At 45.1% G+C, this 72089-nt stretch overlaps 1 long non-coding RNA gene across 1 annotated transcript; it reads right to left on the minus strand.

Moving 5' to 3' along the window:
• Positions 1–12519: 12519 nt before the first annotated feature.
• Positions 12520–58317, minus strand: LOC139259515 (uncharacterized). Its single transcript, XR_011592585.1, has 2 exons — positions 58166–58317; positions 12520–12825 (listed from the first exon to the last, which is right to left on the minus strand). It is a non-coding gene; the product is annotated as an uncharacterized lncRNA (long non-coding RNA).
• Between the last annotated feature and the right edge of the window lie 13772 nt (positions 58318–72089).

The following is a 72089-nucleotide window of genomic DNA, read 5'->3' on the forward strand; positions in this document are numbered from 1 at the left end:
TCTATCTACCGTCAACCCTTTAAGTATCATTCGCCATTCTAACCTAGCCAATTCACGTCTCATACCATCAAAGTTACCTTTCTTTAAGTTCAGGACCCTAGTCTCTGAATTAACTGTGTCACTCTCCATCTTAATGATGAAGAATTCTACCATATTATGGTCACTCTTCCCCAAGGGGCCTCACACGACAAGATTGCTAATTAATCCTCTCTCATTACACCAGACTCAGTCTAGGATGGCCTGCTCTCTAGTTGGTCCCTCGACATATTGGTCTAGAAAACCATTCCTTATGCACTCCAGGAAATCCTCCTCCACAGTATTGCTACCAGTTTGGTTAGCCCAGTCTATATGTAGATTAAAGTCACCCATGATAACTGCTGTACCTATAGAGAGCTGGCCTCCATAGTGCAATAGCTTATCAATGCTCATGCAGAAGGAGAGGTAGAAATTGGGACGTGTGCATTTTGAAAAAAATGGACCATACTATTTTTTGTCCCATAAGAATTATCAACCGCTTGAATGAGGTATTGGAGGCGATCCGGTGTTTGTTGAGCCATACCCGAGGGAGGAGTGAACCACCCTCAACAAAGGAGGCGGAGGGGATCCAGTATCTCTGAGGTAAAAGAATAAAATCAACGAGGATTTCCTCTCCCGCTCTCTAACCAATGAACCCTGCTGAGACTGCAGATGTCTGGATGTTAGAAAAGAACAAAATCAGGCTCAGATTCAATGCCCCCAACAGTCACGGGGCATCTCAGCATTCACTGTCAAAACTCAAATAAGAATAGCAGCTAATTGAGAGATACAAGAGTGTGAGCAGTGACCATTTAACAGTACACCAGCAAGGGGGAAAATCCTCAGGAGAGCAAATGAGTTGATATTATAGCAAGAGAAAAAAATGCCCATTTTAATGTTATTCATTTACTCATTTCTGCATTGTTACTAGATGAATTAAGACAGTTAGTAGAGGAGAATAGAAGCCAGAGTTTATCTTAAGATTCCAGAATGCCATTTCCTTGTTCCCCATTATAAATTCACTTGATTCTGACAGCAAGGGACCTACATTAGTCTTCACTAATCTTTTTCTCTTCACATATCTATAGAAGCTTTTGCAATCAGTTTTAATGTTCCCTGCAAGCTTACTCTCATACTCTATTTTCCGCTTCCTAATTAAACCCTTAGACCTCCTCTGTTGAATTCTAAATTTCTCCCAGTCTTCAGGTTTGCTGCTTTTTCTGGCCAATTTATATCACTCTTCCTTGGATTTAACACTATCTCTAATTTCCCTTGTTAGCCACGGTTGAGCCACCTTTCCCGTTTTATTTTTACGCCAGACAGGGATGTACAAGAGAGCAGGACCCAAAAATGTTTTATGTGGTCCAACCAGATCTGGCGGTGAATGGCTAAACCAGTTGTCTGCTATATCCATTCAAGTCTGCATCCCTTGGACTTTAGGGAGCGAAGATTAGGGCTGTACCATGGGGAATGGCCAGGGTGAGAGAGAGTAACTGTTTTAATAGGAACTAAGGCATCAAAGATGGTGGTGGGGGTGTGGTTGAACAGATTGGTAACTGCAGAAATATCATGGTGAATGGAGGGCCAAAGGCTGGATAGTTGGGAGTTCTTAAATGCAGTTGTAAGAGAATTGGGAGAGAGTTTTTTCCAGTGGCGGATGCAGAAGGGGGTAGGTTTGGGGGTGGGGAGGAGGTTTGTTAGAAAGGAGATGTGGATGGAGAATGATACGAGGAAGTGGACAGAGATGGCCTTATCTGCAATTGACACGATGGGCTGGCGAGGCCATGAGAGATGGCAAGGTTGAGGGGGTGGCTGTGAATATAGGTTGGGGAGTTTACATGGAGGGAGAGATTAAGGGAGGATAGGAGGCTAGTGAACCCAGAAGGGAGAGAGCAGGATCAATTGAGATGGAGATTAAAACCGTCGAGGATGAGAAGTTGTTTGGTGCAGAGGCTGAAGGAGGAAAGTAGTGAAGAAATATTGGTAATAAAATTTTTATGGTACTGAGTGGGCAGTAGGTAATGAGAATTTTAAGTGAGAGGAATGGAATAAGGAGAGATGCTCAAAGGAGGAGAAAGTGCCCGAGGAGTAGGAGGACAGAGCAAGGTGTGATTTACTAATGAGAGTCACACCGCTACCATGGCAGTCTGAGTGGGGCAAGTGGTGGAAGGTACAGCCAGACGGGGAGGCTTCATTGAAGGGTAAGGTGTCATCATCCCTCGACCAAGTTTCCGTCAGGGCCATGATGTCGATGCAATCATCTATAAGCTCATGGATGGCAAGGGTCTTGTTCGCAAGCGAATGGCCATTCTGGAGGGAAATGCAGAGAGCGTCAGTGATGGCTGCCCTACCCGCATCCACTGGGTCAGTGCTGGGAGGCTGCAGGGGCGGGGGGCTGCGGTGGGGGGAAGGAGTTGGATGGGGAGGATAGTAGCAAGATTAGCCACCATTGGGCGGGAAGGTCGACAAGAGAGAACGATGGGACAGTTGGGGTTGCTGCTCGTAAGGAGGCAGCGAAGAGTGCCTCGATGGGCCCTTTGGAGGATATCAAGAGAGGCAGAGAGGGAAGCTGTAGGCTTATCTAAGAGGGGGTCAAGCCTGGGACGGGGCAGGAGAATAGCAAGGTCAAAGAGTAATGAAGGATTGGGTTAGGGATTAATCGGATACAATAGTAGGGGGACCAGGGCCAAGAGAGGCACAGAGGGAAGCTGTAGGCTTATCTAAGAGGGGGTCAAGCCTGGGACGGGGCAGGAGAATAGCAAGGTCAAAGAGTAATGAAGGATTGGGTTAGGGATCCTTCTCATTGGAGGTCCCATTGAAGGACAAAGCCGACATATGCAGGATGGGGCCGGCATGGAGCATCGATGGACTGCTATCCAAAGCAGGCGAGTGAAGTCCATAAGCTATTTGAAGTGTAGAGAAGTTTGAGAATGGAGGTTGTTGCCATAGGTGCAGAATGATAATGGCAAAATTGAGAGGTCACCGTAGATCAAAGCAACGGAGAAGAAGTAAAATCACAAGCCAGTGACCGGCAAAATTGAAAACTGGTGGAATGAGTCATCGGACAGCAAGTGAAGCAGCGGCTGTTAGCTAGAAGCCAGCAGACCTGAAAAACCAGTAGAACTAGTTCAACAGTTCAGCAGAGACACAGCCGCAGATAAAAGGAAAAAAAGTAATCTGTTAGCAGCAGAGATGGAGAAAAAGCAGATAGGTCTTACAGTATAATCCACTGCAGAAACGTAGTGATGTAATCCAGTATAGTTCAAAACAGAAACGTAGTCTAGCGATGTCCACCGAAGTCCAGGAAATCGGAAAACAATTTGACAAAGAATTCAGCAGCAAAATATAAAAACAGATAGTAAGAGTTTCTACAGGTACATAAAAAGGAAAAGAGTGGCTAAAGCAAATGTTGGTCCCCTGGAGAATGAGTCTGAGGAATTAATAATGGAGAACAGGGAAATGGCAGAGACATTGAACAAATATTTTGTATCAGTCTTCATGTTAGAAGACACTAAAAACATCCCAATAGTGGATAATCAAGGGGCTATAGGGAGGGAGGAACTTAATACTATCACTATCACTAATGAAGTAGTGCTCGGTAAAATAATGGGACTAAAGGCGGACAAGTCCCCTGGACCTGATGGCTTACATCTTATGGTCTTAAAAGAAGTGACAGCAGAGATAGTGGATGCATTGGTTGTAATCTACCAAAATTCCCTGGATTCTGGGGCGGTCCCAGCAGATTGGAAAACCACAAATGTAATGCCCCTATTTAAAAAAGGAGGCAGACAAAAAGCAGGAAACTATAGATCAGTTAGCCTGATATCAGTCAATGGGAAAATGCTGAACTCCATTATTAGGGAAGCAGTAGCGGGGCATTTGGAAATGCATGATTCAATCAAGCAGAGTCAACATGATTTTATGAAAGGGACATCATGTTTGACAAATTTGCTGGAATTCTTTGAGAATGTAACGAGCAGGATGGATAAGGGGGAACCAGTAGACGTGGTATATTTGGATTTCCAGAAGGCATTCGATAAGGTGCCACATTAGAGGTTCCAGCATGAGATAAAAGCTCATAGGGTTGGGGGTAATATATTAGCATGGATATAGGATTGGCTAACTAACAGAAAACAGAGAGTCGGGATAAATGGGTCATTTGGGCAAACAGTGACTAGTGGGGTGCCGCAGGGATCGGTGCTGTGGCCTCAACTATTTACAATCTATATTAATGACTTGGATGAAGGGACCGAGTGTAATGTAGCCAAGTTTGCTGATAGTACAAAGATGGGTGGGAAAGCAAATTGTGAGGAGGACACAAAAAATCTGCAAAGGGATATAGACAGGCTCAGTGAGTGGGCAAAAATTTGGCAGATGGAGTATAATGTGGGAAAATGTGAGATTATCCACTTTGGCAGAACAAATAGAAAAGCAAATTATTATTTAAATGGACAAAAATTGCAAAGTGCTGCAATACAGAGAGACCTGGGGTGTCCTTGTGCATGAAACACAAAAAGTTAGTATGCAGGTACAGCAAGTAATCAGGAAGGCAAATGGAATGTTGGCCTTTAATGCAAGGGGAATAGAGTATAAAAGCAGAGAAGTCCTGCTATAACTGTACAAGTTATTGTTGAGGCCACACCTGGAGTATCGTGTACAGTTTTGGTCTCCGTATTTAAGGAAGGATATACTTGCATTGGAGGTTGTTCAGAGAAGATTTTCTAGGTTGATTCCAGAGATAAGGGTGTTGACTTATGAGGATAGGTTGAGCCTATACACATTGGAGTTCAGAAGAATGAGAGGTTATCTTATTGAAACTTATAAGATAATGAGGGGGCTCGACAAGGTGAATGCAGAGAGGATATTTCCACTCATAGGGGAAACTAAAACTAGGGGACATAGTCTTAGAATAAGGGGCCGTCCATTTAAAACTCAGATGAGGAGAAATTTCTTCTCTCAGAGGGTTGTAAATCTGTGGAATTCTCTGCCCCAGAGAGCTGTGGAGATTGGGTCATTGAATATATTTAAGGTGGAGATAGACAGATTTTTGAGTGATAAGGGAATAAAGGGTTAAGGGAAGTGGGCAGAGAAGTGGAGCTGAGTCCATGATCAGATCAGCCATGATCTTATTAAATGGCGGAGCAGGCTCGAAGGGCCAGGTGGCCTACTCCTGCTCCTATTTCTTATGTACCCACACTATTCTTGGGAAAAGCAGTGCAATGGTTTTATTTGTTATTGTAACATAATTAAATATGAGCTCAGCATCAAAATGACTCATAAACATCCCTCAGGTTCTGGTGCAATCATTGATCTCTCTCTGTGAGACCAAAACAAAATCATTTTCAGTTAAAAAAATTAGCGTGGATATTGACGGGGAACGAGAATGTCCGGTTTGTGAGGTTGCCACCAATGTCCATAGGTGGAACGCTGATTTTCTGCAGATTCGCACGATGCAGGACCCTCCTCGCGGTCTTTCACCAAAGGCACAGTCCGAGAGCCCAGCACCAAACGCAGCCGCTGCAGGGATGGGGAGTAAGCACAGCGGAGTCCGGATGGGGCAGAGTACGGTGTGGGGAGATTCAGAGACTTGGGGTGGGGGAGATGCAGTGTTGCGGGGGAGGTGGTGGAGGGATCTGGAGCCCGTTGGAATGGAACAAGTGCCCGGAGGCAGCAGAGCATGAGATTGGAACGAGCAATGTGTCTCCATTGACTCCACTGTTCAATGGGAACTAAAGCCCAATTTTTACTTTACATACTGAGTAAATCATATGCTAAGCAGGTTGATTTGTAAGACTCAAGGACATAGTAGTCTTCAATTAATCCCTCAGTTAGTACATAAATGTTAGCTTCTAGACTGATGCCATGAAAAAGCATAGTATATTCAGAAATGAAGTTTGCCGAGTGTGCAGTAATGCTTTGCCTTTTATCGCACTAGTACCCTCACTTGCTTAACTTTTAGTATGCAATTATTTGTTATGTTTCGTCATAATAAATTAGCTTTATGACTTTATTGCATAGTATCGCATTAAGTTTAGTTATTTAAAAGTTAGAAATATATATCAAATACTTAGGTAGATGTCTTGAAAATATAATTCTTTAAATATCTTGCAGATATAAGAAATGACTTTGAAGACAATTTATTGAATCCACTTTGCCATTTGTCCTGTCTTTGATGGTTCTGGTCAGAGTCACTTCAATATTGGTTGTCACAGTACTAAAACCGTACAGGATCAGCACAGAGGATATTCTAATCAACAGCTGTGAGGCATCATTCCCAGCAAACCAATCACCAAGTGTCTTTAATGAAAAAAGAATATGTGGAATTCCGCTCTTTTAAAATTCATGCCCCTTTACTTTGATGAAGTGATCCTCGCAATCAACAATCACAACGATTAGCAAACTTAACACGATTACCAATCATGTTACAAACTTATGACATGGATAAAACTTGATAGCTGGTCAAAATTATGTAATGGTCATAATTAAAACTTGAGTTGTTTAAAACAGTTTCATAATGATTCTGAAATCCTGATACCCTGGGAGCACCCATGATGCGTTCATCCTACTCGAGAATGTTATATCTGCCATGTTTCAGCAGCAGCCAGAAGGGCAGAGCTAGCTACTGGGAGACAAAGGGTACAGTCTCGCCACCTGGCTCATGATGCCCCTACGCATAACCCAGATAAGTTAAACAAATGAGAATAATTTACAGATGTTGCAGTGTGTCGATGATGCTGCCTTAATGGTCCATTGTTGGCTTTTACTGAGAATCAAAACACCAACTGCAAAAAAATACTTGTTACTGAAATAAGATTGTTACCTTTTACAACTAGTAAAACAATAAATGATATGTTGCATGACCCATTACTATTATCTACTTTATTTTACATAAAACTTAGGCTGGGTGAACCATTTGTTTTGACATTGATGGCGGTTGCTGTGCCTTCAGCCATGCTCACACTCCACTCCAGAACTACCTCCCTAAACCCCGATTTCTCACCATCTCCTCCTTAAAAAGCCATCTCTTTGACCCAAATTTTTGGCCAACCCTTCTAATGTGGCTCAGCTTCTATGGCCTAGAAATTTCTGTGCCCTGATATTGGGCCTCGGGCCTCATTTCAATTAAACTCTGGAGCTGTGGAGAGAAACAGGCAGCTCGTCGGCAAAGTGTGATAGTAGTTTGGGCGCTGAGACACTAGAAATTTGAGGTTGTAGCACTGGCTATTAAGGCTGGTTTTATTTTTAAAATGGCGACTGCTTCACTTCTGCCCGCTTCCGGCGCAGGATGTGGCAGCCGCCATTCCTGAGAGGTCGGCAGCGCTGCCATTGCCTGCGCTTGCCTTTCCACAGTATGGTTGAATTTGTAATACAGATTGAGGGTGAGGAAGTAGTGTCTCAAATGAGCGTACTATGCTGAAACAAAGGGGACTACAGTGGGATGAGGGCAGAGTTGGCTGAAGTAGACTGGGAACACAGCCTAAACGGTGGCACAATTGAGGAACAGTGGAGGACTTTTAAGGAGCTCTTTCATAGTGCTCAACAAAAATATATTCCAGTGAAAAAGAAGGGTGGTAAGAGAAGGGATAACCAGCCGTGGATAACCAAGGAAATAAAGGAGAGTATCAAATTAAAAACCAATGCGTATAAGGTGGCCAAGGTTAGTGGGAAACTAGAAGATTGGGAAAATTTTAAACGACAACAAAGAATGACTAAGAAAGCAATAAAGAAAGGAAAGATAGATTACGAAAGTAAACTTGCACGAAACATAAAAACAGATAGTAAAAGCTTTTACCGATATATAAAATGGAAAAGAGTGACTAAAGTAAATGTTGGTCCCTTAGAAGATGAGAAGGGGGATTTAATAATGGGAAATGTGGAAATGGCTGAGACCTTAAACAATTATTTTGCTTCGGTCTTCACAGTGGAAGACACAAAAACCATGCCAAAAATTGCTAGTCACGGGAATGTGGGAAGGGAGGACCTTGAGATAATCACTATCACTAGGGGGGTAGTGCTGGACAGGCTAATGGGACTCAAGGTAGACAAGTCCCCTGGTCCTGATGAAATGCACCCAGGGTATTAAAAGAGATGGCGGAAGTTATAGCAGATGCATTCGTTATAATCTACCAAAATTCTCTGGACTCTGGGGAGGTACCATCGGATTGGAAAGCAGCTAATGTAATGCCTCTGTTTAAAAAAGGGGGCAGACAAAAGGCAGGTAACTATGGGCCGGTTAGTTTAACATCTGTAGTGGGGAAAATGCTTGAAGCTATCATTAAGGAAGAAATAGCGGTACATCTAGATTGGAATAGTGCAATCAAGCAGACGCAACATGGATTCATGAAAGGGAAATCATGTTTAACTAATTTACTGGAATTCTTTGAGGATATAACGAGCATGGTGGATAGAGGTGTACCGATGGATGTGGTGTATTTAGATTTACAAAAGGCATTCGATAAGGTGCCACACAAAAGGTTACTGCAGAAGATAAGGGTACGCGGAGTCAGAGGAAATATATTAGCATGGATCGAGAATTGGCTGGCTAACAGAAAGCAGAGAGTCGGGATAAATGGGTCCTTTTCGGGTTGGAAATCGGTGGTTAGTGGTGTGCCACAGGGATCGGTGCTGGGACCACAACTGTTTACAATATACATAGATGACCTGGAAGAGGGGACGGAGTGTACTGTAACAAAATTTGCACAAAGATTAGTGGGAAAGCGGGTTGTGTAGAGGACACAGAGAAGCTGCAAAGAGATTTCGATAAGTTAAGCGAATGGGCTAAGGTTTGGCAGATGGAATACAATGTCATATAATGTGAGGTCATCCACCTTGGGGAAAAAAAACAGTAAAAGGGAATATTATTTGAATGGGGAGAAATTACAACATGCTGAGGTGCAGAGGGACCTGGGGGTCCTTGTGCATGAATCCCAAAAAGTTAGTTTGCAGGTGCAGCAGGTAATCAGGAAGGCGAATGGAATGTTGGCCTTCATTGCGAGAGGGATGGAGTACAAAAGCTGGGAGGTCCTGCTGCAACTGTACAGGGTATTGGTGAGGCCGCACCTGGAGTACTGCGTGCAGTTTTGGTCACCTTACTTAAGGAAGGATATACTAGCTTTGGAGGGGGTACAGAGACGAATCACTAGGCTGATACCGGAGATGAGGGGGTTACCTTATGATGATAGATTGAGTAGACTGGGTCTTTACTTCTTGGAGTTCAGAAGGATGAGGGGTGATCTTCTCGAAACATTTAAAATAATGAAAGGGATAGACAAGATAGAGGCAGAGAGGTTATTTCCACTGGTCGGGGAGACTAGAACTAGGGGGCACAGCCTCAGAACACGAGAGAGCCAATTTAAAACCGAGTTGAGAAGGAATTTCTTCTCCCAGAGGGTTGTGAATCTGTGGAATTCTCTGCCCAAGGAAGCAGTTGAGGCTAGCTCATTGAATGTATTCAAATCACAGATAGATAGATTTTTAACCAATAAGGGAATTAAGGGTTATGGGTGGGTAAGTGGAGCTGAGTCCACGGCCAGATCAGCCATGATCTTGTTGAGTGGCAGAGCAGGCTCGAGGGGCTAGATGGCCTACTCCTGTTCCTAATTCTTATGTTCTTATGTAAATATGCAGATCGTGACGTCAATTGGCGTGCAACGCCTGAATTGTTGCATGACTATGACTTTGGACATCACCACTCTCCATACTACCCTCTCCTAACCATGCATGGAAAAACATGTGAGCAATAGTTGTACAGAGACACTGTCAGCGCCCTCAGGATTGTGGGCAAGTGGTATTCTCAAAGTCCTTCCTTTAACATACAAAGCCTTGCAAGCATCCAGCAGCACTTCCTGCTCACTAATGTTTTAAATGTATTGCACCAAGCCACTACTCCAATAAAATGTAAAAATAACTTCCAAAAGTTGAAATCGAAACTTACCTGGGATACACACATCTTTCAGGTAAGTTTCGATTTCAGCTTTTGGAGGTTATTTTTACATTTTATTGGAGTAGTGGCTTGGTGCAATACATTAAAAACATTAGTAAGCAGGGAGTGCTGCTGGATGCTTGCAAGGCTTTGGATGTTAAAGGAAGGCCTCTGAGAACACCACTTTCTCACAATCCTGGGGGCTCTAGTTGCAATCTCCCATGGAGATGAAGCAGAGAGAGGAAAGGACAAGCTTCTCACAGAGGGAAGAGGAGCAAGAAGTGGCTAACATTTAAGGAACAAATGCATGAATTGCAATTATTATACATTCCTTTCTGGCATAAAAACACAAAAGGAAAAATGGTCCAACCATGGCTAACAAAAGAAATTAAGGATAGTATTAGATCCAAAAAGGAGTTATACAAAGTTGCCAGAAAAAGTAGCAAGCCTGAGGATTGGGAGCAGTTTAGAATCCAGCAAAAAAGGACCAAGAGATTGATTAAGAGGGGAAAAATAGAGTGAGAGAGTAAATTTGCAAGGAACATAAAAACCAACTGCAAACGTTTCCACAAGTACGTAAAAAGAAAAAGATTAGTGAAAACAAATGTAGGTCCTTTACAGAGCGAAATGGGAGAATTTATAATGGGGAACAAGGAAATGGCAGAACAATTCAATAAATACTTCGGTTCTGTCTTCACGGAAGAGGATACAAATAACCTCCCAGAAATGTTAGGGAACCAAGGGTCTAATGAACAAGAAGAATTAAAGGAAATGATTATTAGTAAGAAAATAGTGCTGGCAAAACTAATGGGACTGAAGGCTGATAAATCCCCAGGGCCTGATGATCTGCATCCCAGAGTACTAAAAGACGCAGCCATGGACATAGTGGTTGTCATCTTCCAAAATCCTATAGATTGTGGAACAGTTCCTGCAGATTGGAGGGTGGCAAATGTAACCCCACTATTTAAAAAAGGAGGGAGAGAGAAAACAGGGAACTACAGACCGATTAGCCTAACATCAGTAGTAGGGAAAATGCTAGTCTATTATAAAGGATGTGATAACGGCACACTTAGATAATAATCAACGGGATTAGACAAAGTCAACATGGATTTATGAAAGGAAAATCATGTTTGACAAACCTACTGGAGTTTTTTGAGGATGTAACTGATAGAATAGATAAGGGAGAACCAGTGGATGTAGTGTATTTGGATTTTCAGAAGGCCTTTGATAAAGTCCCACATAAGAGGTTAAAATTAAAGCACATAGGATTGGGGGTAATGTACTGGCATAGAATGAAAATTGGTTAACTGACAGAAAACAGAGAGTTGGAACAAACGGGTCTTTTTCGGGATGGCCGGCAGTGACTAGTTGGGTACCACAGGGATCTGTGCTCGGGCCCCAGCTATTCACAATATATATATATATATAAATGATTTGGATGAGGGAACCAAATGTAATATTTCCAAGTTTGCTGATGACACAAAACTAGGTGGGATTGTGAGTTGTGAGAAGGATGCAAAGACGCTGCAAGGTGATTTAGATATGTTGAGTGTGTGGGCAAACACATGGCAGATGAAGTTATCCACTTTGCTGGAAAAACATAAAGACAAATTCTTATTTAAATGGTGATAGCCTGGGAAATGTCAATGTACAACGGAACCTGGGTGTCCTTGTACATCAGTCATTAAAAGCAAACATGCAGGTACAGCAAGCAGTTAGGAAGGCAAATGGTATGTTGGCCTTCATTGCAGGGGGATTTGAGTACAGGAGCATGGATGTCTTATTACAGTTATACAGGGCCTTGGTGAGACCACACCTGGTATATTGTGTGCAGTTTTGATCTCTTTACCTAAGAAAGGATATACTTGCCATAGAGGGAGTGCAACGAAGGTTCACCAGACTGATTCCTGGGATGGCAGGACTGTTGTATGAGGAGAGATTGGGTCGACTAGTCCTGTACTCACTAGAGTTTCGAAGAATGAGAGGGGATCTCATTGAAACGTATAAAATTCTGACGCCCTTGGACAGACTGGATGCGGGAAGGATGTTTATCCTGGCTGGGAAGTCTAGAACAAGGGATCACAGTCTCAGGATATGGGGTAGGAAATTTAGGGCCAAGATAAAGAGAAATGTTTTCATTCAGAGGGTCGTGAACCTGTGGACTTCTCTAACACAGAATGCTGTGGAGGCCAAGTCACTGAATATATTTAAGAAGGAGATAGATTGATTTTTAGACTGAAAAGGCATCAAGGGATATGGGAAAAAAGCAGGAATATGGTGTTGAGATAGAGGATCAGCCATGATCATATTGGATGGCAGTGTAGGTTCGAGGGGCCGAATGGCCGACTACTGCTCCTATTTTCTATGTAAGAAGCAGAAAAGGATGCAGCGGAAGGAAGAATGCAATCCAGATAACCTCTTTCTGGTCGGGATATTGAGGATCAAATCATCTGCCTGCAGTACCAGTGACCACAACCCCAATTCCCCTTTCAGCATTTGACCCACACCTTACCTTCTCTCTGTTACTGATCATCACAGTGTCCTCTTGGCCACAATGCTGAAATAAAAGTCACCACAAAGCAAACTTTCCAATCTAACTTTATTACATCAAAAAATCAACTAATCACGGGTGTGCATTCCCTTAGTGAGTATATTGCGTGTGCCTTTGCCTATCCGAGTGATGTCAGGCAGTGCTACCCCAGTGGCTGCAGCATGGCTGGTGGAAAGGCTGCTGACTTTCAGTGGGGAAGTCTGCAGATGGCCTTGCAGGACAACCTCGAGGAGCTGGTAGCTGGGAGTGTCAGATCAAGTGACGGTGTTTCTTCTTCACTCTCCTCTCCCTCTTCTTGGGTCAATCGCTGGTTGGGTAGAGTGGATTTCTTGAGTATCTGAAATGAGGAAGGATGGGATTGTGGTGAGGGGAGGGCAAAAAAGCAAGAGGTACATGTTTACATCGTGTGCAGCTTGTACATCAGAAGAGATTGTGGGATGAGGGAGAAGTGGGATGTGAGGAGGAGTATAACGTATGATGATACCAGCATCTTGTATTCTTTTTGCTCCACTGGTGGCCAAGGTCTCAGCCATGCCCCTGACAAAAATGACCAACACTGTCTCCTCCAAAGGGGTGAGGTGAAGCTAGGAATATGAGGTGTGCCTCGTGTTTGGCAGAGATTGTTGGTAGGTGAGTGATGGGGAGGGAGGGTCGTGGATTTAGGCTAGTGGTGCAGTTAGTAGGAGACAGCTTTTCAAAATGCATTCACTGACCTTGACCACATGTCTGCAGCAATGAAGCTTGTTCATTGGATATATTCAAGAGGGAGTTAGATATGGCCCTTACAGCTAAAGGGATCAAGGGGTATGGAGAGAAAGCAGGAAAGGGATACTGAGGTGAATGATCAGCCATGATCCTATTGAATGGTGGTGCAGGCTCGAAGGGCCGAATGGCCGACTCCTGCACCTATTTTCAATGTTTCTATGTTTCTATGTTTGGGCACTGGACCCGAGTCCTGGGAGCAACACTGCTGGCAGTGACCGCCTCAGCGATCTGTTCCTACATCCTATTTACTGGAGGGCCTCCTGGTGCTCTGTGGGTAGAGTATATCCCTTCTGATGTTAAGCACCTGCACAAAGCTGGAGTGCTGCGTGCGGGATGCTGGGTACCCTTTCCCTGGACTGTTGAGCCATTGTGTTAGTGCTGTAGCAGTTTTAGCATTTTTATGTGCAGAAGGCCATTCAGCTTTAAGAGCTGAAGACTACCCAGTTTGGAATGACAATTAATTTTTTTTGCAGAAGGCAGTTCACCTTTAAGGGCTCGAGATTGCTTTCAAAACTGACAGTTCTTCTTTAAGAAAATGCAGCGTCGCTACATGTGCGCTAAATTCATTCAAATTAGCAGGCAGCACCAACTTAATGTGCTGTCTGTGCTTTCTAAACGGCATGAGCCAATTTCGCCCCACAGTGCCCGTGTCTGTTTTTGGGCCTTATCGAATTTCACACCTTAGCAGTTTTTCTCCTGAGTTTTAAGATTGTGCTTTAGCAGAATTAGGTGTGCCCACCCTGAATTTCCTTATTGCTATCATGTGCAGAATCTCTCGAGCCCATTCCTTGCACATCAAGGTTCACATATTAACTGTACCTTTTCAGTCTGCATGTATCATTATGTGTGGCCATTTCCTAAATGCTGATAGAAAATGGACAAATGTTGGAAAGAAGAACCTGTGGGAGAATGTGTGCCATCAAGCAGACACCTTATGTGAATCTGTGAACATACAGCACGCAAACATTTGGGGTTGAATTTCTGTGGAAGTTCTCCTGATCATCCATAGTAACTTTGGTGAATGACCCTAAGGACCCCAGAGAAACAGCATAAATACCATTTTCACAATGTCTCCTGGGTTTCCATGGATCTTCGGCAAAGTTGCAGGGGACAATCAGGAGAACATCTATGGAAATTCAACCCCTTTGTATTGGCTGCTTGCTTGATGACTGTTGAAATATGCTCCTGGGCAAATGCATTGTCATGGCAGCATACATTGTGCCCTGGTAAAACAAGGGAAAACCTGTACTTTTGGAAAATACTGAACCATTGATAACAGTTGTATTTTCCCAATATCATAAAATTAAGCTACACATGACCAGAACCTAACTTGCAACCTTCCTGAGACTAGAACATTTCTTCTTCACCTATTCCTAGGTTCAAGGTATGAACAACATTGATATTTCGTGCCAGCTACATCCAGGCTGCTGTGCTGTTACTCTTCAATGACGGATGGCCCTCAGCTCCACTTTTCTGAGCAGCATCTCCTCCAGCATCATCTCTGAAACTGCTGTATTCATTAAATGGAACCATTCACTTGCTGCAGCTATTTCTCTCCCTCTTCAGGGGCTGCTGGGACCACTTGAACTTGGGGTGATCGGAGATGGTGTCAGTGCACCAGAATTGGATTATCAGCCTCACAGTATGAAGCCAGCAAACATGTGCTGATACTGGGGTCAGTAATGTGTAAGTTGTGCAAGAAAGTAACATGCTTACCTGTGAATTGGGATGTATAGTGCAGCAAATAAAATTATTTAATTCGTCAAGTCACTTTGGTTGACTGAAACAAGTGTGGTTGCATTTATCATCCTAATGGAGTTCAATATGTAGTGTCTGAGTCATTTGCAGAATTGCAGATACCCTGCACTCTGATTGAGTCTCAGTAAACTTTTTTTTTATATATGGTATTGTATCTAACAATCCATCCAAACTTGGAAACAAAGGGAAAAGATGTGCACTACACTGGAATCAGTCAAAGCGGTAATCTACCCTCCTCCTATTAGCTACATTAAGTTTTTCAGTGTGACACCAGATTATTTATTAGATTTCAAATTATCTACATTATGCACACAGTTCCACATTATCAGTGGTGAGATATTTGGTCCCTTACTTGTTGATTCATAACACAACTTATTAATATCATCAAAATATTGGCTAATTTGTTGTTTTGGATATGCCCAGCTGTGATATTCAAACAGCTACTTTTCCAATATTTTTGAATATCAGAATTTGCTTGGATCTATTTTTTATAAACGGCATCTAAAACTTTGTGAAATAAATTTGAAATTAAACATTCAGTAAGATAACAAAATACACTCTTGAATTAATTCCATGATGCTTCTGGCTCCTTGGGAGCCTTGAAATCAATTGGAGAAAGTTAGAGATACATGCACTCGTTTCCAGGTCCATAAAAGACATCCCCAGCACAATGTTTGTTACTGCAAGGTATGTTAACTCTCTCTGCAGATGTGTGTGGGGTGACAGGGTGGGGATAAGGGTGTACCATCCTCTCGGGCAACAACCGAACAGGCAGCGCTCCATGGTTACTCATCTTTCTCTCAGCTCAGAGGATCCTGCTTGGAAAACCCTCTGGTGCCAATGAAGGGAGCCAGTGCTAATAAACAAATAATCAGAACTGTCACAACTATCCATAAAAGGCTTAATGCCAGGAATTAAAAGTAAAATGAAAAGAAAATTATAAGATGTATCTTTAAAAGGCTTAAAACCAATGTTCCCTGTAATTTAGTTTTGTTCCTCGGGCCCTTTAACTGGCTATGTGGGCCATTAAATTCTTTGCAGTACAGTTATTTCAATTGCAAAGCTGTTGAGCGGCCTGCGCAGAACCACCAGACCAACGGGAACATTGCTTGAAATATGTACCTGGTAAAATTGTGGGCCTTTTAAAGACTTTTTTACCTGCAGTATTTCTCAAAAACTATGATTTCCAGCATCTGGAAGGACAAAGGCAGTGGTGCAAGGGAACACCAGAACCTTCAAGTTTCAGTCCCAGTCACACACTATCTTGGACATATATCACCATTCCTTCATTGTCACTGGCAAAAATCCTGGAACTCCCTACCTAACAGCATTGTGGGAACATCTTCACCACACGGACAGCAGTGGTTCATGAAGAATGCTCAGAACAATTAGGGATGGGCAATAAAGGCTTACCTTGCCAGTGAAGCTCATATCCTGAGAGTGGAAAAAAACAGGTCCATTAGAGGCTTCCTTCCTACAAGCTTACCAATTGGGGCTAGACTTTCGGCACATCATCGCCCATTTAGCGCCCATTTGGTGCCCATATAAGAGCTGAGATGCAGGCAATCGTCCATATTTGCTGAAAAGTGGAAACTAGCGCCCGATTATAGCCCATTTATTGCCGGCCCAACTTTCGGCAATTCTGAAGAGCTGCATCGCCCGGCCTACTTTTTAAAAAAAATGACGTCATCCTTGTGCAAGGCCGAGAATATTGCTCATAATGGCCCAGATTATCGCTGAGCGCTACTTTCGGCATTTCGCCCACAATTCGCCCAAATTATCGCTGGCCCAAAATTAGGCTGAAGAAAAGCTGCAATAACTTGGCATTACTTGGCACTACGGGGAGGATCTGTAGTAAAAAGCTGTCAGGAGAATCAATTTGTGAGTGATTTTAAGGGCCTTTTTGACTTTTTCCAATCATCTCATCACTTTGTATTTGTTGAGGACAAATTAAGGGCATTTATAGTAATTTATAGTGATGGGGGCGGGGGGCGATGGCTGTAATTTCTCAACCAGTATTGATCACTAATCACATGCTGCAGAAGAGAGATGGGAGAATAAAATGTGAAAAGTTACATACAAGTATATTGCTGTAATGTCAGGGTTAATATTAATCATGGAGTTTTCCCCCTTCTGGTCCACAGTACAAGTAGAAGCAGAAGTACAAGTAGTGTATGTCATTCCATGAGGAAGGAAATAGAGTTCACCTCAGTTGGCTGATAGATTTTAATTTATAAAGCAACAGGGGCTAGAATAAAAGAGAGGTTCTATAATGTTATTGATGGGGACCAGGTCTCCGGTTCTCTCTGTAAAACATCATGGGAAAAGTTCTTTGCCTGAAAAGAAAAATGCGCATGCGCAGAACAGCTGTTGTTGAATACATCACTAAGGCCCATTTCACATCAGTAAGGCTATCGCACAAATTAAAAAGGTGAAACTATCGTTTTTTTTAAATGGGCGATATTCCAGCGATCCTGAAAAATAAAAAAAGCACTAAGGCTGGAAATATCGGCCATTATCTTAGAATAAGGGGCCGCCCATTTAAAACTGAGATGAGGAGAAATTTCTTCTCTCAGAGATTTATGGATCTGTGGAATTCGTTGCCTCAGAGAGCTGTGGAAGGTGGGACATTCAATAAATTTAAGACAGAAATAAACAGTTTCTTAAACAATAAGGGAATAAGGGGTTATGGAGAGCGGGCAGGGAAGTGGAGCCAAGTCCATGATTGGATCAGCCATGATCGTATTTAATGGCAGAGCAGGCTCGAAGGGCCGTATGGCCTACTCCTGCTCCTATTTCTTATGTTCTTATATTCTTATACTGGAAAATCTAGCCCCATGGGCTTGCTCTGTTGTAAAGCCACCTAGTGGACTACTGATGTAATAACAATAAAGCCACGTGCTCTTCACAGTTCTACCTGGGAGCCATGTTGTGCAATTGTGTGTATAAACAATTGTTGGATTCCCTAACTGAAATTTTTATTGGAGGATAATCCCACTAACTGATGGAGGGCCTATTAAAGGTTTTTCGTTTGCAGAAAAGTTAAAAAATCTGAGATAAATTTCGAGCACAAATGGCTGAACTGCATCACCAGAGTCCACACGGCCGTGCCTATGGGAATAATAGGCGCTTGGGTGAGTTCCATTGTGACCGAGAGACTTTTGGAGTGTATGTGGAGAGTATGTGCAGTGGCTAGAAATAGTTTTCACTGCAAATAGTATTGTCGAAGTCCTCGATGATATAAACCATAACCGGGCGGTTTTAGAAATGAAATGAGCAATTCTCTTGACTGAAGCAGGCCCCGAGGTGTATAAAACCCTGAAAGTTTTGCTTGTTCCCGCCAAGCCAAAGGACACACCACTAAAGGAGATTCCAACCAAGTTATAACAGCACTACAGTCCTGAGCCCCATGAAATTGCTGGAAGTTATCGTTTTGAAACAGGCAATCAATCAAATTATGAGGTTATCAGTGAGTACATTGTAGCTTTAAAAATAGCTATCCATTCACTGTCATTTTGGAAACTTTCAGGTCTAAGCATTGCGTGACTGCTTTGATTGTGGGTTGAAAAATGAACAAATCAGAAGTAAATTGTTGACAACCCCTAACTTGACTTTTGATTTAGCTTGTCAGACAGCTATGTCGATGGATCTGGCCAACCGATACTCCCGAGAATTCTGGGCCATTTCCAGTCGTCAGATAACCGAAGTGAATCGGCTACAGGTTAATAGTAAAAGGCAGCTGGGCCCCAAGGCCTCAGCAACTGGCCAAGGTAACAGTGAATTGAAGTCATGCTATTTGTGCCTGATATAACACCTCACTCAAAGCTGTCCATATGTCAAGGCAGAGTGTTTCTACTGCATGAAAACTGGACATCTTGCGAAGGCATACCAACAGAAGAGTAAACCGACTGCCAATGCTAGAAGTAGAAATCAGCAGATACTACATAGCAATGAAGAGAAGCAGCAGGACAAGGAATTTCTGGAGATTCACGTCATCAGGAGCATGAAGCTATCTAACAGCAATTCGCAAAGTATCATCATCCAAGTAGATATCGCAGGAACCAGGATACCCATGAAAATCGATACTGGTGCATCAGTGAGCGTAGTACCAGAATCACTATATCTCGACAAGTTGCATGATTATCGACTCGAGAAATTGAAGCTATAGCTGCGAGGCTAATCAGGAGAGCTAATCCCTGTTTAGGAAGTGTCACCATACCAGGGAAATATAAGGATCAGTATCAGAACTTGCCTCTCATAGTAATGGCAGGAGACAAGCCTGCATTGATAGGTAGAAATTGATTGAGATCACTGCAGCTGGATTGGAATTAGATTTTTATTTGTGGAAACAAAATTTGCATTAAAAGGTGATGTCATCAAGCAGCATCCGAAAGTGTTCCGCGAAACAGGCAGTCCGATCCAAGACTTCAAGATGAGTGTCACAGTGCAGAAGGACACAAGACCAGTTTACTGCAAGCCACGTCCTGTATCATACGCACTAAAGGAGAAAGTTGAGCAAGAACTCAAAAGATCAGAAACTGAGAACATTATCTCTAAGGTAGATCTGAGTAATTCGGTTAATACCCATTGTTGTTGTACCTAAGGCAGATGGTAAGGTAAGGTTGTGCGGTGATTATAAGGTAACCGTAAATCAGTTTCTAGAGTGTAATCTACCCAATATGTTGCCAAATGTGGAAGATTTGTTCACACGCTGACAGGTGACCAGATCTTTTCAAAGTTAGATCTAATAAACACCTACCTACAACTTGAGTTAGATGAAGAGTCTATAAATACTCACTGAGGCTTATATCAATTCAATAGGCTACCATTTGGAGTGTCTTCCACCCCCGACATATTCCAGGGGATGATGAACCAAATTTTGCAAGGGATTGAAGGGGTAATGTTTATTTTGGATGACATAGTGCTAGATTTTACACTTTTGTGAAAATCGCCCAAAACTGGATGTTATTTCCGGCGTGGGTGGTAATAATGGGTTTTCAGATCGTTGGCTTGTCGCCCATTCTCAAACCCCTAGTCTCCATTTTTGAAATTGGGTGTTACCGCAAGCGATATGAAATGGGCGGTAGCGTTACATCTCTCTGACCTTCTGCTGTAAAGTGTTGCCATCCTTGGCAACGGCATGGCAACGCTCATTTCCCATGATTCAGGAGGTCAGCGGTCATCATTACATGTGCAAAAGAGAGAGAGAGAGAGAGAGAGAGCGAGGGAGCACAGAGGGACTGAAAGCGTGTGTGGGTGTGGTATGTGCTTGTTTGGCTGTTGTGGGAGGCACGAGGGAGATTCACCAGCAGCAAAATGTCTATTAAGCACCAAGAACATAGTTGGCATCGAGTTTTTGTCCAACAAATAATAGATAACATGGAAGAGATGGAGGAGGCCTTGGAGCTGCTCGTCAGGATCACTGGTGGCAGAGGGCTCCCAGTGGTCCCAGAGCGCGGCACTGCACCCCAAGGTGCCGCACCCTCATTGCCAATGACACACGAGAGCCAGGAGCAATGTCTTGCTTCCGGCTTGGAGCATATTCCCACCTCGGGACCCTCCTCTCCCGTATCCATCCAAGCAGCTATTCTGCTGTCATCCCCCCGACCAATGAAACATCGCCTGAGGAGCTCCTCGGCCAGGCAGCTTGGAGTCAGGAGGGGAAGGGGAGAGGGTAGAGGTAGGGATGAGAAGCGGGTGGGGGTGGGGGGGCGGAAGGGTTGCTTTTTACAGATATACTTATGATTTCAGACAAATGGTTGGTTTAAATGTGTTTTATTTAACATAACCTTGTTGCGCGTTGGCTCAGACAGCTGCACCTTTACACACTGGTGATTCCTTAACATCAAAGGGTATAATTACACTTAACTTCAATCAACTTAAACTTTAACTGTCACCAAGAAAATGCACACCATTGTGATATCACCTGCATACCCAGCAGTGTGTCAGCCTTGTAAATACCACCAAAGTTCTTTCAGGCAAAGCGCTCATATAGGAGCTCCTGAGTCTTGCAGCTATGATGCCACCACGGGCCCTTTCCTGTGGGGCATGGGTGTCGGCCTGATTGTGTGGCCAGAGGTCAGCGTCCACCTCCTCGTCCTCCTCTTCCTCTCTCTCCTGAGGTGAACCGTCACACCCTTCTGGGAATTCTTGTCCCATCGTGATAGCCAAGTTGTGCAGCATGGAGCACACCACCACAAATTGAGCTACCTGCTCAGGGTGGTATTGGAGCTCGTCTCCTGAGTGGTCCAGGCATCTAAAGTGCTGCTTAAGCACTCCAATGGTTTTCTCCACAGCTCTGTGGCTCTCGTTGTATCGCTTCTCGGCCTCGGTGTGGGTGTCATGCAGCGGAGGTCATCAGCCCGGTGGCGAGGCCATATCCTTTGTCACCAACCATCCAGCATTGACTTTGTGGCTGATTGTTAAACAGATCAGATACAGTGCTCTCACGCAGAATGTGAGCATCATGGATGCTGCCCGTAAATTTAGCATTCACTGCCATAATAATTTGCTGGTGGTCGACAACGACTTGTACATTCAGGGAGTGGAATCCCTTGCGGTTCCTGAAAACCTCTGCAACCTGAACACGTGCCCGCATCACGATGTGCGTACAGTCTGTTGCTCCCTGCACCTTGGGGAATTTAGCAATTCGGTAGAATCCTAAAGCCCTCTCAGTCTGAGCCTCCCTGGTCATAGGGAAGCTGATAAAGTCCATCCTGCGTGCGTATAGGGCATCAGTGACCTGTCTAATGCAGCAATGTGTGGCATGCTAAGTGTTGGGTATGGGGAAAGAGTCAGACTGAATACTGTGAGCTCAAAGTAACGTGAGACCTTAGTCATTTATTGCAGGTCTCCAGAGTGTCTCTCCAAGCTATGAAGCCTCCTTAAATACCTGTGCTCCCAAGGGATTATGGGATCCCTTGGGGCTCCAGGAGATGACCCCTCTGGTGGCTGTACAGAGTAAATACAAGTTTACATATATAACAACACTCCCCCCCCGCCCGCCAAAGTCAATAGCATAACTATTTACAATGTGAATTGATCTGTGGCCCTTCTTGCCATGGTTGATCGTCTCGGTGTGCAAGCTGGTGTTGTTGAATCATTTGTTGGGACCTTGCTGGGCTGCTGTGCAGCTGGCCTTGCTGGGTTGCCTGGTGTGTTGGGCGCTGCTGGGCTGCTGTGGATGATGGGTTCTGCTTCGTGGTCAACTGTGGTGCCGGTTACCACTAGTGTGTATGTTGGGGGATCAAAAAAGGCTGGGTCCAACGTGGGCTGCTCAGGATGGTCCGTGAATCTGAGTTTGATTTGGTTCAAGTGTTTCTGGTGAATGAGTGCATTGAAACTTTGACCCGAACCACCCTGCTCCCCTTGCTGGCTATGAAAGTGCCGTGAAGCCACTTGGGACCTTGTCCATAATTTAATACAAAAACAGGATCATTGATTTCAATCTCGCATGACACATTTGCGCTATCATGATATGCACTTTGTTGAAGCCGCCTGCTCTCTACCTGTTCATGTAGATCAGGGTGAACTGACGAGAACCTTGTTTTAAGTGCTCTTTTCATGAGCAGTTCAGCAGGTGGGTGTGTGAATGGGGTCTCGTGCAGTAGCTAAGCAGGACTCGGGATAGGCGAGTCTGCAGTGAGCCTTCAGTTGCCTTCTTCAAGCCTTGCTTGATGGTTTGCACTGCTCTCCCTGCCTGACCATTGGACGCTGGTTTAAACAGGGCAGATGTGGTTATATATGTGGACTTGTATTTACTCTGTACAGCCACCAGAGGGCTCAGCCCCTGGAATCCCAAGGGATCCCATAATCCCTTGGGAGCACCGGTATTTAAGGAGGCTTCATAGGTTTGAGAGGCACTCTGGAGACCTGCAATAAAAGACTAAGGTCACACTTTACTTTGAGCTCACAGTGTTCAGTCTGACTCTTTCTCCATACACAACAACTGGCGACGAGATACAGATAGCGAACCCAAAGATGCAGAGAACAGTGGGCATCCTGGAAACATTTTCGGTGGGAGATGATTGTGAAACTTTTCTGGAGCGACTCGACCAATACATCGTGGCCAACGAGCTAAATGGGGAAAAGAGCGCTGCCAAACGAAGGCGATCCTCCTCACCATCTGTGAGGCACCAACGTGTGGCCTCATGAAGAATCTGCTCACTCCAGCGAAACCCACGGAGAAATCGTTCGACGATTTGTGCACACTGGTCCGAGAACATTTGAACCCGAAGGAAAGCGTTCTGATGGCGAGGTACCGAATGGCCTTCTCCTGCGCCTATTTTCTATGTTTTACCGGTTCTACACCTACAAAAGCTCTGAAGGCCAGGAAGTGGCGAGTTATGTCGCCGAGCTAAGACGCCTTGCAGGACATTGCGAATTTGAAGGACATTTGGAGCACATGCTCGGAGACTTTTTCGTACTTGGCATTAGCCACGAAACCATACTTCGCAAACTTTTGACTGTTGAGACCCCAACCTTGAGTAAAGCCATAGCGATAGCCCAGGCGTTCATTGCCACCAGTGACAATACGAAGCAAATCTCTCAGCACACAAGTGCTGCTACAGGTACTGTGAACAAAGTGATGTTGTTTTCGAATCATAACGTACAGGGCAGGTCACACATACCTGCAGCTGCACGTCCGCAGATGACTCAGAGTCTACCATCAAGGGTGATGAATGCAAGGCCATTAACACCTTGTTGGCGCTGCGGGGGTTGATCATCATTTCCATTCATGCTGATTCAAAGCGTATGTTTGCAATAGCTGTGGAATAATGGGACACCTCCAACGAGTGTGCAGGCAAGCTGCTAAGCCTGTTAAACCTGCAAACCACGATGTTGCAGAGGAGGACAGATCCATGGAGGATCACAATGAACCAGAGCCTCAGATAGAGGAGGCAGAGATACATGGGGTGCACATATTCACCATGAATTGTCCCTCGATAATGCTGAATGTTGAACTAAATGGACTCCCGGTGTCAATGGAGTTGGACATGGATGCGAGCCAGTCCATCATGGGCAAAAAGACCTTCGAAAGATTGTGGTGCAACAAGGCCTCAAGACCAGCCTTAACTCCAGTTCACACAAAACTAAGAACTTACAAGAAAGAACTGATTCCTGTAATCGGCAGTGCTACCGTAAAGGTCTCCTACGATGGAGCGGTGCATAAGCTACCACTCTGGGTGGTACTGGGCGATGGTCCCATGCTGCTTGGCAGAAGCTGGCTGGGAAAGATACGCTGGAACTGGGACGACATCTGAGCGCTATCGCCCGCTGACGACACTTCGTGTGCCCAGGTCTTAAACAAATTTCCTTCGCTGTTCGAACCAGGAATCGGGAAATTCCAAGGAGCAAAAGTGCAGATCCACCTAATTCCGGGGCCGTGACCCATCCATCATAAGGCGAGAGCAGTACCGTACATGATGAGAGAAAGGGTAGAGATCAAGCTAGACCAGCTGCAAAGAGAGGGCATCATTTCAACGATCGAGTTCAGCAAGTGGGCCAGCCCTATTATCCCAGTCCTCAAGGGAGACGGTACCGTCGGAATCTGTGGCGATTACAAAGTAACTATCAATCATTTCTCCCTGCAGGACCAATACCCACTACCAAAGGCTGATGACCTCTTTGCAACGCTGGCGGGAGGAAAGATGTTCACGAAGCTGGATCTGACTTCAGCCCACATGATGCAGGAACTGGAAGAATCAACGAAGGCCCTCACCTGCATCAACACGCACAAGGGTCTTTTTGTTTATAACAGATGCCCGTTTGGAATCCGATCAGCGGCGGTGATATTTCAGAGAAACATGGAAAGTTTACTGAAGTCGGTCCCCCACACTGTGGTCTTCCAGGAAGACATCTTGGTCACAGGACGGAACACAGTCGAGCACCTGCAGAACCTGGAAGAGGTTCTTAGTCAACTCAACCGCGTTGGGCTCAGGTTAAAATGCTCGAAGTGCATTTTCCTGGCACCTGAAGTGGAGTTCTTGGGAAGGAGGATTGCAGCGGACGGCATCAGGCCCACCATCGCGAAGATGGAGGCAATTGAGAACGCACAGATCGTGACGGAGCTGCGGTCGTTTCTGGGACTCTTGAACTACTTTGGTAACTTCTTACCAGATCTCAGCACACTGCTAGAACCACGACATGTCTTACTACAAAAAGGGGATGAATGGGTTTGGGGCAAAAGCCAAGAAAATGCCTTTGTAAAAGCGAGAAAATTGTTATGCTCAAACAAATTATTTGTGTTGTATGATCCATGTAAGCGTTTGGTACTAGCATGTGATGCGTCATCATATGGCATCGGGTGTGTATTGCAACAAGCTAATGATTTCAGGAAACTGCAATCAGTTGCTTATGCAACCAGGAGTCTGTCTAAGTCTGCGAGAGCCAATAGCATGATTGAAAAAGAAGTGTTAGCGTATGTCAATGGGGTAAAGAAAACGCATCAATACCTGTTTGGGCTAAAATTCGAATTGACCATAAGCCACTTATATCCCTATTTTCCGACAGTAAAGAGATAAATACCAACGCATCGGCCTGCATCCAGAGATGGGCACTCACGTTGTCCGCATGCAACCACGCCATCCGCCACAGCCCAAGCACAGAAAACTGCGCTAATGCTCTCAGTAGGCTGCCATTGCCCACCATGGGGGTGAAAATGGCGCAGCCCGCAGATCTAGCCATGGTTATGGAAGCATTTGAGAGTGAGCAATCATCCGTCACTGCCCGGCAGATCAAAACCTGGACAAGCCAGGACCTTTTATTATCTCTAGTCAAAAGCTGTGTGCTTCACGGGAGCTGGTTCAGTGTCCTAGTAGAAATGCAGGAAGAGATAAAACCGTTCCAGCGGCACAAAGATGAAATGTCTATACAGGCAGACTGCCTTCTGTGGGGCAATCGAGTAGTGGTCCCCAAGAAGGGCAGAGACACCTTCATCAATGACCTCCACAGTGCCCACACAGACATCGTAATAATGAAAGCGATAGCCAGATCCCACGTGTGGTGGCCCGGTATCGATGTGGACTTAGAGTCCTGTGTTTACAGAAGTAATACATGCTCGCAGTTAAGCAATGTACCCAGGGAGGCGCCGCTAAGTTTATGGTCTTGTCCCTCCAAACCGTGGTCTAGAGTACACGTTGACTATGCAGGCCCGTTCTTGGGTAAAATGTTCCTTGTGGTTGTAGATGTGTACTCCAAGATAATGTTGGCTAGCACGTCCGCTGTCACTACTGAAAGCCTGAGGGCCATGTTTGCCACACACGGCTTATCCGATATCCTGGTGAGTGACAACGGGCCATGTTTTATCAGTGCTGAGTTCAAAGAATTCATGACCCGTAACTGGATCAAACATGTCACATCTGCTCCATTTAAACCAGCGTCCAATGGTCAGGCAGAGAGAGCAGTGCAAACCATCAAGCAAGGCTTGAAGAGGGTAACTGAAGGCTCACTGCAGACTCGCCTATCCCGAGTCCTGCTTAGCTACCGCACGAGACCCCACCTACTCACTGGGATCCCACCTGCTGAACTGCTCATGAAAAGAGCACTTAAGACAAGGCTCTCGTTAGTTTACCCTAATCTACATGAACAGGTAGAGAGCAGGCGGCTTTAACAAAGTGCATACCATGATAACGCAAATGTGTCATGCGAGATTGAAATCAATGCTCCTGTATTTGTATTAAATTATGGACAAGGTCCCATGTGGCTTCCCGGCACTGTCGTGGCCACAGAGGGGAGCAGGGTGTTTCAGGTCAAACTTTCAAATAGACTCATTCACCGGAAACACTTGGACCAAATCGAACTCAGATTCACGGACTATTCTGAGCAACCCACCTTGGACACTACCTTTTTTGATCCCCCAACATACACACCAGTGGCAACCGGCACCACGAAGCAGAACCCATCATTCACAGCAGCCCAGCAGGGCCCAACACACCAGGCAGCCCAGCAAGACCAGCTGCACAGCAGCCCAGCGAGGGTCCAACAAATAATTCAACAACACCAGCTTTCACACCGAGATGATCAACCAGGGCAAGAAGGGCCCCAGATCGACTCACATTGTAATAGTTAAACTATTGACATTGGGGGTGAGTGTTGTTAAATATGTGGATTTACTCTGTACAGCCACCAGAGGGCTCATCCCCTGGAGTCCCAAGGGATCCCATAATCCCTTGGCAGCACAGGTATTTAAGGAGGCTTTTCATAGGTTGGAGAGGCACTCTGGAGACCTGCAATAAAAGACTACGGTCACACTTTACTTTGAGCTCACGGTGTTCAGTCTGACTCTTTCTCCAAACACAACAGATGTGACATGTTTGATCCCGTTATGGGTCATGAATTCTTTGAACTCAGCATTGGTAAAACATGGCCCGTTGTCGCTCACCACGACATCAGGTAGGCTGTGTGTGGCAAACATGGCCCGCAGGCTTTCAGCAGTGGCAGCGGACATGCTAGTCGACATTATCTCACATTTAATCCACTTGGAGTACGCGTCTACAACCACAAGGAACATTTTACCCAAGAACGGGCCTGCATAGTCGACGTGTACCCTAGACCATGGTTTGGAGGGCCAAGACCATAAACTTAGCGGCGCCTCCCTGGATACATTGCTTTACTGCGAGCATGTATTATATCTGTGAACACAGGACTCTATGTCCGCATCGATACTGGGTCACCACACGTGGAATCTGGCTATCGCTTTTATCATTACGATGTCTGGGTGGGTACTGTGGAGGTCATTGATGAAGGTGTCTCTGCCCTTCTTGAGGACCACTACTCGATTGCCCCACAGAAGGCAGTCTGCCTGTGTAGACATTTTCTTGGCTTTTGCCCCAAACCCATTCATCCCCTTTTCATAGTAAGACATGCAATGGTTCTAACAGTGTGCTGAGACCTGGTAAGAAGTTACCAAAATAGTTCAGGAGTCCCAGAAACGACCGCAGCTCTGTCACGTTCTGTGGTCTCGGTGCGTTCTCGATTGCCTCCGTCTTCGCATTGGTTGTCCTGATGCCGTTCGCCACAATCCTCCTTCCCAGGAACTCCACTTCAGGCACCAGGAAAACGCACTTCGAGCGTTTTAACCTGAGCTCCACGCGGTTGAGTCGACTAAGAATCTCCTCCAGGTTCTGCAGATGCTTGACTGTGTTCCGACCTGTGACCAAGATGTCGTCCGAGAAGACCACGGTGTGCGGGACCGACTTTAGTAAGCTTTCCATGTTTTTCTGGAATATCACCACCGCTGATCGGATTCCAAACATCCATCTGTTATAAATAAAAAGATCTTTGTGCATGTTGATGCAGGTGAGGGCCTTCGATGATTCCTCCAGTTCCTGCGTCATGTAGGCTGAAGTCAGATCCAGCTTCATGAATGTCTTTCCTCCCGCCAGCGTTGCAAAGAGGTCGTCGACCTTTGATAGTGGGTATTGGTCCTGCAGGGAGAAACAATTGATAGTTACTTTGTAATCGCCACAGATTCTGACAGTGCCGTCTCCCTTGAGGACTGGGATAATAAGACTGGCCCACTTGTTGAACTCGATCGGGGAAATGATGCCCTCTCTTTGCAGCTGGTGTAGGTCAATCTCTACCCTTTCTCTCATCATGTACGGTACTGCTCTCACCTTGTGATGGATGGGGTCGTGCCTCCGGAATTAGGTGGATCTGCACTTTTGCTTCTTGGAATTTCCCGATGCCTGGTTTGAACAGCGAAGGAAATTTGTTTAAGACCTGGGCACACGAAGTGTCTCAGCGGACAATAGCGCTCGGACGTCGTCCCAGTTCCAGCATATCTTTCTCAGCCAGCTCCTGCCGAGCAGCGTGGGACCATCGCCCGCTACCAGCCAAAGTGGTAGCTTGTGCACCGCTCCATCGTAGGAGATCTTTACGGTAGCACTGCTGATTACAGGAATCAGTTCTTTCATGTAAGCTCTTAGTTTCGTGCAAACTGGAGTTAAGACTGGTCTTGAGGCCTTGTTGCACCACAATCTTTCGAAAGTCTTTTAGCCCATGATGGACTGGCTCGTGTCCGTGTCCAGCTCCACTGACACCGGGAGTCCATTTAGTTCAACATTTAGCATTATCCGGGGACAATTCCTGGTGAATGTGTGCACCCCATATACCTCTGCCTCCTCTATCTGAGGCTCTGGTTCGCTGTAATCCTCTGTGGATTTGTCCTCCTCTGCAACATGGTGGTTTGCAGGTTTAACAGTCTTTGCAGCTCGCCTGCACAATTGTTGGAGGTGTCCCATTGTTCCACAGCCCTTGCAAACATACTCTTTGAATCGGCATGAATGGAAACGATGATCAGCACTGCAGTGCCAACAAGGTGTTAATGGCCTTGCATTCATCACCCTTGATAGTGGACTCAGACATCTGCGGATGTGTAGCTGCAGGTATGTGAACATTACGATTCAAAAACATCACTTTGTTCACAGTACTTGTAGCAGCACCTGTGTGCTGAGAGATTTGCTTCGTATTGTCACTGGTGACAATTAATGCCTGGGCTATCGCTGTGGCCTTAATCAAGGTTGGGGTCTCTACAGTCAAAAATTTGCGAAGTATGGTTTCGTGGCCAATACCAAGTATGAAAAGGTCTCTGAGCATGTGCTCCAAATGTCCTTCAAATTCACAATGTCTTGCAAGGCGTCTTAGCTCGGCGACATAACTCGCCACTTCCTGGCCTTCAGACTTTTTGTAGGTGTAGAACCGGTACCTCGCCATCAGAACACTTTCCTTTGGGTTCAAATGCTCTCGGACCAGTGTGCACAAATTGTCATACAATTTCTCCATGGGTTTCGCTAGAGTGAGCAGATTCTTCATGAGGCCATACGTTGTTGCCCCACAGACGGTGAGGATGATCGCCTTTCGCTTCCCCATTTAGCTCATTGGCCACGAAGTATTGGTCAAGTCGCTCCACAAAAGTTTCCCAATCATCTCCCTCCGAGAATTTCTCCAGGATGCCCACTGTTCTCTGCATCTTTGGGTTCGCTATCTGTATCGCGTCGCCAGTTGTTGTGTATGGGGAATGAGTCTGACTGAACACTGTGGGCTCAAAGTAACGTGTGACCTTAGTCTTTTATTGCAGGTCTCCAGAGTGCCTCTCCAACCTATGAAGCCTCCTTAAATACCGTTGCTCCCAAGGGATTATGGGATCCCTGATGCTGAGAATTATGTGAATAGTACGTTTAGTGTGTTGGTCTTACCGCAGGAGAAGGGTACACAGCGAGATAGGGAATGGAAGACCAACAGGAAGAGCAGTGCAAGTAAGGTAGTGCAGGGGTCCCCTGCGGTATCCCCCTGCAAAACAGATACACCGCTTTGGATACTGTTGAGGGGGCTGACTTATCAGCGGAGAGCAGCAGCTGCCAAGTTCATGGCACCATGGGTGGCTCTGCTGCACAGGAGGGCAGGAAAAATGGTGGGAGAGCTATATTGATAGGGGATTCAATTGTAAGGGGAATAGATAGGCATTTCTGCGGCTGCAACCGAGACTCCAGGATGGTATGTTGCCTCCCTGGTGCAAGGGTCAAGGATGTCTCGGAGCGGGTGCAGGACATTCTGAAGACAGAGGGTGAACAGCCAGTTGTCATGGTACATATCGGTACCAACGACATAGGTAAAAAACGGGATGAGGTCCTACGAGATGAATTTAGGGAGCTAGGAGTTAAATTAAACAGCAGGACCTCAAAGGTAGTAATCTCAGGATTGCTACCAGTGCCACGTGCTAGTCAGGATAGAAATCGCAGGATAGCTCAGATGAATACGTGGCTTGAGAAGTGGTGCAGAAGGGAGGGATTCAAATTCTTGGGGCATTGGAACCGGTTCTGGGGAAGGTGAGACCAGTACAAACCAGACGGTCTGCACCTGGGCAGGACCGGAATCAATGCCCTAGGGGGAGTGTTTGCTAGTGCTGTTTGGGAGTAGTTAAACTAATATGGCAGGGGGATGGGAACCTATGCAGGGAGACAGAGGGAAATAAAATGGAGACAGAAGCAAAAGCTAGAAAGGAGAATAGTAAAAGTGGAGGACAGAGAAACCCAAGGCAAAAAACAAAAAAGGACAATTTACAGCAAAATTCTAAAGGGTCAAAGTGTGTTAAAAAGACAAGCCTGAAGGCTCTGTGCCTCAATGCGAGGAGTATTCGGAATAAGGTGGATGAATTAAGTGCGCAGATAGCAGTTAACGGATACGATGTGATTGGCATCACGGAGACATGGCTCCAGGGTGACCAAGGCTGGGAACTCAGCATACAAGGGTATTCAGCATTTAGGAAGGACAGACAGAAAGGAAAAGGAGGCGGGGTGGCATTGCTGGTTAAAGAGGAAATTAATGCAATTGTAAGGAAGGACATTAGCTTGGATGATGTGGAATCGGTATGGGTGGAGCTACGGAATACCAAAGGGCAGAAAACGCAAGTGGGAGTTGTAAACAGGCCACCAAATAGTAGTCGTGAGGTTGGGGACAGCATCAAACAAGAAATAAGGGATGTGTGCAATAAAGGTACAGCAGTAATCATGGGCGACTTTAATCTACATATTGATTGGGCTAACCTAACTGGTAGCAATGCGGTGGAGGAGGATTTCCTGGAGTATATTAGCGATGGTTTTCTAGACCAATATGTCGAGGAAGCAACCAGAGAGCTGGCCATCCTAGACTGGTGATGTGTAATGAGAAGGGACTAATTAGCAATCTTGTTGTGCGAGGCCCCTTGGGGAAGAGTGACCATAATATGGTAGAATTCCTTATTAAGATGGAGAGTGACAAAGTTAATTCAGAAACTAGGGTCCTGAACTTAAGGAAAGGTAACTTAGATGGTATGAGGCGCGAACTGGCTAGATTAGACTGGCAAATGATACTTAAAGGGTTGCCGGTGGATAAGCAATCGCAAACCTTTAAAGAGCATATGGACGAACTTCAGCAATTGTACATCCCTGTCTGGAGTAAAAATAAAATGGGGAAGGTGGCTCAACCGTGGCTAACAAAGGAAATTAAGGATAGTATTAATTCCAAGGAAGAGGCATAAAAATTAGCTAGAGAGAGCAGCAAACCGGAGGACTGGGAGGATTTTAGAATTCAGCAGAGGAGGATAAAGGTTTAATTAAGAGGGGGAAAATAGAATATGAGAGGAAGCTTGCCGGAAACATAAAAACTGACTGCAAAAGCTTCTATAGATATGTGAAGAGAAAAAGATTAGTGAAGACAAACGTAGGTCCCTTGCAGTCGGATTCGGGTGAATTTATAATGGGTAACAAAGAAATGGCAGCTCAATTGAACACGTACCTTGGTTCTGTCTTCACAAAGGAAGACACAAATAACCTTCAGGAAGTACTCGGGGACCGAGGGTCTAGTGAGAAGGAGGAAGTGAAGGATATCCTTATTAGGCGGGAAATTGTGTTAGGGAAATTGACGGATTGAAAGCCGATAAATCCCCAGGGCCTGATAGTCTACATCCCAGAGTACTTAAGGAAGTGGCCATAGAAATAGTGGATGCATTGGTGATAATTTTCCAACAGTCTATCGACTCTGGATCAGTTCCTATGGACTGGAGGGTTGCTAATGTAACACCACTTTTTAAAAGAGGGAGAGAGAAAACGGGTAATTATCGACCGGTTAGCCGGACATCGGTGGTAGGGAAAATGTTGGAATCAATCATTAAGGATGAAATAGCAGCGCATTTGGAGAGCAGTGATACGATTGGTCCAAGTCAGCATGGGTTTATGAAAGGGAAATCATGCTTGACAAATCTTCTGGAATTTTTTGAGGCTGTAACTAGTAGAGTGGACAAGGGAGAACCAGCGGATGTGGTGTATTTGGACTTTCAAAAGGCTTTTGACAAGGTCCCACACAGGAGATTGGTGTGCAAAATCAAAGCACATGGTATTTGGGGTAATGTACTGACGTGGATCGAGAACTGGTTGGCAGACAGGAAGCAGAAAGTCGGGATAAACGGGTCCTTTTCAGAATGGCAGGCAGTGACTAGTGGAGTGCCGCAGGGCTCAGTGCTGGGACCCCAGCTCTTTACAATATATATTAATGATTTAGATGATGGAATTGAGTGTAATATCTCCAAGTTTGCAGATGACACTAAACTTGGTGGCAGTGTGAGCTGTGAGGAGGACACTAAGAGGCTGCAGAATGACTTGGATGGTTAGATGAGTGGGCAAAGACATGGCAGATGCAGTATACTGTGGATAAATGTGAGGTTATCCACTTTGGTGGCAAAAACACGAAGGCAGAATATTATCTGAATGGCGGCAGATTATGGAAAGGGGAGATGCAGTGAGACCTAGGTGTCATGGTTCATCAGTCATTGAAAGTTGGCATGCAGGTACAGCAGGCGGTAAAGGTGGCAAATGGTATGTTGGCCTTCATAGCAAGGGGATTTGAGTATAGGAGCAGGGAAGTCTTGCTGCAGTTGGACAGGGCCTTGGTGAGGAATGTTGTGTTCAGTTTTGGTCTCCTAATCTGAGGAAGGACATTCTTGCTATTGAGGGAGTGCAGCGAAGGTTCACCAGACTGATTCCAGGGATGGCTGGACTAACATATGAGGAGAGACTGAATCAACTGGGCCTTTATATACTGGAGTTTAGAAGGATGAGAGGGGATCTCAGAAACATATAAGATTCTGACTGGACTGGACAGGCTGGATGCGGGAAGAATATTCCCGATGTTGGGGAAGTCCAGAACCAGGGGACACAGTCTTATGATAAATGGCAGGCTGTTTAGGACTGAGATGAGGAAAAACTTCTTCACTCAGAGTTGTTAACCTGTGGAATTCCATGCCGCAGAGAGTTGTTGATGCCAGTTGATTGAATATATTCAAGAGGGAGTTAGATATGGCCCTTACGGCTAAAGGGATCAAGGGGTATGGAGAGAAAGCAGGAAAGGGGTACTGAAGGAATGATCAGCCATGATCTTATTGAATCGTGGTGCCGGCTCGAAGGGCCGAATGGCCTACTCCTGCATCTATTTTTTATGTTTCTATGTTTCTATGTTTCTATATTTCCCTTGGGACTCCAGGGGATGAGCCCTCTGATGGCTGTCCAGAGTAAATAAGTTTACATTTCTAACACTAAGACGAACCGCAAGTGTTGCCAGCTGAGGCCTGAAAAGAACCCGACGTGTAGAACAACAGTGCCATGGTGACTTTGACCTCGATGGGCAGTGCTTATGGTGCTGGCAGGCTGCAGATCTGCCCTGATGAGCTGACATAGCTCACTGATAATCTCTTTGTGGAACTGCAGTCTCCGAAGGCAGGTGGTGTCGGACAAGTTGAGGTAAGACTGCTTCTCCCTGTACTTGCCGGGGGGTGCAACAGCTCCTCCTCCTCATCAGTCTGTCACGTCTTACATTGGGCACATGATGCTGTCGAGCTTACCTTCTGCCATCTCGAGTCTGCAATATGTAAGTGGTCACCAAGAGAGGGTGAGAAAGGACAGGCCCCATTCTGAAAGCTATTTGTTTCCCACCGATTGCTCACAAAGAATGAATGTCCCCACTAAGACATGTATAAATTCCAATCGTTCACAGTATGATGTTTACATCACCTCCAAAAACCTTCAGAGTATATCCGAACTCCCCCGAGGTTGAAGCACAGCAGCCTTTTAAATGATGCGACATGTGATTTAGAACATGGCGTCCATACCGTTGTGAATAGTTACGGTTAGTTCCACTTTTTCCTGGCTGTTTTTTCGGCGAGCAATATTGTAGGCGAGGTGCCGAAAGTAAAGATGGACAATATCTGGACGTTATACGTCATTTCAGCATTAAAATGAATGTTTAGTGGGCGTTATGCATGCAAAAATAATGGAAAATCTAGCCCATACTCATTTCAGCTCCAAATTGGCAAATCCATGATAAGGTGTTGAATGAAGTGCTCAAACAGCTCGAGAAGCACAGAGTACGAGTGACTGCTTACAAGTGTGAGATGTTTCAAAACTCAATGGAGTACTTAGGGCATAGAGTTGACAAATATGGTTTACATCCAACCAAAGTAAAGCTGAATGCAATCAGAAATGCACCCATTCCCAAGAATGATTCTGAACTATGAGCATTTTGGGGTCTTTTGAATTATTATAGAAATTTGGTTAGTGTGTTATATCCACTGAATGAGCTGTTGAAAAAACTGAAGTGATAAAAAGAATGCCAGTTGGTAGAGAGTACCATGTTAGTTCACTATGACATATCTAAGGAGATCAAGCTAGCATGTGATGCCTCTCCCTACTGAGTTGGGGCAGTGATTGCTCATGTACTAGATAGTGGGGAGGAGAGACCAATTGCTTTTGGTTCACGCACTCTCAATGCCAGTGAGCAGAATTATGCGCAGATCGAAAGGGAAGCTTTGGCATTCATTTATAGGGTCAAGAAGTTTCACAAATACTTGTTTGGTCATAAGTTTACCATAATTACTGATCATAAGCTCCTGACAGCAATCCTCCATCCAAAGTCCCCAGTTCCAACCTTAGCTGCAGCCCGAATGCAGAGATGGGCTTTGATTTTGACATAATATACGTATGGCATTGGATACTGATGATCAGCTGATCACAGTAATGCTGATGCTCTGTCCAGGTTGCCATACTCATCACAATAGGGAAGAAATGTTCTTCTGAGGACTGGAAGAAATTTAGAATTCAGCAGAGGACAAAGGGTTTAATTAGGAGGGGGAAACGAGAGTATGAGAGGAAGCTTGCCGGGAATATTAGAAGCTTTTGCAGTCAGTTTTTTAGATATGTGAGGAGAAAAAGATTAGTGAAGACAAATGTGAAGCCTTCAATCCCATCAATTTCCCTAACACAATTTCCCGCCTAATAAGGATATCCTTCAGTTCCTCCTTCTCACTAGACCTTCGGTCCCCTAGTACTTCCGGAAGGTTGTTTGTGTCTTCCTTCGTGAAGACAGAACCAAATCCAGTTTGCAGATAACACTAAACTGGGTGGCGGTGTGAGCTGTGAGGAGGACGCTAAGATGCTGCAGGGTGATTTGGACAAGTTAGGTGAGTGGGCAAATGCATGGCAGATGCAGCATAATGTGGATAAATGTGAGGTTATCCACTTTGGTGGCAAAAACACGAAGGCAGAATATTATCTGAATGGCGACAGATTAGGAAAAGGGGAGATGCAATGAGACCTGGGTGTCATGGTTCATCAGTCATTGAAAGTTGGCATGCAGGTACAGCAGGCAGTGAAGGCTGCAAATGGTATGTTGGCCTTCATAGCTAGGGGATTTAAGTTTGGGGGCAGGGAGGTCTTACTGCAGTTGTACAGGGCCTTGGTGAGGCCTCACCTGGAATATTGTGTTCAGTTTTGGTCTCTTAATCTGAGGAAGGACGTTCTTGCTATTGAGGGAGTGCAGCGAAGGTTCACCAGACTGATTCCCGGGATGGCAGGACTGACATATGAGGAGAGACTAGATCAATTGGGCCTGTATTCACTGGAGTTTAGAAGATGAGAGAGGATCTCATAGAAACATATAAAATTCTGACAGAACTGGACAAGTTAGAGGCAGGAAGAATATTCCCGATGTTGGGGGAGTCCAGAACCAGGGGACACAGTCTAAGGATAAGGGGTAAGCCATTTAGGACTGAGATGAGGAGAAACTTCCACAGAGAGTTGTTGATACCAGTTCATTGGATATATTCAAGAGGGTGAATGATCAGCCATGATCTTATTGAATGGTGGTGCAGGCTCGAACGGCCGAATGGCCTACTCCTGCAACTATTTTCTATGTTTCTATGTTTCTATTTCTCATACATTGATGAGCTGCCAGTCACAGCTGAAGAGACTGGTAGAGAAACATCAGAGTTATTTCTCAAACGATAGCCACAAACCAGCTTCTCGTTGTTAAAGCCAAACTTGGCGCAGTCAGTAGAAAAGAAACAATCAAGGCAGAAAGAGAGTAATGAGATAGGTAGAGTAAGAGAGAGAGAGAAGTGTGAAGTTGAACCAGAAGGTTAGCGTGAAGAACCATCATCATAAATGGTTAAAGTGGTTACCAGGAAGAGTAGTGAAGATAGTGACTCTCGCACATATTTGGTCAAAATGTTTGATCATGGAAAGGTTAAGTTTGTTCACATTGATCATATCTTACCAATACTTGTGGAAGGAGTTGCAAGTTGGGATGATTCAATTTATTCTGATGAATTAGATAGTCTTGTTACAAATCCTACATCAGAAGTACCAGAAACAAGTCCAAGAGAAAGTCTGAATTTAAGTCTGAGTCTGAGTCAGGCAGACAAATAGTCTGAAAGTGTAGAGTCCAAATGTAGATCAAGGTCAGCCCTTGGAGAAAAGCTCTCCTCAGGCTCAGCCTGGAATGAGTCAAAGTCCTGCAACAAGATCAGAAAGTTCTGCTCTAGAAAGAAGGTATGCTCTTCGAAACAGAAAACTAGTGGTTAAGTTTAATCTGTAAATGTGGAAAATAAGTTCATATATTTTGTTTGCGTTACAGAATTCTATAGAACTTGGAAACATAAAATGGGTTCCATTTGAGAAATGTATACCAAGAGTTGTGTATACCATGCAAGTCATGTACAATGATTATTTGTTATGACTAACTTCTGCAATAAGGAAGGAGGAGAAGTGTTGTAGAGCGACCTGGTGGATTAATGATGTAATAACAATAAAGCCATATGCTCTGCACAGTTCTACCCGGAAGCCATGTTGTGCAATTGTGTGTTTAAGCTGTTTCTTTTCAGATCACATACTCGGTGTCCACCACTCCCATGGGCACTAAAATGTGGCAGTGTCCTTCCGCGCCACTTTTTAATCATGTAAAATGAAGCTCCCACCTGTTTCATATGGGAGCTCAATGTACCAGAAAAATCCGACACATTCTGGAAAATTGGGTGGCTCTAGAATGCGGTGCAAATTGAGCTGGGACCAAATCCCACTCCATTTTCCGACCACTGGTGTCCCATTTCCAGATGCAAACAGGGCAGTTCAGGGACAAAAATTGGTCGCTCTATATCTAGATATCCTAAGGTATCAAATAGTATTTTAGCCCACCTCACTCCCATGTTATCAAACAGTAGCCATCCCATTGTTAAAGACTCTGGTAGCAATTATAACTTTTGGTGAAAGGAGAAAACACATGAAAACGGCTCCAACACCGATCAAACATCTCTCCTAATTTTCATTTCTATTCAAACAAAAATCAGAAGAGGCATTTAAAGAGAGGCCGAGCTGATATAAGGCTAAAAGTCAACATTACCCCGTCTATGCCCACAGATCTCTGTACCATGTGTAGGGTTGAAAGAATACTACCACTTCTACTGGTAAGGAACATCATGGGCTTGTGCAGAATGCCCCACTGTGTGCATTTTGCTCACTCACTGGATGTTTCATTTCAACCTTATATTGCAAATGTTTAGAAGCCTTTTTTAAAAACATACCAAAAATTGCGCTCTCTACGGGTGCGTACGATGTGCGCTCTCAGCCGTAGAGACCCTGCAAGTGCCCGTTCTTGGCGCGTGAAGCGCAGGTGCCGAAATCCAGCACCTGTGAACTGTCAAAATTTCTTTTGACAGTTTCAGCGCATCCCTGGGAGAAGGTCCTTCATGGGCGGAGATTGGAGCTATCTGCCCAACTCTTGTCCAGCGAATGTCCTTCAAACTCTTATGTCTGCCTTTCCCAGCGTAAGAATTTTAAAAGATCGAAAAATAAAATTTTATGAGTAATTTTAATATTAAAAACCCTGTCTATTAAGGCAAGTTTAATTTTACCCCTATTAAAACATGTTAAAAAAAGTTTAAAAAAATACAATTTTGTCTAAAATATTTAATTAAATTCAATTTCAATTAATTTTAAATATGTGAAGTGTTTTTCTTATTTATTTAAAGTATTTGTGTTTTTGGGTATCCCCATTCATAGAAATGGCGATCTCCGTACCAACGGAACTCAGTATTACTGTGAATGGGGATAATGCCAATAACATTGGTTGGTCCGGCTCATGTGATCCCAGACTGCACACATGCTCCTGGAATACATGGGCCTCTGCGCTGGGCTGCACATGGAGGACTCGTAAACAAGTGTTCATTCCTCCGAGACACCAGGTACATTCGTAAACATTTTTGTGGTCGGAGGCATCTGCCCATGGGAAGCCTCCGACCACAATTTCAGGGCCATAATAAAAAAGAGATTCAAGCAAGTTCTGATGTTCAAAAATATCGGAAAAGTAGCTGTGTGAATATCACAGATGGGAATATCCAAGGCAACAAATAAGCCAATATTTTGCTGATATTAATAAATTGTGTTGCGAATGCCACATATGATAATCAACAAATGAGGGCCCAAGTTTCATACAACTGATAAGATGGAACTGTGTGATTAGTGCAGATAATGTAAAATCTAATAAATAATCTGGTGTTGAAAATTAATGTAGCTAATGGGAGGAGGGTTGATCACTGTTTTAACAGTAATTCCAGTATAACGCAAATTTTTCACTTTTCATAAAATCATAGAAATTTATGGCACAGAAGAAGGCCCATTGTGCCTGTACTGGCCAAAAAAGAGCTATCATGCCTAATCCCACTTTCCAGCTCATGGTCCGATCCCTGTAGGTTAGAACATTTCAAGTTCGTATCCAAGTACTTTTCAAATGTGATGAGGGTTTCTGCTTCTGCCACTCTTTCAGGCAGTGTGTTCCAGACCCCCAGCATCTTCTGGGTGAAAAGAGGTCTCCTCATCTCCCCTCTAATCATAGAAACATAGAAATTAGGTGCAGGAGCAGGCCATCCAGCCCTTCGAGCCTACACCATCATTCAATAAGATCATTGCTGATCATTCAACCTCAGAACCTCTTTCCTGCTTTTTCTCCATACCCCTTGATCCCTTTGGCTGTAAGGGCCATATCTAACTCCCTTTTGAATATATCTAACGAACTGGCCTCAACAACTTTCTGCGGTAGAGAATTCCACAGGTTTACCACTCTCTGAGTGAAGAAGTTTCCCCTCATCTTGGTCCTAAATGGCTTACCCCTTGTTCTTAGACTGTGACCCCTGGTTCTGGAACTCCCCAGCAATGGGAACATTCTTCCTGCCTCTAACCTGTCCAATCCCGTCAGAATCTTATATGTTTCGATGAGATCCCCTCTCATTCTTCTAAACTCCAGCAGATACAAGCCCAGTTGATCCAGTCTCTCCTCATATGTCAGTCCTGCCATCCCGGGAATCAATCTGGTGAACCTTCGCTGTACTCCCTCAATAGCAAGAACATCCTTCCTCAGATTAGGAGACCAAAATTAAACACTATATTCCAGGTGTGGCCTCACCAAGGCTCTGTACAACTGCAGTAAGACCTCCCTGCTCCTATACTCAAATCCTCTAGCTATGAAGGCCAACATGCCATTTGCCTTCTTCACCGCCTGCTGTACTTGCATGCCACACTTCAATGACTGATGTACCATGACACCCAGATCTCATTGCACCTCTCCTTTTCCTAATCTGTCACCATTCAGATAATATTCAGTCTTCATGTTTTTGCCACCAAAGTGGATAACCTCACATTTATCCACATTATACTGCATCTCCTATGCATTTGCCCACTCACCTAACCTGTCCAAGTTACCCTGCAGCCTCTTAGCATCCTCCTCACAGCTCACACCGCCACCCAGCTTAGTGTCATCTGCAAACTTGGAGATATTACATTCAATTCCTTCATCTAAATCATTGATGTATATTGTAAATAGCTGCGGTCCCGGCACTGAACCCTGCGGCACCCCACTGGTCATTGCCTGCCATTCTGAAAAGGACCCGTTTATTCCGACTCTCTGCTTCCTGTCTGCCAACCAGTTCTCTATCCACATCCACATCAATACATTAACCCCAATACCATGTGCTTTAATTTTGCACACTAATCTCTTGTATGGGACCTTGTCAAAAGCCTTTTGAAAATCCAAATACACCACATCCACTGGTTCTCCCTTGTCCACTCTACTAATTACATCCTCAAAAAATTCTAGAAGATTTGTCAATGCTGACTTGGACCAATTCTATCACTGCTTTCCAAATGCGCTGCTATTTCATCTTTAATGTTGATTCCAACATTTTCCTCACCACCGATGTCAGGCGAACAGTCTATAATTCCCTGTTTTCTCTCTCCCTCCTTTTTTAAAAAGTGGTGTTCCATTAGCTACCCTCCAGTCCATAGGAACTGATCCAGAGTTAATAGAATGTTGGAAAATGATCACCAATGCATCCACTATTTCTAGGGCCACTTCCTTAAGTACTCTTGGATGCAGCCTATCAGGTCCTGGGGATTTATCAGCCTTCAATCCCATCAATTTCCCTAATACAATTTCCTTCAGTTCCTCCTTTTCGCTAGACCATCGAACCCCTCGTATTTCCGGAAGGTTATTTGTGTCTTCCTTAGTGAAGACAGATCCAAAGTATTTGTTCAATTGGTCTGCCATTTCTTTGTTCCCCATTATAAATTCACCTGATTCTGACTGCAGAGGACCTACGTTGGTCTTCACTAATCTTTTTCTCTTCACATATCTATAGAAGCTTTTGCTGTCAGTTTTTATGTTCCCTGCAAGCTTCCTCTCGTACATTATTTTCCCCCTCCTAATTCGACCCTTTGTCCTCCTCTGCTGAATTCTAAATTTCTCCCAGTCCTCAGGTTTCTCAGTTTGGATGGATTGTTAGATACAATACCATATATTTTTTTTTAAGTTTACAGAGAATCAGAGCTGCTTTTTCTGGCCAATTTATATGCCACTTCCTTGGATTTAACACTATCCCTAATTTCCCTTGTTAGCCACGGTTGAGCTACCTTCCCCTTTTAATTTTTACTCCAGACAGGGATGTACAATTGTTGAAGTTCATCCATGTAATCTATAAATATCTGCTATTGCCTATCCACTGGCAACACTTTAAGCATCATTTACCAGTCTATCCTAGCCCATTCACGTCTCATACCATTGAAGTTATCTTTCCTTAAGTTCAGGACCCTAGTCTCTGAATTAACATTGTCACTCTCCATCTTAATAAAGAATTCTACCATGTTATGGTCACTCTTCCCCAGGGGGCCTTGCACAACAAGATTGCTAATTCGTCCTCTCTCTTTACACAATACCCAGTCTAGGATGGCCAGCTCTCTAGTTGGTTCCTCGACATATTGGTCTAGAAAGCCATCCCTAATACACTCCAGGAAATCCTCCTCCAGCGCATTGCTACCAGTTTGGTTAGCCCAATCGATATGTAGATTAAAGTCGCCCATAATAACTGCTGTACCTTTATTGCACGCATCCCTAATTTCTTGTTTGATGCCATCCCCAACCTCACTACTACTGTTTGGTGGTCTATACACAACTCCCACTAGCGGTTTCTGCCCTATGGTATTCTGCAGCTCTACCCATACAGATTCCACATTATCCAAGCTAATATCCTTTTTTACTATTGCGCTAATTTCCTCTTTAACCAGCAGCGCTACCCCACTTCCTTTTTCTTTCTGTCTATCCTTCCTGAGTGTTGAATACCCCTGGATGTTGAGTTTCCAGCCTTGGTCACCCTGGAGCCATGTATCCGTAATCCCAATTGTATCATAATCGTTAATAGCTGCCTGCGCAGTTAATTCATCCACCTTATTACGAATACTCCTCGCATTGAGGCACAGAGCCTTCAGGCTTGTTTTTTTAACACTCTTTGTCCCTTTAGAATTTTGCTGTAATGTGGTAGAATGAAATCCTTCTTCCAAGTGCTTTAAATTTATGCCCCCTGGGTTTTGACCTCTCTGCTAAAGGAAATAGGCCCTTCCTGTGCACTCTATCTAGGCCCCTCATAATTTTATACGCCTCAGACAAGTCTCTTCTCAGCCTCCTCTGTTCCAAAGAAAACAACCCCAGCTTATCCAATCTTTCCTTATAGCTAAAATTCTCCAGTCCTGGCAACATCCTCATAAATCTCCTCTGTACTTTCTCTAGTGCAATCATATCTTTTCTGTAATGTGGTGACCAGAACAGTACACAGTACTCTAGCTGTGGCCTAATTAGTGTTTTATATGGTTGAAGCATAACCTCTCTGCTCTTATATTCTATGCCTCGGCTAATAAAGGAAAGTATCCCGTATGCCTTCTTAACCACCTTATCAAACTGCCCTGCTACCTTTAGGGATCTGTGGACATGCACTCCAAGGTCTCTCTGTTCCTCTACATCTCTCAGTATCCTACCATTTATTGTGTATTCTTTTGCCTTGTTTGCTCTCCCCAAATGCATTACCTCTCACTTCTCTGGAGTGATTTCCATTTGCCACTTTTCTGCCCACCTGACCAGTCCATTGATAACTTCCTGCAGTCTACAGCTTTCTTCCACACTATCTATCACACGGCCAATTTTTGTATCATCTGCAAACTTCTTAATCATGCCCCCTACATTGAAGTCTAAATTAATGTTTCTCAGTTTGGATGGATTGTTAGATACAATACCATATATATTTTTTTAAGTTTACGGAGACTCAGAGTGCAGGGTACCTGTAATGCTGCAAATGACTCAGATACTATATACTGAACTCCATTATGATGATAAATGCAAACATACTTGTTTTAATCAACCAAAGCGACTTGACTTGAATTAAATAAATTTGTTTGATGCACAGTACACCCTAATTCACTGGTATGCATGCTACCTTCTTGTAAAACCTACACATTGCGGACCCCAGTATCAGTACATGTTCCGCTGGCTTCAAACTATGGGGTCCGCAATGTGTAGGTTTTACAAGAAGATAGCATGCATACCAGTGAATTAGGGTGTACTGTGCATCAAACAAATTTATTTAATCCAATTCTGGTGCAGTGACACCAGCTGATGCAGAGTACCCCAAGCTCAAGTGGCCCCAGCAGCCCCTAAAGAGGGAGAGAAATAGCTGTAGCAAGTGCATGCAACAACACGGTTCTACTTAATGTATACAGCAGTTTCAGAGATGATGCTGGGGGAGGTGTTGCTCAGAAACGTGGAGCTGAGGGCCATCCGTCATTGAAGAGTAACAGCACAGCAGCCTGGATGTAGCTGGCAAGAAATATCAATGTTGCTCATACCTTGAAGCTAGGAACAGGTGAAGAAGAAATGTTCTAGTCTCTGGAAGGTTACAAGTTAGATTCTGCTCAAATGCAGCTTAATGTTATGATATTAAGAAAATACAAAACTTTCTATCAACATATTTTCCAAAAGTACAGGCTAGTATTACCAGAGCACCATATATGCTGCGTTGGAAAAGTATTTGCCCTTTAGCTTTTTACAACAGTCATCTGCTAACACAAAAGGATTGAATTTCACAGATGTTCTCCCGATTGTCCCCTTTAACTTTGATGGAAGATCCATGGAAACGCAGGAGAAATAGTGAAAATGGTATTTATCCTGTTTCTCTGGGGTTCCTTAGGGTAGTTCTTCAAAGTTATAATGGATGATCGGGAGAATTTCTGCAAAAATTCAACCCCAACTGTTTGCATGCTGTATGTTCACAGACTCACTTTAGACTTCTGGGCGATATTTCCGACCTTGGTGTTTTTTTATTTTTCAGGATCGCTGGAATATCGCCCATTTTAAAGACTGCTAGTATCGGCTTTTTATTTTAGGCGATAGCCTTAGCGATGTGAAAGGGCCTTAGCGATGTATTCAGTCATGCAAGACTGGCGTCCATAGCAATGGCCATTCTGCGCATGCGCGGCTATTTTTAGCAGAGAAGCTTGCCTGCGATTCGGGAATTCAGGGGTCATCTGCGCATACTCAGAAGAGTAAAAGAGGGGAGAGAGTGAAGGAGAGAGTGTTGTGTATCTGTAAAGCATGCACTCCCATGTTCCGCCACCAGGGAGCTCATCCCCTGAAGTCCCTTGGGAACATTGTATATAAGCCGGCCCCTAAGGCCTGTTCCTCACTCTGGAGTGTCTTATTAAAGACTGAGGTCACTGTTACTTTAACCTCCCTGTGTGCAGCCTCACCTGTGTTAGTAACACAATAACTGGCGACGAGAATACGAATCCAACGCAAAGATGCAGCAAATTGTGGGCATCCTGGAGAAGTTCTCAGAGGGTGAGAACTGGGAAGCCTATGTCGAATGGGTAGACCAGTACTTTGTAGCCAACGAGCTGGATGGAGAAGGAAGCGCTTCAAAAAGGAGGGTGGTCCTCCTCACAGTCTGCGGGGCACCGACCTACAGCCTCATGAAGAATTTTCTGGCTCTGGTGAAACCCACAGATAAGTCGTATGAGGAGCTGTGTTCACTGGTTCGGGAGCATCTTAACCCGAGGGAGAGCGTGCTGATGGCGAAGTATCGGTTCTACACGTGCCAGCGATCTGAAGGTCAGGAAGTGCTGAGCTAAGGCGACTTGCAGGACAATGTGAGTTTGATGGCTACCTGGAGCAAATGCTCAGAGACTTTTTTGTACTGGGCATTGGCCACGAGACCATCCTACGAAAACTTTTGACTGTAGAGACACCGACCCTCAGTAAGGTCATTGCGATAGCACAGGCGTTTATGTCCACCAGTGATAATACCAAACAAATCTCTCAGCACACAAGTGCGAGCAATGTTCATAAATTAACAGAAACTATGTTTGCGAGCAGAAATGTACAGGGTAGAACCCATGAGTCTGCAACTGCCAGCAGGCCTCAGGTGACCCAGATGACTCAACGTCCCCAACAAAGGATGAATGCAAGGCAATTCACACCTAGTTGGCGTTGTGGAGGCTTCCATTCAGCCCATTCATGCCGCTTCAAAGGGTAAGTTTGCTAGAGCTGTGGAACAATGGGGCACCTTCAACGAACTTGCAAACAAGCTGCAAGCTCTGAAAAACCTGCTAACCACCACGTGGCAGAGGAAGATCGATCCATGGTGGATCAAAGCAATTTCGAGCCTCAGAGAGAGGAGGCAGATGCTGAAGTACATGGGGTGCACACATTTTCAACGAAATGTCCACCTATAAACGCTAAACATAAAATTGAATGGCTTACCCATAGCCATGGAATTGGACACTGGCGCTAGCCAATCCATCATGAGTAAAAAGATGTTTGAAAGACTGCGGTGCAACAAAGCATTCAGACGAGTCCTGAGCCCCATCCACACAAAACTGAGAACATACACCAAAGAGCTTATCACGTCCTGGGCAGCGCCATGGTCAAGGTCACCTACGAGGGCACGGTGCACAAACTGCCACTCTGGATTGTCCCGGACGATGGCCCCACACTGTTTGGAAGGAGCTGGTTGGGCAAAATCCGCTGGAACTGGGATGACATCCGAGCGCTATCACAAGTCGATGAGGCTCATGTACCCAGGTTCTGAACAAATTTCCTTCCCTTTTTGAGCCAGGCATTGGAAACTTTTCCGGGGCGAAGGTGCGGATCCACTTGGTCCCAGGGGCACGACTCATTCACCACAAGGCGCGAGCGGTACCCAACATGATGAGGGAGAGAGTGGAAATCAAGTTGGACAGGCTGCAACGCAAGGGCATCATCTCCCCAGTGGAATTCAGCGAGTGGGCCAGCCCGATTGTTCCAGTACTCAAAAGTGATGGCACGGTCAGGATTTGCAGCGATTATAAAGTAACTATTAATCGTTTCTTGCTATAGGACCAATACCGGCTACCTAAGGCAGACGACCTATTTGTGACGTTAGCAGGAGGCAAGACGTTCACCAAGCTCGACCTGACTTCCGCCTACATGACGCAGGAGCTGGAGGAGTCTTCGAAGGGCCTCACCTGCATCAACACGCACAAGGGACTGTTCATCTACAACAGATGCCCATTTGAAATTCAGTCGGCTGCAGCGATCTTCCAGAGAAACATGGGGAGCCTAATCAAGTTGGTACCACACACGGTGGTCTTTCAGGACGACATATTGGTCACGGGTCAGGATACCACCGAGCACCCACAAAACCTGGAGGAGGTCCTCCAACGACTGGATCGCGTAGGGCTGCAGCTGAAGAAGTCGAAATGCGTCTTCATGGCAGCAGAAGTGGAGTTTTTGGGGAGAAAGATTGCGGTGGACAGCATTCGGCCCACAGACGCCAAGACAGAGGCTATCAGGAATGCGCCCAGGCCACAGAACATCACGGAGCTGCGGTCGTTCCTGGGACTCCTCAACTATTTTGGTAACTTGCTACTGGGGTTAAGCACCCTTTTAGAGCCCCTACATGTGTTATTGCACAAAGGTGAGAACTGGATATGGGGGAAAAAAACAATTAATTGCTTTTGAGAAAGCCAGAAACATTTAATGCTCCAACAAGCTGCTTGTATTGTATACCCCGTGTAAAAGACTTCTATGACGCATGTGACGCGTCGTCGTACGGAGTCGGGTGTGTATTACAACAAGCTAACATTGTGGGCAAGTTGCAATCTGTCGCCTATGCTTCCAGGAGTTTGTCTAAGGCCGAGAGGGCTTACAGCATGATTGAGGAAGAGACATTAGCATGTGTGTTCGGGGTAAAGAAAATACATCAGTACCTGTTTGGCCTCAAATTTGAGCTGGAAACCGATCACAAGCCCCTCACATCCCTGTTCACTGAAAACAAGGGGATAAACACTAATGCCTCAGCCTGCATACAAAGGTGGGCACTCGTGCTATCAGTGAATAACTATACCATCCGCCACAGGCCAGGCACCGAGAGCTGTGCGGATGCTCTCAGTCGGCTACCATTGCCCACCACGGGGGTGGAAATGGCGCAGCCTGCAAACTTGTTGATGGTGGCGCAGCCCGCAGACTTGTTGATGGTCATGGAAGTGTTTGAAAATGATAAATCACCTGTCACTGCCCGCCAGATTAGGACTTGGACCAGCCAAGATCCTCTGCTGTCCCGAATAAAAAACTGTGTACTGCATGGGAGCTGGGCCAGCATCCCCGTTGAAATGCAAGAGCCAATCAAGCCATTCCAGCAACGAAAGAACAGGCTATCCATTCAGGCAGACTGCCTGTTGTGGGGTAACTGCGTAGTGCTACCAAAAAGGGCAGGGAGACGTTCATCTTGGATCTCCACAGCACACACCCGGGTATAGTAATCATGAAAGCGATAGCCAGATCCCACGTGTAGTGGCCCGGTATCGACTGTGACTTAAGAGTCCTGTGTGCGGCAATGCAGCGTATGTGCTCAGTTGAGCAACGCACCCAGAGAGGCACCACTAAGTTTGTGGTCCTGGCCTTCCAGACCATGGTCGAGGATCCATGTCGACTATGCGGGCCCGTTTCTCGGTAAAATGTTCCTGGTGGTGGTGGATGCTTTTTCAAAATGGATTGAATGTGAAATAATGTCGGGAAGCACCGCCACCTCCACCATTGAAAGCTTGAGGGCCATGTTTGCCACCCACAGCCTGCCTGAGATACTGGTCAGTGACAACGGGCCATGTTTCACCAGTGCCGAATTTAAAGAATTCATGACCCGCAATGGGATCAAACATGTCACCTCGGCCACGTTTAAACCAGCCTCCAATGGGCAGGCAGAGCGGGCAGAACAAACCCTCAAACAGAGCCTTAAACGAGTCACAGAAGGCTCACTCCAAACCCGCCTGTCCCGAGTACTGCTCAGCTACCGCACGAGACCCCACTCACTCACAGGGGTGCTCCCGGCTGAGCTACTCATGAAAAGGACACTTAAAACCAGACTCTCGCTGATTCACCCCAACCTGAATGATCAGGTAGAGAGCAGGCGGCAGCAACAAAATGTAAACGATGGTCGCACCACTATGTCACGGGAAATTGATCTGAATGACCCTGTGTATGTGCTAAACTATGGACATGGTCCCAAGTGGATCACGGGCACGGTGATAGCTAAAGAAGGGAATAGGGTGTTTGTAGTCAAACTAGACAATGGACAAATTTGTGGAAAGCACCTGGACCAAACGAGGCTGCAGTTCACAGACTGCCCTGAACAACCCACAGCAGACACCACCTTTTTCAAACTCACAACACACACCCAAAGGATCAACGACACCACGCCAGACCAGAAAATCGAACCCATCACGCCCAACAGCCCAGCAAGGCCAGGCTCACCTAGCAGCCCTGCAGGGCCAACAACACGCCAGCCCAGCGAGGGCACAGCCAACACACCAGAACAGACATTTGTACCGAGACGGTCCACCAGGGAAAGAAAGGCTCCCAACCGCCTCACCTTGTAAATAGTTTTCACTTTGACTTTGTGGGGGGAAATGATGTTGTGTATCTGTAAAGCATGCACTCCCATGATCCACCACCAGGGAGCTCATCCCCTGAAGTCCCAAGGGATCCCAGCATCCCTTGGGAGCACTGTATATAAGCCAGCCCCTAAGGCCTGTTCCTCACTCTGGAGTGTCTTATTAAAGACTGAGGTCACTGTTACTTTCACCTCCCTGTGTGCAGCCTCATCTGTGTTAGGAACACAAGAGAGAGAACCAAGAGTAATCATCGGAGTTGATAGTTATAATTTGAGAATTGTCTGTTTATTCTTAAATCTTGGAGCTGTTTATATAAAAATATGTCCAGTGATACATGTGTCCATGAGGAGGAGCTATCAGGGAGGAGGGCGAAAGCCTTTTCGGACGAAGTGAATGAGGCCCTCATAAATGAGGTTGAAATGGGGACAATTAACCTGGTGTGGGCATGGGAAACCTCCCCCCCTCACATCAAAAAATATGGGGCGATATCGCCGCTATTGTATCTTCAGTGGCCCATGATAGGTGTGAGGCAGACCAGTGCCGCAAGAGGTGGAACAGCCTGGTTGCTTCGGCAAGAGTAAGTATTAAATTATTACATTTTAAATTGTAGTGATCCATTGAATTAATTAGAATGTAAATCTGCTGGATTGTAATTAAGCTAGGTAATCTTGGGTAGCTTGCCTGCTAAGATTTGGACTGGGGTCAGAACCTGCGCCCTTTAAGTCTAATTTTGCTCAAATGCCTTACATTCAATCAACAGTATTAATGATTATTATTTAAAGGAATGACTGGAAACAGACAGATCACAAACATTTGGCATTTGTACCACGTTAGTTTAGGATAATTTTTGAGTGCTATGTGGAAGTCTTTAACTTGGGCACCATCTCCTTTTTGGTTAGGTTGGTGGATGGGGCATGACTGAGCACTGAGGGGTCCGATCAACTTTGCTCAGACTTTGTGAGTCTCTCCGGCTGCTATCACTCACACAGTGACTCAGCCTGGACTGGGGTCGAGTTGCCCTGGCTCACTGTCTGCCCTGGGACACTTTGGGACATTAGCTCCGGCCATACGAGGTCTCCAAGCACAGTCCATGGACACGGTGCCCCCTCCCATTACACTCCTGTCATTGCCGAGCTCACCAGTGGTCCTGGGGGTCCTCCATTGAGTCAAATAAACCGCTTACCTCCCCTCAGGTGCCAAATGGCCCGGCCCATGGATGGGGCCTTTCCTGGAGATTGTACGTAAGATGTTTAGAAACATAGAAACACAGAAAATAGGTGCAGTAGGCCATTCGGCCCTTCGAGCCTGCACCACCATTCAATAAGATCATGGATGATCATTCACCTCAGTACCCCTTTCCTGCTTTCTCTCATATCCCTTGATCTAACTCCCATATCGAACTCCCTCTTGAATACATCCAATGAACTGGCATCAACAACTCTCTGCGGTAGGGAATTCCACAGGTTAACAACTCTCTGAATGAAGAAATTTCTCCTCATCTCAGTCCTAAATGGCTTACCCCTTATCCTTAGACTGTGTCCCCTGGTTCTGGACTTCCCCAACATCGGGAACATTCTTCCTGCATCTAACCTGTCAGGTCCCGTCAGAATTTTATATGTTTCTATGAGATCCCATCTCATCCTTCTAAACTCCAGTGAAGCATTAGTTCCTAAACTCGATCTTAGAAAATATTTTCTCTGAACGTAGATGTTATAACCATGCATCCATTGTGGATACAAACCATATTAGCATATAACGTTAAAGTTATGGATGAATAGAATGTGGAGTGACTAATTGTGGATTACAGTATCTGTTGTGTTTCCGTAATAGTACCGAATCAATTAGCTTATGCCATGGTCTTGTCACATTTGCAGAGGAAGATATCTAAGAATCAGGTGGAGCAGAGGTGCCCCGGAGGAGGCCCAGCTGAGCTGCACCTGCTCACCGATTTGGAGGAACGTGCAGCACTAGTAGGCACCCACAACCGTTCTGCCACCCGTGGTGGTGCAGATCCCGTAGTTGCACAACGTGAGTAATGTGTAAAGCAGTTGTGCAAACCAGTGTAATTTGAAGTAATTTAATGGCATTTCATTATAATATATGAATAACGTAGTTATGCATGCAGCTTCTGTACTCTCATGTTAATCATGTTACTCGTAAAAGATCCTCTCGGAATGAGTGATCACAATATGGTTGAATTTGTAATACAGATTGAGGATGAGGAAGTTGTGTCAGAAACGAGCGTACTATGCTTAAACAAAGGGGCTACAGTGGGATGAGGGCAGAGTTGGCTAAAGTAGACTGGAAACAAGGACTAAACGGTGGCACAATTGAGGAACAGTGGAGGATTTTTAAGGAGCTCTTTCATAGTGCGCAACAAAAATATATTCCAGTGAAAAAGAAGGGCACGAAGAGAAGGGATAACCAGCCGCGGATAACCAAGGAAATAAAGGAAAGTATCAAATCAAAGACCAATGCGTATAAGGTGGCCAAGGTTAGTGGGAAACTAGAGGATTGGGAAAATTTTAAGCAACAGCAAAGAATGACTAAAAAAGCAATAAAGAAAGGGGAAATAGATTGCGAAGGTAAACTTGCGCAAAACATAAAAACAGATAGTAAAAGCTTTTACAGATATATAAAACGGAAAAGAGTGACTAAATTATATGTTGGTCCCTTAGAAGATGAAAAGGGGGATTTAATAATGGGAAATGTGGAAATGGCCGCGACCTTAAACAATTATTTGTGGAAGACACAAAAACCATGCCAAAATTTGCAGGCCACAGGAATGTGGGAAGGGAGGACCTTGAGACAATCACTATCACTAGCGGGGGTAGTGCTGGACAGGCTAATGGGACTCAAGGTAGACAAGTCCCCTGGTCCTGATGAAATGCACCCAGGGTATTAAAAGAGATGGCGGAAGTTATAGCAGATGCATGCGTTATAATCTACCAAAATTCTCTGGACTCTGGGGAGGTACCATCGGATTGTAGAGCAGCTAATGTAACACCTCTGTTTAAAAAAGGGGGCAGGCAAAAGGCAGGTAACTATAGGCCGGTTAGTTTAACATCTGTAGTGGGGAAAATGCTTGAAACTATTAAGGAAGAAATAGCGGGACATCTGGATAGGAATAGTGCAATCAAGCAGACGCAGCATGGATTCATGAAAGGGAAATCATGTTTAACTAACTTACTGGAATTCTTTGAGGATATAACGAGCATGGTGGATAGAGGTGTACCGATGGATGTGGTGTATTTAGATTTCCAAAAGGCATTCGATAAGGTGCCACACAAAAGGTTACTGCAGAAGATAAAGGTACGCGGAGTCAGAGGAAATGTATTAGCATGGATAGAGAATTGGCTGGCGAACAGAAAGCAGTCGGGATAAATGGGTCCTTTTCCAGTTGGAAATCAGTGGTTAGTGGTGTGCCACAGGGATCAGTGCTGGGACCACAACTGTTTACAATATACATAGATGACCTAGAAGAGGGGACAGAGTGTAGTGCAACAAAATTTGCAAATGACACTAAGATTAGTGGGAAAGCGGGTTGTGTAGAGGACTCAGAGAGGCTGCAAGGAGATTTGGATAGGTTAATCGAATGGGCTAAGGTTTGGCAAATGGAATACAATGTCGGAAAGTGTGAGGTCATCCACCTTGGGAAAAAAAAACAGTAAAAGGGAATATTATTTGAATGGGGAGAAATTACAACATGCTGTGGTGCAGAGGGACCTGGGGGTCCTTGTGCATGAAACTCTTTTTGGAATCCCAAAAGGTTAGTTTGTAGGTGCAACAGGTAATCAGGAAGGCAAATGGAATGTTGGCCTTCATTGCGAAAGGGATGGAGTACAAAAGCAGGGAGGTCTTGCTGCAACTGTATAAGGTATTGGTAAGGCCGCACCTGGAGTACTGCGTGCAGTTTTGGTCACCTTACTTAAGGAAGGATATACTAGCTTTGGAAGGGGTACAGAGACGATCCACTAGGCTGATTCGAGAAATGAGGGGGTTACCTTATGATGATAGATTGAGTAGACTGGGTCTTTACTCCTTGGAGTTCAGAAGGATGAGGGGTGATCTTATAGAAACATTTTAAATCATGAAAGGGATAGACAAGATAGAGGCAGAGAGGTTGTTTCCATTGGTGGGGGAGACTAGAACTAGGGGGCAGAGCCTCAAAATACGGAGGAGCCAATTTAAAACCGAGTTGAGAAAGAATTTCTTCTCTCAGAGGGTTGTGAATCTGTGGAATTCTCTGCCCAAGGAAGCAGTTGAGGCTAGCTCATTGAATGTTTTCAAGTCAAAGATAGATAGATTGTAACCAATAAGGGAATTAAGGGTTACGGGTAGAGGGCGGGTAAGTGGAGCTGAGTCCATGACCAGATCAGCCATGATCTTATTGAATGGCGGAGCAGGCTCGAGGGGCTAGATGGCCTACTCCCGTTCCTAATTCTTATGTTATGTTCTTATATGTAACATCTCTCATTCATATTTATTGCAGTAGTGTTGCTCCTCGTACATATGCCAGTGCAGTGCAAGCATTCTCGTGTCTACCCTTCTCTTCTAATAACCTCAATTACGTTTTGCAGCTACCCAGACTCCCAAGGCACAAAGGGAGGCTCCTGCACTAACCCCTTTACCGCTGCAGGTCAACACCACCACAGGTGAGGAACAGGAATCTGAGGAGGAGGAAGATGACCAGTTCTCATCTGTGGTTCCTGCGGCTATGTCATCATCTACAGCTGAAGTAACAGGGCCAAGCGGCTTGCAGCAGGCCACTCCAAGGCATCCAGTGCCCATGCCAACCCCACGGAGGTCGAGTCAGCGAGGTAGGCATGCGCTGCGATGGGCAGATCCAAATGAGGACATGCACTCACTGTCAAGGGCGAGGATCGACATAGGTCGAGAGCTTCTCCAGGCGCTTGGTGGGTTGGCCGGCATCATTGCCACACTGTCCGCATGAATAACGGAGGACATGGAGTGGATAGTTGTGGCAATGGGGCGAACGACCGACTCTGTCGATGTCTTGCAGCTTGCGATAGTTTCTGGAGATGGCAGTGCACCCGAAGGTGCTGTCCCACCAAGCACTATGACAGATGCAAGACAGGAGGAAGAACTTTCTTTGGAAATGTCTTCTCCTCCAGCCACTGAGGTGATTCTGTCAATGTCACCGCCCACCCCTCCACTGCCACCCCATAGTAGCAGGTCTTGAGGTGCCCTGATGCAAGACGTCTTGGTCCCATTACTCGGGGAGTTACTGGGAAATGGGGGGTTAATACAAGGGGAGGTAAAGGTGCAGGAGGGAAATGTGGCCGCAGGTAGTGGGGCGGGGCGATGGCGGGGATGCTGTATATTGTTATAGTTGTTGTAAAAAATACATTTTTGTTGAATGTTCACTATTTGGGATGGTGTTGTATTGTTGTGTTACAAATGTTGTTGAATGTTGGTGATTGGAGTGTTAAAACTGTTTATTCAAAACATTCGTCTTTAATTATTAAACATTTTTATTTAACTTTACAATTGTCCTGAAGTGTCTTCTAATAACGTAAGGTAAAACTTCAATACAATGGTTGGAAACAATGGCCATGGCCAGGCCAGGCAAGGATGAAATGTAACGTAACTGTAACTGTCACCAATGTAAGTTCACGGAAAGCGTTCATTTGTGAGCTGCTGACACAAGAGATTTGCAGTTGTGTAACTACCGCGGGGCTTTTTCCAGTGTTGCGGGAGGGGGCGTGGGGGCATGGGTTCATCATCAGGCTGACTGTCCTCCCCGAGGTCCTTGTCCTCCTCCTCCTTGTCCTCTTCCACCTCCCCTCTCTCCTGAGGTGAACCGGCGGTCCCATCTGGCAATTGTTGTCCTCTCCTCCTAGCTAGGTTATGCAGCATGCAGCACACCACAATGAACTCAGCGACCTGCTGAGGTTGCCTCCTCAGTGATCCAGGTATTTGAAGCACTGCTTAAGCACTCCAATTGTCTTTTCAACGATATTGCGTGTAGCGATATGGCTTTTGTTGTAGCGCTTCTCGGCTTCCATCTGGGGCTTATGCAGAGGGGGGGGGGTCATGAGCCAGCTGGCAAGGCCATATCCTTTATCCCCAGCATCCAACCGTGACCTTGTGGCTCACTCTTAAACAGGTCAGAGCCAGTGCTCTCACGCAAGATGTGCGCACCATGGATGCTGCCTGGAAAATTTGCATTTACTGCCATGATTATTTGCTTGTGGTTGACAACGAGCTGCACATTCAGGGAGTGGAATCCCTTTCTGCATCTTGTAAAGGTGCTTGCAGGGCGCTGTGCATACAGTCTATTGCTCCCTGCACCTTGGGGAAGTTTGCTATTCGCGAGAAACCCAAAGCACTCTCAGTCTGTGCCTCCCTGATCATAGGGTAGCTTATAAAGTCCATCCTGCATGCGTAAAGGGCTTCAGTCACCTGTCGAATGCAGCAATGTGTGGCGTGCTGAGAGATACCGCAAATGTCACCAGCTGAAGCCTGAAAGGAGCCCGATGCATAGAAGGAAAGTGCCGCAGTAATCTTAACCTCAACGGGCAGTTGATGGTGCTGGAAGGCTGCAGATCTCCCTTAAGTAGCTGGCATATCTCACTGATGACCTCCTTTTAGAAGCGCAGCCTCCTAACGCAAGTGTTATCGGACAAGTCCAGGTATGATCGCTTATCCCTGTAAATGCGTTGGGTGTGATGTCTCCTCTTCGTCAGCAGTCTGCCATCAATTTGATTGGGCACATAATGCTCTTCAATATACCTCTCCCATCTCTACTCTGCAGCATGTGATTGGTGATCAATACTGGTTGAGAAATTACAGGACCCATCACTATAAATCGCTTTAAATGCCCTTACTTTGTCCGCAACAAATACAAATGTGATTAGATGATTGGCAAGAGTCAAAAATACCCTTAAAATCACTCACAAATTGATTCTCCTCACAAGCACTTGAAGCAGCCTTTTATTACAGATCCTCCGAGTTAGAAAATGGCATCCATAGTGCCGAGTTAAGGTCAGGTGATTGCAGCTTTTCTTCAGCGACTTTTTCGGCCAGCGATCATTTGGGCGAATTGTGAACGAAATGCCGAAAGTAGCGGTCGGCAATAATCTGTGCCATAATCAGGCGCAAGTTTTCATTATAAATATTATTCTCGGCCTTGCATGAGGGTGATGTCATATTAAAAAAAAATAGCCCGGGTGATGCAGCTCATTCATGTGTGCCGAAAGTTGGGCCGGCGATAAATGGGCTATAATCGGGCTCTAGTTTCTACTTTTCATCAAATATAGGCGATAGCCTGCATCTCAGCACTTATATGGGCACTAAATGGGCGATGATCTGCCTATAGATGTAGATGTTTCTATAGATGTAGTCCTTACTACTAGGGGGATCAAGGGGTATGGCGAGAAAGCAGGAATGGGGTACTGAAGTTGCATGTTCAGCCATGAACTCATTGAATGGCAGTGCAGGCTCGAAGGGCCAAATGGCCTACTCCTGCACCTATTTTCTATGTTTCTATGTCTATGTTTCTATGAAAGTCTAGCCCCCCGTGTCTGCTGGCCAGGCCACTGGATGGTACACATTCTCTCTCAGGTTCTTCTTTCCAACATATGTCCATTTTCTGCATTAGGAAATAACCTCACATGCAGACTGAAAGGGGACACCTAACATGTGAACCTTGATGTACAATGAATGGATTCTGGATATTTTACACACAGTAGCAATAGGAAAATTCAGGGTGGGCACACCTAATTTTGTTGAAACACAATCTTGAAGCTCTGGAGAAATACTGCTAATGTCTCACTGACCCTATCTACTATCACACTTTGGCGGTGAGTTGTATGTTTCTCTTCGCAGAACAAGTGTTTAATGGAAATGAGGCCTAGGCCCAATATCAGAAGCGCACAAATTTCTGGACCACAGAGGCTGAGCCATAGTAAGAGGGGTGGCCAAAATCTTGGGTCAAAGAGAAAAGGTTTTAAGGAGGATGTTGAAGGAGAAGAAGGAGATGGAGAGGCACAGGGGTTTAGAGAGGTAATTCCAGAGTGCAGGAGCAGCATGGCTGAAGTCACAGCCACCATTGTCAATGCAAACTGTTCATCCAGCCTAAGCTTTATGTTAAATAAAATAAATAGGAATGTGTCATGTAACACACCATTTATTGTTTTATTAATTATTTCAACAATAATCAGAGGCCATTCAAGAAACAACAAATTACTTCCAACCATGGTGTTTTGATTCACAGTAAAAACCAACAATGGACCATTACAGCAGCATCATTGAGACACTGCAACATTTGTAAATTATTCTCATTTGTTTAACCTAATCACAGCATCAACGTGAATCATTGCAGAATCAGTATGAAACAGTTTTAGCAACTCAAGTTTTAATTATGACCATTACATAATTTTGGCCAGTATCAAGTTTTATTTAATGGAAAAAATTGTTATATGATTGGTAAACAGTGTTAAGTTTGATAATTTTGTGATTGATTGGTAGGATCACTTCATAAAAGCAAAGATGCATGAATTGTAATACTGTATAGTGATTTCCACATATTCTTTTTTCATAAAAGACATTGGTTTGCTGGGAATGATGTCTCACAGCCACTGATAAGAATATCCTCTGTGCTGATTCCTGTACAGTTTTAGTACCATGACAACCAATATTGAAGTGATTCTGACCAGAACCATCAACAACAGGACAAATGGCAAAGTGGATTCAATAGTTATCTTCTAAGTAGTCTCTATATTGCTGCCCTTAAAGTTTTTAAAGAATTATATTTTCAAAACAGCTACCTAAGCATTTGATACATACTTGTAACTTTCAATTAACTAAATTTAGTACAATACTATGCAATAAAGTCTTGAAGCTAATTTATAATGACAAAACGTACCAAATAATTACATACTGAAAGTTAAGCAAGTGAGGGTAATAGTGCTATCAAATGCAAAGCATTACTGCACACTCTGCAAACTTCATTTCACAATTTGTGTGCCCTTTCATGGCATAAGTCTGGGGGACCAAAATTGTCCTTCGCCCCAAACAGGGCGAACCTACCATTTTTAAAATATTTTTCTCTGCCCCAATCCATGGCGTGGAGAATCCGGCAATTTTCAGATTTTAATTGATTTTTTTCGGTCGGAGCATTGTTGCTGTGGTCAGCGGGGCGGAAGTGCCGGTGGGTTGGAGCGGCCGCCACTTCGAGTCATCAGTGCCGCGCTGATGATGTCAGTGCAACGCTGACATGCCACGTCGCACTGACGTGTCACAACGTCCCTCCCCTTCACTTAAAGAGGAGGGCTGAAGAGAACTCTGCAGCCACTTTTGTGGCAAACACTGGGCCACTAGCCCAGTACCCAAGAGCGGGTGCCGGGCTGCCTGTTAATGGTCGGGCCAACCTGGCAGTTGGGCGACAATTAAAATAAAATAAATTTAAGAGTGGACGCGCCGCCCAGGCACAAGCAGTTTCCCGCAGGGGGAAGCGTTCAGTGGCACCGACCGGCGCCAGTCCCGCGGGGCAGATACGCAAAGGGCTATTTCACGCGAGGGTCAGAAAGGGGGTCTCCACCGGGCGGAAGGGCGTAGGGGCGTGCCCGCTGGGCGGGACAATGGGCAGTGTGGAAACCTGTTCCCGCTGATCCCAGCCCGGGGGCAATTTTGGACTGGTCGGCCCATCTGTCTGCTCCTGGTCGGTAAAGCCTCTCAGCTCCAATCCCGCCACTTAGAGCTGATAATGGAGCTTATAGAGGGGGGAAATTTTGGCCTCTGGAAGTTGATAATGGTGTAATACTGAGGGATTTACTGAAGGTTACAAAACAAGCTGCTTAATATATGATTTACTCGGATGTAATCTAAAAAGTCGACTGTAGTTCACTTTGCAACGGACTAGCCAACAGAGACATATTAATGGCCTAAATTTTGGGTTGAGTAATGACGACGAACTGTCAGTGTTCACCAGCATTACCCATCTGAAACTGACCGTAACGTCAGGATTCAGCGCATGCGCATCTAAATGCAGAAATCCTGAAGTTATGTCAGTCATTCACTGGTCCGACACGCCCATGAAATCAATGTAATCAGTAGGAAGTAACATTTTTATAATGCAAGTAACTTGGAATATGAGGTTTAAGAAAGGGAAGAACAAGATTTCTTTGGGCAGAAACAAGTGTTCAGTGAATAGTTTGCACCTCATTAAGGAGCAATTACTTATTACACTTAATGGCCTCTAAATGTGAAGGTGTTTGAAGAAATTATGAACATAGTGACTGACAAATGTGTGAACAGGGGCAGCTTTCAAGCTTCCGTTGATATTTTTAATGTGTTGATAATAGAGGATTTCTCATGCTCAGGTGCTATCTGAAATTCATGTTCACTTTCAGTACTCCCTGAATTAAATAATTCTATGTTGAGAGTTTATCTACTGGCAGTCGTCTGCAATAAGAACATAAGTACATAAGAAACAGGAGCAGGAGTAGGTCATTTGGCCCCTCGAGCCTGCTCCGCCATTTAATATTATCATGGCTGATCTGATCATGGACTCAGCTCCAGGTCCCTGCCTGCTCTTCATAATCCTTTATTCCTTTATCGCTCAAAAATCTGCTTTCTCCACCTTAAATATATTCAATGACCCAGCCTCCACAGCTCTCTGGGGCAGAGAATTCCAAAGATTTACAACCCTCTGAGAGAAGAAATTCCTCCTCATCTGTTTTAAATGGGCAGCCCCTTATTCTGAGACTATGCCCCCTAGTTTTTGTTTCCCCCATGAGTGGAAATATCCTCTCTGCATCCTACCTTATCGAGATCCCTTGTTATCTTATATGTTTCGATAAGATCACCTCTCATTCTTCTGAACTCCAATGAGTGAGTACAGGTCCAACCTACTCAACCTTTCCTCATAAGTCAACCCTCTCATCTCCGGAATCAACCTAGTGAACCTTCTCTGAACAGCCTCCAATGCAAATATATCCTTCCTTAAATACAGAGACCAAAACTGAAAGCAGTACTCTAGGTGTGGTCTCACTAATACACTGTACAGGTGTAGCAGGACTTCTCTGTTTTTATACTCCATCCCCCTTGCAATAAAGGCCAATATTCCATTTGACTTCCTGATTACTTGCTGTACCTGTATACTAACTTTTTGTGTTTCATGCACAAGGACCCCCAGGTCCCTCTGTACTGCAGCACTTTGCAATTTTTCTCCATTTAAACAATAATTTGCTTTTCTTTTTGTTCTGCCAAAGTGGATAATCTCACATTTTCCCACATTATACTCAATCTGCCAAACTTTTGCCCACTCATTTAGCCTGTCTATGTCCCTTTGCAGATTATTTGTGTCCTCACAATTTGCTTTCCCATCCATCATTGTAACAGCAAACTTGGTCCCCTCATCCAAGTCATTAACATATATATTGTAAATGTTGAGGCACCAGCACCGATCCCTGTGGCACCCATTAGTTACTGTTTGCCAACCGGAAAATTACCCATTTATCTAGACTCTCTGTTTTCTGTTAATTAGCCAATCCTCTATCCATACTAATATATTACCCCAACCCCGTGAACTTTTATCTTGTGCAGTAACCTTTTATGTGGCACCTTATCGAATGCCTTCTGGAAATCCAAATACACCACATCCATTGATTCCCCCTTATCCACCCTGCTCATTACATCCTCAAGGAACTCCAGCAAATTTGTCAAACATGATTTCCCTTTCATAAAACCATGCTGACTCTGCTTGACTGAATTATGCTTTTCCAAATGTCCTGCTACGGCTTCCTTTATAATGGACTCCAGCATTTTCCCAACAACAGATGTTAGGCTAACTGATCTATAATTTCATGCTTTCTGTCCGCCTCCTTTTTTAAATAGGGGCATTACATTTGCAGTTTTCCAATCTGCTGGGACCTCCCCAAAATCCAGGGAATTTTGGTAGATTACAACCAATACATCCACTATCTCTGCAGCCACTTCTTTTAAGATCCTAGGATGCAAGCCATCAGGTCTAGGGGACTTGTCCACCTTTAGTCCCATTATTTTACCAAGTACTACTTCTTTAGTGATAGTGATAGTATTAAATTCCTCCCTCCTTGTAGCCCCTTGATTATCCACTATTGGGATGTTTTTAGTGTCTTCTACCATGAAGACCGATACAAAATATTTGTTCAAAGTCTCAGCCATTTCCCTGTTCCCCATTATTAATTCCCCAGTCTCATTCTCTAAGGGACCAACATTTACTTTAGCCACTCTTTTCCTTTTTATGTACCTGTAAAAACTCTTACTATCTGTTTTTATATCTGCTTTTATATTTTGTGCTATTGTACTTTCATAATCTATCTTCCCCCTCTTTAGTATTTTTTTAGTCATTCTTTGCTGGCTTTTTAAAGTTTCCCAATCCTCTGGCCTCACACTAGTCTTGGCCACTTGGTATGCCCTTGTTTTCAATTAAAGCCACTCCTACAGTTCCCCTCATATACTCACATAAAAATCTTCATGCCAAGTTTTACATGCAACAAATATATATTGTGTAAGACTTCTTAGGCTGACTAATAAAATTGAACATTAAGCTAAGAAATAAAAGTGAAGAATTGCTTCTATGCAGTGCTCCCAAGGGATGCTGGGATCCCTGGGCACTCCAACAGATGCGCCCTCTGGTAGAATGCTGGTTACAAGGTGTTGCATACATAACATCACTGCCCCCGCCACCCCCCCCCCCCGCAAAGTCAATAGTAGAGTTATTTACAGGCTGAGACGATCTGGGGCTTTCCGCTCCCTAGTCGATCGTCTAGGTACAAACACAGGTGCAGGTGAGTTGGTTGGGCCTTCGCTGGGCTGCTGCGCAGCTGGCCTTGCTGGGGATGATGAGTTCAGCTTTGTGGTCAACCGTGATGTCAGTTGCCACTTGTGTATGTATCGGAGGGTCGAAGTTGGTGGTGTCCTTTTCAGGTTGCTTGTGGCTGTCTCTGAATCACAGTTTGGTTTGGTTCAAATGCTTTCTGTAAGTTAGTCCATTTGCAAGTTTGACCTCAAACACCCTATTCCCTTCTTTGGCTACGACAGTGCCAACAAGTCATTTGGTACCATGTCCATAGTTGAGTACAAATACAGGGTCATTGACTTCAATATCGCGTGATAAATTTGCGCGATCATGGTACATGCTTTGTTGATGCCGCCTGCCCTCGACATGATCATGGAGATCAGGGTGGTCAAGAGAGAGCCTTGTTTTGAGTGCCCTTTTCATGAGCAGTTCGGCAGGGGGAATCCCGGTGAGTGAGTGGGGTATTGTGCGGTAGCTGAGCAGGACTTGGGACAGGCGGGTCTGCAGGGAGCCTTCCGACAAGCGTTTCAAGCTTTGCTTGATGGTTTGGACTGCCCGTTCTGCCTGGCCGTTAGATGTGAGCTTGAACGGGGCAGACGTGCTTGATCCCATTGCGGGTCATGAATTCCTTGAATTCAGTGCTGGTGAAGCACGGCCCACAAGGACATCAGGCAGGCCGTGTGCATGGCAGACATGGCTCGTTGGCTTTCGATGGTGGCAGTGGACGAGCTTACAGACATTATTACACACTCAATCTATTTTGAATAAGCATCCACAACAACCAAAAACATTTTGCCTAGAAACAGGCCACGAAGTCAACGTGGATCCTAGACCACGGTTTGGAGGGCCATGACTACAAACTTAGTGGTGCCTCCCTGGATGCATTACTCAGTTGAGAGCAAGTGTTGCATTGGCACAAGCAAGACTCCAAATCTGAGTCGATGCCGGACCACCGCACATGGGATCTGGCTATAGCTTTCATTATTATTATGCCTGGGTGGGTACTGTGTAGGTCACGTATAAACGTTTCCCTGCCTTTCTTAGGCAAATCCACGCGATTACCCCACAAAAGACAGTCCGCCTGTATGGACATTTCGTTTTTGCGCCGCTGGAACGGCTTGATCTATTTATGCATCTCCGCTGAGATGCTGTATCAGCTCCCATGGAGGACACCGTTTTTTTTACAAGGGACAATAAAGGATCCTGGCTGGTCCAGATCCTGATCTGGTGGGCCGTAACGGGTGACTTTTCGTTTTCAAGTCTGTAGGCTATGCCATTTCCACTCCTGTGGTGGGCAATGGTAGCCAACTGAGAGCATCAGCGCAGTTCTCTGTGCTTGGCCTGTGGCGAATTACATAGTTATATGCAGACAGCGTGAGTGCCCATCTTTGGATGCGAGCAGAGGCACTGGTATTAATCCCTTTGCTCTCTGAGAATAGCGATATGAGTGGCTCATGGTCAGTTTCTAACTCGAACTTAAACCCAAACAGATACTGTTGCATTTTTTACACCCATAAACGCATGCCAGAGCTTCTTTTTCAATCATGCCGTAGGCCCTTTCGGCCTTGGACAAACTCCTGGATGCATAAGTGACCGGTTGCAATGTTCCCGATTCATTTGCTTGTTGTAACACACACCTGACCCCATACGAAGATGCATCGCAAGCTAGTTAGTAAACCCAACATTTACATGGGTCATACAGAAGAAGCAGTTTGTTGGAACATAACAGATTTCTGGCTTTCTCAAAAGCAGCCTCTTGTGATTTCCCCCATACCCAGTCATCTCCCTTGCATAGCATCACATGTAGAGGTTCTAGCAAGGTGCTTAACCCGGGTAGGAAATTTCCAAAATAATTGAGGAGTCCCAGGAACGACTGTAGCTCTGTCACATTCTGTGGTTTCGGCGCGTTCTTGATGACGTCCGTCTTGGTGTCGGTGGGTCTGATGCCGTCTGCCGTGATTCTTCTCCCTAAGAACTTGATCTCTGGCGCCAGGAAAACACACTTCGAGCGTTTCAACCTGAATCCCACACGACCTAGCTGACTTAGAACCTTTTCCAGGTTCTGGAAGTGTTCAATGATGTCCTGACCTGTGATCAATATGTTGTCCTGGAAAACCATAGTGCGCGGAACCGACTTTAGCAGACTCTCCATGTTCCTTTGAAAAATAGCCATGGCCGATCGAATCCCAAACGGGTATCTATTGTAGATGAACAGACCTTTGTGCGTGTTGATACAGGTGAGGCCTTTCGAAGATTCCGCCAGCTCCTGTGTCATGGAGGCCGAGTTCAGGTCCAACTTAGTGAATGTCTTCCCTCCTGCCAGAGTTGCAAATAGGTCATCTGCCTTGGGTAGCGGGTACTGGTCCTGCAGCGAAAAATGTTTAATCGTTACTTTATAGTCCCCACAAATTCTGACCGTGCCGTCGCCCTTGAGAACCGGAACAATCGGCCTGGCCCACTCGGTGAACTCCACCGGCGCGATGATGCCCTCTCGTTGCAGCCTGTCCAGCTCAATCTTCACTTTCTCTCGCATCATGTATGGCACCGCACGTGCCTTGTGGTGGATGGGTCGTGTACCGGGAACAAAGTGGATCTGCACCTTCGCCCCAGAGAAATTTTCGATGCCTGGCTCAAACAACAACAGGAACTTTCTCAAAACCTGGGCACATGAGGCATCGTCGACGGACAAAAGCGCTTGGAGGTCGTCCCAGTTCCAGTGGATTTTTCCCAGCCAGCTTCTGCTGAACAGTGTGGGGCCATTTCCTGGTACAATCCATAGTGGTAGTTCGTGCACCGCTCCATCATAGGAGACTTACTGCTGTACTGCCAATTATTAGGATCAGCTCTTTAGTGTAAGTTCTCAGCTTGGTATGAATAGGGCACAGCTTGGGCCTTTGTGCCTTGTTGCACCACAGCCTCTCGAAGCTTTTTTGCTCATGATAGACTGACTCGCACTCGTGTCCAATTCCATGGATACTGGAATTCCGTTCAGTTCAACTTTTAACATGATCGGTGGACATTTCGTGGTGAAGGTGTGTACCCCATACACTTCTGCCTCCTCGGTTCGAGTCTCTAGTTCAGTTTGATCTGCCATGGATCAGTCTTCCTCTGCAGCGTGGTGGTTTGCAGCATTTGCAGCTCATCTGCACATTTGCTGGAGGTGTCCCATTGTTCCACAGCCTTTGCATGCATAGTGTTTGAAGTGACATCGAAGGGCTCGATGATCACCTCCGCAGCGCCAACAAGGTGTTAATTGCCTCGCATTCAAACTTGATGGCGGACTCTGAGTCATCTGAGGTCGTGCAGCTGCCTGAAAATGATGTTACTTTGTGTACAGCACTTGCCGATGCATCTTTATGCTGCGAAATTTGTTTGGTGGAATACAAGCATTAAGCTCATGTGTTTCTGTCCAGCCGAGGAAGCATTCTGAACTGTGCATTCCACAGAGATGGCACAACACAGCAGCAAACATACACATTTCGGCAAAAGCTATTAGTGCCATATATCACTGTGTGTTGCATCTCTATACAGACAGAGCTTAGTGTTGTGCATGCATGTGGTCCGTTCTACTAGGGCGTCACCCAGCAAAAGTGTGTGTGCTGTGCTTCAGTAAGCACTGACTCACAATAACAAAATTAATAATAATTATGGGTGCAAATATTACTATGCCTCATGTAGTAAGGTTGGTTTACATGCATGCCATGCAGAGGCGATGGATAATATAATGCCACCATTGCAGAAACCAGATCGCTCAGGCATTGATGGGGAGGAAGTCATACCCTGATCGAATCTACAGGGACAGGTGCTCATACCTACACCTGAGTGAGACAGGCTGCGATTTAGAAAGGAGGTCATCACCAAGATCTGCCAGCTAGTCAGGGCAGGCATACAGCCAAGAAGTGGCAGGAGGACTGCCCTACCTGTAGAAGTGAAGGTCACTGTAGTACTTGCCTTCTATACTTATGGCTCATTTCAAGCAGCAACTGGGGACATGTGCTGCATCTCGCAGCATGCCACACATTGCTGCATTCGACATTGCACTGTAGGCCAAAAGGGACCAGTTCATCAATTTCCCTATGACCACGCAGACAATGCGAGACAGGGGTTCCCCAGAATTTCTGGCTTCCCAAAGGTACAGGGTGCGATTGACTGCATCCACATCGCTTTGAGAGCACCTTTGGACGACTCCGAGGTTTATCGCAACAGGCAAGGGTTCCATTCCCTAAATGTGCAGCTCGTCTGCGATGATCTGTATCGGATCATGGCAGTGGATGCTAAATACCCAGGTAGCATCCATGATGCTTTCATCCTACATGAGAGTGTTATATCTACCATGTTTCAGGAGCTGCCAGAAGGGCACAGCTGGTGGCTCAGGGACAAAGGGTACGGGGCATGCCACCTAGCTTATGACCCTCCTACGCAATCCCTGCACTAAGCCAGAGCATCGGTACAACATGTCGCACATAACGACATGGAGCATCATAGAGAGGACAATTCGCATACTGAAGCAGCATTTCTGATGCCTGGACCATTCTTGAGGCTATCTGCAATACGCCCCTCACCATGTCAGTCAGTTCACTGTCATGTGCTGCATGCTGCACAACTTGGCCATCATGAGGGGCTAGGCACTGGACATTGAAGATCCTCCTGAGGGGAGAAGGGGGGGCGGTGTGGGGGGAAAAAGGAGGATGTGGAGGCTGACAACGAAGACGAGGAGGAGGAAGAGGAGCAGCAGGAGGATGAGGAGGACCAGCAACAGGAGGAGGAGGCCTCGTGCATCTATAGCCAAAGCTGGAAATTTGCGGCGGCAGCTAATCTGTGATCGCTTTGCTGCGTGAAGGCTAAACGGCCCGACAGTGTTGATTCTTTGCACCTGTTAGTGTGAAAAAATAATGTACATAATAATGTACGTAATGTTGTGTTGGTTTATGTTGCTTTAATTCAAAACATAATGTGCACGATTCTACTTAAATTTAAAAAATAACTAGATTTATTAAACATCTGTACAATTTTACTTAACAAGTAATAAAACAATTTGTATCAAACTGTAAACGTTTCAGTGAAGAAAACAACAAGTAGCAGCAACAAACAAACCAACAAGCTGCAGCCATCTCACCTCCCCCTTATTCAAAGACCTTAAGCACTGTGCGCCCCTCTTGTCCCTGTTGTTCCTCTACCCCTACCCGTGCCTGTTATCTCAGACTTCTGCTTCCTCATCCTGACCCTAAGGTTTTTTCTGCTTTCTGCATGAAGGTGCATTTGTTGTTGATGGGGTTGGACAGGGACAGACCTAGCAAACAGTATTGTGGAACATAAGAACATAAGAAATAGGAGCAGGAGTAGGCCATACGGCCCCTCGAGCCTGCTCCGCCATTTAATAAGATCATGGCTAATCTGATCATGGACTCAGCTCCACTTTCCCGCCCGCTCCCCATAACCCCTTATCCCTTTATCGTTTAAGAAACTGTCTATATCTGTCTTAAATTCATTCAAGTCTCATTTCTCCTCATCTCTGTTTTAAATGGGCGGCCCCTTATTCTAAGATCATGCCCTCTAGTTCTACTCTCCCCCATCAGTGGAAACATCCTCTCTGCATCCACCTTGTCAAGACCCCTCATAATCTTATACGTTTCGATAAGATCACCTCTCATTCTTCTGAATTCCAATGAGTAGAGGCCCAACCTACTCAAGCTTTCCTCATAAGTCAACCCCCTCATCTCCGGAATCAACCTAGTGAACCTTCTTTGAATTGCCTCCAAAGCAAATATATCCTTTCGTAAAGATGGAAATCAAAACTGCACGCAGTATTCCAGGTGTGGCCTCACCAATACCTTATATAGCTGTAGCAAGACTTCCCTGCTTTTGTACTCCATCCCCTTTGCAATAAAGGCCAAGATACCATTGGCCTTTCATGCACAAGTACCCCCTGGTCCCGTTGTACTGCAGCACTTTGCAATCTTTCTCCATTTAAATAATAACTTGCTCTTTGATTTTTTTTCTGCCAAAGTGCATGACCTCACACTTTCCAACATTATACTCCATCTGCAAAATTTTTGCCCACTCACTTAGCTTGTCTATGTCCTTTTTCAGATTTTGTGTGTCCTCCTCACACATTGCTTTGCCTCCCATCTTTATATCATCAGCAAACTTGGCTGTGTTACACTCAGTCACTTCTTCCCCGTTTATATAGATTGTAAATAGTTGGGGTCCCAGCACTGATCCCTGCGGCACTCCACTAGTTACTGGTAGCCAACCAGAGAATGAACCATTTATCCCAACTCTCTTTTTTCTGTTAGCTAGCCAATCCTCTATCCATGCTAATATATTACCCCCAACCCCGTGAATTTTTATCTTGTGCAGTAACCTTTTATGTGGCACCTTGTCAAATGCCTTCTGTAAGTCAAAATACACCACATCTGCTGGTTCCCCTTTATCTACCCTGTTCGTTACATCTTCAAAGAACTCCAGAAAATTTGTCAAACATGACTTCCCCTTCATAAATCCATGCTGACTCTGCCTGACCAAATTTTGCTTTTCCAAATGTCCTGTTACTGCTTCTTTGATAATGGACTCCAACATTTTCCCAACCACAGATGTTAGGCTAACTGGTCTATAGTTTCCTGCTTTTTGTCTGCCTCATTTTTTTAAATAGGGGCATTAAATTTGCAGTTTTCCAATCTGCTGGGACCGCCCCAGAATCCAGGGAATTTTGGTAAATTACAACCAATGCATCCACAATCCCTGCCCTACTTCTCTTAAGACCCTAGGATGCAAGCCATCAGGTCCAGGTTCCTCTTTGGACTTTTCTTCAGCCTGTGGATCAACCCATGGCACACTGCCTGAGGTTGGTCTGGGGATTGGAAAGTGAGTGTCAGCAGTTGATGCTGGCAATTGCTGTTGGGCAATGACAGCCTGGGTGTGTCCATTTATTGCAGCAGCTATCTCCGACATTCCCTCCCTAATCTGTTCCGACACTGCATCAGCTGCCTCTGACATTCCCTTCCTAATCTCCAACATCCCCTCCCTAATTTCAGACATCCCCTCTCTCATCTGTCCCAACGGTGCTTCCATTCTTCCAGACAGTGTTGCTACTTCTACTGACAGTCCCGCTAATTCTACCCTCACCCCACCCATGGGTGATCTTGTTAGCTCAATGCTCTCCCTAATCATTCCCATGACCTGTCCTGTGACCCCTGCATCCTGCATTTCAGGTTCAGCTCTCCTTCCCACCCTCCTCGGTGTGGCTTGCTGCAACCCACTGGGACCCGCAACCTCTGACTGTACCCCATGAAATGTCGCATCGGCTGTATCGCTCAGCAAAATGCTTGGCACCCTCAGGGGGTTCACTGGCTCCAATTCCAATGTAACCATCTCATTATTGGGGTCTTCCTGATGCCCTTCATTATCCAGCTCATCCTCATCCTGAAGTTGATGAATATTTGGACTGGCGGCTTCCTAATCTTCTGCTTCAGCTTCTGTCTCTTCCTGATGTGCAACATCTGCAAAACATAACAGTGCAGATGTTTGATTAGCAGCAGGGGAGGGGGCAGGGTGACATGAGTACGTGGATCACACAGCGCAGGCTCTTTTCAAAGACTACGATGCCAACCTAGACTGTGCAATTTCCAGGGCTTACCCTCTGTCGGTAACCTGGGCCGAGTGTCCACATTGGTGGTTGATCTTCTCTTGCAAGATTTATTCCTATCAGCAATCCTCTGTTCCACGGCTGGTAGTCGCAGCCTACGTGGTGCACCTCCTCCAGTTTTTGACCTTTCTCAGTTGATCTGTGACACCTTCCTCTGCAAAGATGAAAATATAACTTTTTAAGAGAGGATCGATCTGCTGTGGTGGCCACACACACACACACGCACACACACACACATTAGTCAAATTTACAAATGTAATTGGAGTGCAAAAATAAAAATATTACTTGCAGTAACTGCTTGGCAAGGTCCTGCCACTTCTTTTTGACTGCACGCCGCTTCTCGGGGTCATGGCCATTGCATTAAACTCTTCTGCAACTTGGTCCCAAAATGTTGCTAGTAGAGAAGGTTTCCGTTTCTTTTATCCCATTTTTCCTTTGTTTTCAAGCACATCCCAACTCCTCTCAATGTCTACCAGGGGCTCAATTTCTTCTGCTAGAAATCTCTTGGCCCTTCCCCTTCCCCTTTTCCCTTCTCCTTCCCTTGGATCCATTTTTTGCAGCTAAAATTTAAATGTCCAGATCTGGCTCTGATCCCAATGTTTCTCACAAGCTCTTGATCCAGACCAGGAAGTTCACTGTGGATACGCGGACACAGCCGTCACGTGGAAAACGTTTTTTTTTTCCGGTGCATGCTCACTGACTTTTCTGCGCACACTTGAAGCTCCACCCCAGATTTAACTTCCGGTACCGCAGCACCAAAATTAAATTTTACTTTGGCGAAAGTTGTATGTTATTTTTCCGGCGCAATCGGGCACAAAAAAATCGTCCGTACATCATCTTGGGCGCCAAAAATCGCAAAAGAGAAAAATAGTGCTTTATAACAAGAGCATTATCATTTGCACAATTTCTTCTTATACATACAGTGAGGAAACTGTTTACATCCTGGTAGTTCCTTCACAGAGAAGCCTTGAGGTAAGCTGTCAATTCCTCAAGTGGATTTCTTTCTTTAAAGTCACTCACCTGCAATTACTGCCTTTAGGCAGGGGGGAGGGGTTGGGGCCTAGCAGAAAATCTGGAGAAATATTGTAAACCGTTTGCAACATTTCTGCAGGATTTACATTAAAGCTGTTGCGATTGATCAAAAGAACGTGGAAGTTCTCCCAGACTGTCTAACTGGACCAGAGCCAAAATCAGAAGAACGTTATTCCACTGGGTTTTGCAGGTGACTGTCGACTGATAGAGGAGATAATCTAGTCAAGAACAATAATTTTGTTCATTTTATAGCATCTTTAATGTAATAAATTGTTGCTGAGTTTCAGAGGTGAGCAGTGGTGGAACAAAGATTATGGACAGTCACTGACATCATGGCACATGCAGAGCAATGGCGGTGGACACCTGGTGCAAAGAGTCTCCAATTTCTCTTTTTTTTATGGCCTGGGAATCAGTTGATCCCCTGGTGTTATAGAGAGGAATATTTGGTGAATATGTCTATAATTTCTTTATTTAACGTTCCTTTCAAATGTTCGGTGATGAAATAAAGACTGGATTTTAAGTAACGTGAAACATAATGGATGGAATTCTCTGTTATTCATTAAAGGCTCTTTGCAATAAGTCATTTTCCTTCCATTCTAATTTAAAAAACATTGAACAAAACATAACATTTAGCAACTTACTGTGGCCCGAGGGCAGGGAGTAGTAATATGCAGTAAAGCCAGGAAAAGTTTTCATGTGATCAGATCTAAAATAAATGGTTATATTGTTGGATGATATTGTAAATGTGTGGTTTGATCCACTACATATTGTTTCAATCAAAGGAGAATTTTTTGAGGGCCCATTATATATTGCAACATAATCATTTGAGCAATCTAATGAAACTTCCAGCCTGTGGACAGAATGAACGAAGATTGAGAATGCGTTATGCTGTAATCATTTTTTTCATTAACAATTTTCTGCTTAAACCATGCAACATATACACATGCACATACAAACACTATTCTTCTTCTTAGGCAGTCCCCCGGAGTCGAGGATGACTTGCTTCCACACTGATATGAATTCCAAGGTGACCGATGACAGGGGTGGAAATGGCATAACCTACAGTCTCGGTCACAGGTGGTGGTTGGAGAGACAGGTGGATGGGATGCTTGGTGTGTCGTACGCTCCTTCCACTGTTTGTGCTTGGCTTCCGCGTGGTCCCAATGAAGAGACTCAAAGTGTTCGGCGCCTTCTCGGATGATTCTCCTCCACTTTGATCGGTCTGGGGCCAGGGATTCCCAATAGTCGGCGCGGATGTTACATTTTTTCAAGGAGGCTTTGAGGGTGCCCTTGAAGCATTTTCTCTGCCCTCCTGGGGCTCACCTGCCATGACGGATCTCGAGGTAGAGTGCTTGTTTCGTGAGTCTAGCAGCAGGCATGCAGACAATGTGGCCCGTACATCGGAGCTGTTCGAGCGTGATTAATGCTTCGATGCTGGGGATGTTGGCCTGAGAGAGAACACTGATGTTGTTGCGCCTATCCTGCCAGTGGAT

Source organism: Pristiophorus japonicus, chromosome 3, assembly GCF_044704955.1.
Source record: "Pristiophorus japonicus isolate sPriJap1 chromosome 3, sPriJap1.hap1, whole genome shotgun sequence".
Classification (NCBI taxonomy): Eukaryota; Metazoa; Chordata; class Chondrichthyes; family Pristiophoridae; genus Pristiophorus; species Pristiophorus japonicus.